At 42.3% G+C, this 72,089-nt stretch overlaps 1 protein-coding gene across 1 annotated transcript; it reads right to left on the minus strand.

The window, feature by feature from the left end:
• Nucleotides 1-10,118: 10,118 nt before the first annotated feature.
• LOC126187962 (uncharacterized) lies at nucleotides 10,119-55,863 on the minus strand. The gene is made up of 5 exons (XM_049929344.1): nucleotides 55,753-55,863; nucleotides 44,087-44,112; nucleotides 32,160-32,232; nucleotides 19,402-19,541; nucleotides 10,119-10,430 (listed from the first exon to the last, which is right to left on the minus strand). Exons 1-5 carry the CDS (start codon nucleotides 55,796-55,798, stop codon nucleotides 10,242-10,244), a joined length of 474 nt encoding a protein of 157 aa, XP_049785301.1. The 5' UTR covers nucleotides 55,799-55,863; the 3' UTR covers nucleotides 10,119-10,241.
• Nucleotides 55,864-72,089: the final 16,226 nt, after the last annotated feature.

The following is a 72,089-nucleotide window of genomic DNA, read 5'->3' on the forward strand; positions in this document are numbered from 1 at the left end:
TCTACAGGGTTGGAAGGATACTAACTAAAGTTTATTTTGTATAGAGAAGCCACGTTCTATTTATTCTGATATGTTAAAGAGAAACTGATGAAGGATGAAGTGTAGCCACCGCAGAAATAACTGGAGATTGATTTTGAAAGATATAACAATCAGGAGATTGTTTTTCGGTTTTCATCCTGTTGTTGGTGAGAGAACATGACGTCTTTAAGACAAGGTATGGACTGGGTAAACAAAAGCTGAGGAATTCCAAAGCGCATTTCTATTAAGATTGAGATTCTTGGAGTTTGTGCAGTGATTATGTATGGAGGGTTAAGTGATAGCATATTTTGTGTGTTTGAAAAATTTTCTTCTGTCTTCTCAGTGGTATGTAATTTTTTGTATGTTACTTGGTGAGAGTATATTTATGTTATCTGTTAAGGTTTTGATAACGAATAGTTAGATGTACTTGATTTAATGATGTTTAAATAATAACACTCATTTGAATTTCCAGCTGCCTGATTTAAATTTGTATTTTCATACTGATGTCAACATTATTCACTGAATGCAGAGTGTGTGACTGTTCGTACAGTTTCTGCTTAAATTATTGTGTCTCATGTTATTTGTTAGTGGAGGTTGTTATTTATTGATTATCTTAGTTGTATTGTACATGGCCATGTCTCTTTCTCATTTACATTGTTGCTTCAGGCTGCCTTCATTTATGAGACATAGAATGTGAGTATGGATCGAAACACATTTACTTTGTGTGTACATACATTGTGGATGTACTAAAAAGCCATTTCTTTTTGTATATATAATATAGCTACCGCAGCTGTGCCTGTGAACCGTGTTGTGCTATGCTTAGGTTATGGAAACAGTTTAGATGTGAATATTGTTTGTAGCCACAAAGGGTACATACTTTAAAACTGAAGCAGCAAGGCAGTGTCACGACACTAAAATTGTGTATATTGTCTCCTAGGTCGTATGATTTGTTTTGTGTAATTTAATGTTTCATGATGCTTTCTCTACGGATAGGGATGGTTCTGTCAACGACTAGAGCAATTCTTGATCATATATTTCTGCCTTTGAATATTTACATGATGTGTCATAGTCCTGGGGAAATTTTTGTTAAAATATAAGAGAAAAGGATGAAATGTGTCGAATATGGTACATGATGATGATTAGTGCAATTTTCATCTTTGGTTGATACAGTGAGAACAAGAGGGAACATATAATTAGATGTAGTGAATTGGTGTAGATAGACCAATAGGTTTTATATCTTGGAAGGCATCCTCTCTATAAGTATAGGCCTTTTCTGTAGGTTGCCAAATCTACAGAAGCGACAGTACTTTCATGTCGTCCTGCTAACTTTCATTAGAATAATATTAACAATGTTCTTTGTTGTCATTTACATTTTGTATGTAGTATGACAACAGATCTTTTTGATCTAGATTCTGGTGCTAGAAAGGCTGGCCAGGTTTGTAAAAATTTACTTGAAAAATTAAGTTAATGTGCACAAAGATATGTTCAGATCATGCTGTATGATGTTAATTATTAAAAGGAAAATTGATTATGTCATGGTGTAAGGAATTCTGATGTGTTTGTGTTATTAACTGTTTAGGTTATAATTATCAAGAGGAATGTAACTGTCAAGGAATGGTCGAACGAATTTTTTCTCACAGAGTAGAACAAGGAACACACTGTGAGGCAGATGATGTATCATTTGATTCAGATATGGTGTAACCAGTCTTCTCATTCTTGTTTTAATATGTTCCATGTAAAAAAATTGCTTAGGGGATCAGGTGAATAACTCAGCTAATCTGGAAGACAGAGAGGAGACAAAAGGACTCTGACTGATACCTGACCTGAATGTTAGACTTTTATGGAGAAGGTTCACTTACTGCACTGAGGATAAGTAAACTGCAACAGAATAGAGAACCAATTACTGTCTACATCCAACTGTATCAAAATTATAATGCTGTACTACATGGTGCTACTGTGTCCTTCATCCTAAGTATCTGAAATCATTGTCGACATTGTTTCAATACTTCAAAGAATCAATTGTGCAAAATGAGTAACTTTAGCTCCCCTCATTAAGAATTCCAGTGGCAAAACAATCATTTTGCCATTGTAAGAAAATTCAACATGTTAATTGGGCTGTGGATTCCGTTGTTTTCAGCTGCAAAGCAAATTTTTGTCTACATAATATTTACACTAAATGTAGAATTGTGAGACTAGAGGGGATATTGAACAGTAATGTTTTGATTTTCAACTGCACTTTTGGATAATGTAAGGCACAGTCTTCATTGCTATAAGTAGTCAGTGAGTTTTACTCATTTTCAGTGACGCCATAGAGGCCATTATTTAGCAATTTTTTTGTATATTTATGTAACCTTAGCCACTTTCAGTGAGCCCACAAAGAGTCCATAGCGTAGTAATTTTTCTATATTTGTGTAACTCCAGCCGGCCGGGGTGGCCGAGTGGTTCTAGGCACTACAGTCTGGACCCGCGCCACCGCTACGGTCGCAGGTTCGAATCCTACCTCGGGCATGGATGTGTGTGATGTCCTCAGGTTAGTTAGGTTTAAGTAGTTCTAAGTTCTAGGGAACTGATGACCTCAGATGTCAAGTCCCATAGTGCTCAGAGCCATTTAAACCATTTGATTATCTTTGCAGAGAAACTCCGAAAACTGGTTATGCAGACATGTCTCCTAACTTACTGACGTGGATGGGTATATTGGTTTCAACTCAGTAATCATTTCCATAATATTTCGTTTTTCCCCTAAAACAAGCATGACCACTTTAACTCCTGAGCAGTGTGATGAGATGTTGCTACCTTTTACATATAATTAGGGAACATATGTGTTGCAGCATTAAGTGACGACCCTGTTTTGAAGGACATGCTTTGTTTTTGTACTGTTTTATCAGGACTACAGGTGCTAAAGTCTGTGTCATTACTTAGAGCTACGAGTAAGATTAATCTTGTCAGGTTCTCGTGAATGAGGACTAAATTTTGGACAGTTAGAATGGTCTATGATCAGCTTGGAATATGTTCTGCTGATGACTCTACAGACAGTATTCTAAGTCTGCTCTCCAATTCCATGGAAGTCTGATGAAACTTGTCTGTTATAACTGCCAACATCCGTATCATGTTTTACTCGTCTGTTTGTTACTTGTGAGCAATCTTTCCTGGGGTATCTGTGCCCACCGACCTTCTATCCTTGTACTCACTCCTGCTTCCGCTGCGCGAGTGTACCTTAACTAAGGACTTTGGTGCAAGCGCTGTCCCGGCCAACGAGGATTAAAGATTGCTGTGTGGATAGCGTGGATGGCGATTTTGTGGTTGAACAAAGCTTCTATTTTGTCCTGGACTGGCTTTTGACCTGTTCACTTCTTGTCGTGTGTTGCAGTGTGGTAAAATCGTTGTTGCTCTGAATTACACTGAGGAGGAAGGAGAGTGATGTTTGTATGCATCCTGGGATTGTATAATATATGAAGTTACAGTTAAACATTTGTCTGAGCACCTGCTGGAAAACAATTGGATATTTTTCTGTACAAGAGAGCTTGCAAGGGTTTCCCGCCTGTACAAAGGTAGTATCAGTAGCGAAAATTGGAGTAGCAGATACGATTAATGTTGGCCGGTTCTGTTCTTTTGTATGATGCATATGATTCGTAATCGACTTGGTTAAAAACACTCTTGATTCACGATTTAGTTTCACGAATAAATTGTGGATGAAATCTTTGTCTTTGAAGAAAAATAAGGATATTCAAGTATACATCGTGCTGTAAATAGAATTGCCTACATTCTTGTGCCTTCAGCACGATCATTACCTCAATGAGAAGTATATTTTCACATTTTACAGTCTTTGAAACAGAGTGAGATTACTTACAATATCATGGCAGATTTGGTTCAGGTTCTCGAAGGTAAGAAGATGAGAACTTCGGATGAACAGCTGTGCTGCCATGTTGAATGTCATATTCTCTGAAAATTCTCTGTTCTGTTTCTTTAAAGAAAAGTTTCTAGGATATAGGTTCACTCCAGTATTGTAAATATAGAATCGAGTGCTATTACTGTGAATGCAATCGAATGGAAAACTGGAGTGTTAAAAAGGAGCTACTGCAAGCTATGACATGAACCTCAGTTCGTAATGACTGCATGTGCCCTCCTTATTCTGCTACATTCACTTAACAGGCTGTTAACTATTGTATCAGGCCCTCACTACGTGCTCTTGTATAAGAGATAGAGTTTCTTGCACCATGCTTTACGAACTAATGAAAATACTTGTCTCTCTTCCCATGTTTTTATGTTGCATTCGTCTTTGTGCTGTCTGCCGACAGTGTTTTAATGTGCTGAAGGCCTGACCCACTTGCAGCATAGCTTCCCACTTCAACAGCTAGCTCTGTCTTTTCACGTCATACACAGTATTGACGACCGCACGATCAGTCATCGTCTTCGTGACAAGAAAGAACATCAATGCTATTGCTCCTCGATTCACTCACAACAATTTAAGCTGTCCTATTAGGTTCCTGCCTAACTGCACACTTGGAAGTCGTCACTTGTGAGAAAAAAGAATAGGTATTTTGTTGCAGTTTGTTTTAGTCTTGGCATTTAAAGTTGTACTCTCAGGTTCCCGCCTAACTCCACACTCGGAAATCGCCACGTGTTCTTAAATACAGAGCCAAATATTTGTGAAAAGTCAGAATATAAATTTTATGGCTGCTCATTTCAGTCGCAGCAATTAAAGCTGACCTCTTAGTTCTAGCCTAACTGCACCCCCAGAAATCGCTAAATATGTATTTCATTCTTCGTTCTCAGATCAGACAGAACGTGAATAACATCCGATATTGGAGAAAGTACTTGTATTACATACATAAGAAAGTCCCAGAACGTGTTAACAACGCTAACGCGACAAAAAGAAGTATTCCCACATGACAGAATACGAACAAACGTATTTCGACTGCAGAAAACACGACGTTATCCATTACACTAGCACTTAGTCATGTGATGTATATCTCCTTTCTTGATTAACAAATTCTCTCCTGAAGGCCTATATCGTTGATGCGTTATTGAAATTTAATGATGACGTTGACGTCTTTGTCATAAATTTTCAATGTTCCGTTATCTTGAAAAGGCGGGCTGCAAGATATAAAACAAGTTAGTTTCATGTTTAATTTTTAAATTATTCATGATAATAACTCACTCCTGAGAGAGTACTCTTACATGAAGGCGTTAACCATCGGTAAATCATTATGTGACATTTTATACAGCAGTAATTATAATAAATCATTCCAATAACGACGTGTTTTTGTAAATCTCCAGAATGCGCGCATGAAGTCTTGTGAGAGGTCTGTATCGAACGCTAACGAAAGTGGATAGCCGATCACGTTGTTGTCGATATTGCGTGTGACGTCAAAATGACTTCATGTTTGCGGGAAATATTAAATGAGAGATCCCCGTAATTTTAGCAATCGCACTAGTCACGATTTCAGTGTACCGTAATCTTACAAAGTCAGACAATTGAAACATTTCAGAGCTTATTAGCTATCCATATAGTGATTATCAGGTGATTTTACTTAGGCCACTCTCATGTGGTTCCTGACCAACGTCGATGTCAACAGCTTAGTTCGTGTTGGCCGTTGAGAGATTATAGATCAATCACCTAGAATAATTAAGGGTAACACGATAGAAGGTTCTTCACAACGTTATAAACATAGGAAAGTCAAATATATATTCCCTGGGCTATTCAGTCGTTTCCCCTAAGTTGTATGAACTATTTAATTAAATAGCGTTAAAATATCGTCAGACCTGGAGAGACCCGAGCAGTTGGGGGTTGAAGCAGGGAAGAAATTTTCTTCGAGTACTTGGGGTCTCCGAACACTGAAATAAAAGAAAACGGCTAATAAAATACAAAATGCCCGAAATTAGCTTGCTTGATAACCATGTTACAAGGTAGCATCTATCCGGGTTCCCGGGTTCGATTCCCGGCGGGGTCAAGGATTTTCTCTGCCTCGTGATGACTGGGTGTTGTGTGCTGTCCTTAGGGTAGTTGGGTTTAAGTAGTTCTAAGTTCTAGGGGACTGATGACCATAGAGGTTAAGTCCCATAGTGCTCAGAGCCATTTGAACCATTTTGAAGGTAGCATCTACCATTCACCTAGGTTCGAAACCTTGCTGTGGTCTCAGGAAAAGTAACCGATGTAGCAGACAAGGACGCCTCATTGGGACACAGTACGTAGTATAGTGTACCACTTTCTTGCAGGCTATCACTTTGCGATGAAGTAAAAGAGCACAGGATCAGAGGACAGAAGTTGTGGAAGAGATGAGAGACAATATAATCTACAAATACCAGACAAAAAATTAGTCAGTGCCAGGATACATTACACTAACACAGTGTAACACGGCCTTTAGTTTTGATAATGGACTCAGTTCGGTGAGGATGAGGGTCCTCAAGTTCGTTCGAGTACGCCACATCTGGATGAATGAACTCACTGATTCCGTAGAGTCACCAAATTGTGGGGTTGTTGATCGTTACTTTACATTCGCCGTTCTAAAGAGTTCCACATATCCTCTATCGACTGATTTAGCAGGCCAGAGGGGGTGCGATAGGGTACCTGAATGTCCGTTAAATCAAGGAAGTTCATATGCATGTTCATGTTGTCATCTTGGAACACTGGGGTATCCGCATCATTCTTACCATTAAGATCTAGATGAAAGGGCAACACTTAGTCGCTGACAATGTTAAAATAAAAATCGTATGTACGTGTTCACGGTAGCCTGAGTGAGTGGGCTTCAGTCATGGTGAGGAAAGCGCGAACCCCTAGGGCAGCTCCAGCCCAAAGTATACCCTTCATACACCGCAGTTTGAACTTAATCATTGAGCCGTCGGTGAACTGGACACTTTGCTTTATTTAAGAAGACGACGGCCACACTGTTCGCATCTAGTCTGTTACTATTCAATTTCTGTATTTCGCACCCTGTATGTTCCCAAATTACGAACAGAATTAATCATGTCTTATTCCTACTATACTACGTATGCAGAATAATCAAAATTTCTTTATTTACTGTCATTCCTGCTGTCAGAATTTTAACAGCCTTTGGAGACCACGAAGTAGACGGATTTAAAAAATTCTGCTACCTAGGTAGCAAAATAACCCGTGTGGGCCGGAGACAGGCCGTCATAAAAAGCTGACTAGCACTGGCCAAGAGAAGTCGACTAGTATCAAACGTAACTCTTAATCTGAGGCAGTAATTTCTGAGAATGTACGTTTGGAGCATAGCATAGTATGGTACTGAGACATGAGCTGTGGGAAAACTGGAACGGAAGACAGGCGAAGCACTTGAGATGTCACGATACAGAAGAATGTTGAAAGTTACGTATAGTGATAAGATAGGGAATGAGGAGGTTTTCTGCATTATCTGCGAGGATAGGGATATATGGAAAACATCGACAAGAAGCAGAGAGAGGATAATAGCACATCTGTAACACATCAGGCAATAATTTCCATCCCGGGTTCCCGGGTTCGATTCCCGGCGGGGTCAGGGATTTTCTCTGCCTCGTGATGACTGGGTGTTGTGTGATGTCCTTAGGTTAGTTAGGTTTAAGTAGTTCTAAGTTCTAGGGGACTGATGACCATCGATGTTAAGTCCCATAGTGCTCAGAGCCAGCCAATAATTTCCACGGTGCTGCTGGGAGCTGTAGAGGGTAAAAACCGGGAGACAGAAATTGGAATACCTCTAGCAAATAACTGAGGATATCTGTTGCAAGTGCTACTTTGAGATGAAAAGGTTGGAGCAGAAGAGGAAAGCGTCAAACTAGTCAGAAGACTGATGACTCATAAAAAGAAAGTTTAGATCGTTGTATAGGATTTGATTTTGTTGGTTCAGTCTTGTCCAACATGTTGTTGTTGTTGTTGTTGTGGTCCTCAGTTCAGAGACTGGTTTGATGCAGCTCTCCATGCTACACTATCCTGTCCCAGTACCTATGCAACCTACATCCTTCTGAATCTGCTTGGTGTATTCATCTCTTGGTCTCCCTCTACGATTTTTACCTTCCACGTTGCCCTCCAGTACTAAATTGGTGATCCCTTCTTCTAGTCAAGTTGTGCCACGAATTTCTCATCTCCCCAGCTCTGTTCAATACCTCCTCATTAGTTATGTGATCTACCCATCTAACTAATATTCAGCATTCTCCTGTAGCACCACATTTCGAAACCTTCTATTCTCTTCTTGTCCAAACTATTTATCGTCCACGTTTCACTTCCATAAATGGCTACGCTCCATACAAATATTTTTAGAAACGACTTCCTGACACTTAAATCTATACTCGATGTTAACAAATTTCTCTTCTTCAGAAACGCTTTCCTTGCCATTGTCAGTCTACATTTTATATCCTCTCTACTTCGACCATCATTTTATTTTGCTCCCCAAATAGCAAAACTCCTTACTACTTTAAGTGTCTCATTTCCTAGTCTTATTCCTTCAGCATCACCCGACTTAATTCGACTACATTCCATTATCCTCGTTTTGCCTTTGTTGATGTTCGTTTTATATCCTCCTTTCAAGACACTGTCCATTCTGTTCAGTTGCTGTTCCAAGTCCTTTGCTGTCTCTGACAGAATTACAATGTCATCGGCGAACCTCAAAGTTTTTACTTCTTCTCCATGGATTTTAATACCTACTCCGAATTTCTGTTTTGTTTCCTTTACTGCTTGCTCAATATACAGATTGAATAACATTGGGAATAGGCTACAACCCTGTCTCACTCCCTTCCCAACCACTGCTTTTCTTTCATGTCCATCGATTCTTACAACTGTACAAATTGTAAATAGCCTTTCGCTCCCTGTATTTTACCCCTGACACCTACAGAATTTGAAAGAGAGTATTCCAGCCAACATTGTCAAAAGCTTTCTCTAAGTCTACAAATGCTAGAAACGTAGGTTTGCTTTTCCTTAATCTTGTCCTTCATAATGTCAGTAAATGGTCTATTCACAAGCTAACGCGGAACTTATAAAACGTACCTAGGTTTTACTAAACTATAGAAGCAAATACGATCTGCAGTGTTACTCCACTTGACTTAAAGTTGTCTCTACGGCTTTATGTGCTTACCTGCTGCTAGAGACACAGTATTCTGCGATTCAGCAGAACGTTATCGCATCAGTACGCTCTGTGCTGTTGCGACTAAAGATGGCCGCGCCACTCTCTGCTTACACCATAGAAGAACAGCGTTCCGTAGTCAGTATTCTATGGTCAGACTGTGTACCAGTCTCAAATTTCAAGAATTGTGTGCAAGACGTGTTCTAAAAAAAAAAATCGATGAAAAGCAGAGACAAAACCGTGTGAAAATCTGTCATCACATACGGGATTATCACGCTAATAGACGTGAAACATGTCTGAAACAAATCATCACAGGATATGAAACATGGATTCACTACTTCGACCCAGAGAGCAAGAGCAGGGGCTTGAAGAATCCGGAAGATCTCCAGTCAAAAATAAATTAAAGATCAACATTCGGTAGGAAAAGTGCTGATTCCAGCTTTCTCTGACTCACCTTGGCCAGCCACGGAATATTACCTGGAAAAGAGCCCAGCAGTAAACAGTGAACGTTACAGTGACATGGTCTTAAGCAAGCTGAAGCCTGCTGTTCGCAGTAAACGCAAATGTCAATTGTCGGAAGACGTTATTTTGTTGCCATGACAATGTGCGTCCACCTTCCGCCAGCCACATAGACCGAAGTCTCCAGATTCTGCGTTTCGAGAAGTTGGAGCATTGTGCACACATTCCCGTCGCGATCTCGTCCCGTCGGATAACCACCCGTTTGGTCCTCTTAAAGACGCTTTAAGAGGCCGTCGATTCAGCTTCGATCAACAGGTGAAGGAAACGGTGCGTACGTGGCTTGCTGTACAACCAAAAATATTTCTTTCAGAGGATACGGGAAAGCTCGTGGAACGGTGGACCAGTTGCATTGAAAAGCAGTGTGACTTCGTTGAAACATAATATCAATAAATATGGTGTGTTCTTGTAATACATTATAAAAATAGATTGCAGATACTTATTGACTGATCCTAGTATTCGTAGAACACTTAAAATTCTATGGTCACTACCAACGGACCATTATTCTTTATATATGAAAAGTAGCAACAGTATGGTTCAGTGTACTCAACAGTCTAAATTTTATTGCAGGTTAATGCATATTTTTAAACTCCTTATGACACAAAGTGTGCGTTCATCTACAAGGGAAATGTGCGTGAGCTCAGGTTATCGGTGCCGTCAGCGAGTACGACGTCGACGAGCAGCCCTGGCCGCCTTGGAGTGCTGCCCACGCCTTCCCGCCGCCATCTTCCGCCTCCTTACCAGCTGCCGCCTCCGCAGGCGATCCTCCTGCTCGCTTCCTGACTCGGAGTCGTCGTCTGAATCGCCATTGTATCCCTCCTCAGGAACGCAGGGCATCAGCGTTAGCTGCAGAGTGAGATGTAACGTGTGTGAAAGGAATTAAGCAACTGTAAGAAAAAGTTTCAAATACACAGACGGAAACGGGAAATGTTACATCATGAAACACCAGTTCGATGCTTACAAAACTTTGTGAGGATGTTCCTCACGGAATGCGTAAAAAGGATTAAGCTTTCAGAATGAGATATTCACTCTGCAGCGGAGTGTGCGCTGATACGAAACTTCCTGGCAGATTAAAACTGTGTGTCGGACCGAGACTCGAAATTGGGACCTTTGCCTTTCGCGGGCAAGTGCTCTACCAACTGAGCTACCCAAGCACGACTCACGCCCCGTCCTCACAGCTTTACTTCTGCCAGTACCTCGTCTCCTACCTTCCAAACTTTAGAGAAGCTCTCCTGCGAACCTTGCAGAACTAGCACTCCTGAAAGAAAGGATATTGCGGAGACATGGCTTAGCCACAGCCTGGGGGATGTTTCCAGAATGAGATATTCACTCTGCAGCGGAGTGTGCGCTGATGGCTCATTCTGGAAACATCCCCCAGGCTGTGGCTAAGCCATGTCTCCGCAATATCCTTTCTTTCTGGAGTGCTAGTTCTGTAAGGTTCGCAGGAGAGCTTCTGTAAAGTATGGAAGGTAGGAGACGAGGTACTAGCAGAAGTAAAGCTGTGAGTACCGGGCGTGAGTCGTGCTTGGGTAGCTCAGTTGGTAGAGCACTTGTCCGCGAAAGGCAAGGGTCCCGAGTTCAAGTCTCGGTCCGGCACACAGTTTTAATCTGCCAGGAAGTTTCAGGATTAAGCTTTAATTCTATTCGGAAATGATTTCCTTCATCAGTATCAGTACGTAATGTAACCCCCACGAATACGAATACATTCTCGTATTAATTGTGGTACGCTTTTTCGAGAAATTTGTAGCCAGACCGGAAACACATGCTGCGCTGCTTCACGACGATCGCTGCGTGGCCCTCGCATCCCCGACATGGTCTACACGTGATCAATCAGGGAACAAGGCAGGCCACTCAAGAATCCGTACATTCCTCATGTGTATTGTGGTGTCAAATGTTGCGTGGAGTAGGGCATTAACCTTGTAAGAGGTCCATGACTAAGGACTTTATTGCTAGCGCACTCGAGCAGATGTAACTTCGGTGGATTGCTTACGTGCTGCTTACGATATGTAAGCTACAATAGAATCGCAGACGAGAGAGTAGTGCCGGCAGCAGTAGCAGAAGTAGCTCGCAGTCGGGCGGTTGGGTCAGGTCGCTATTAGAAAGCATTTGTCGAGTTGTATAGCTCACAGAAAGCACTTGTGTCCTGTATGGAATTACGAAGGCCGGTCCTGGAGAGCCATGGCGGTGCCTGAGCGATGCAGTGTAAGGTAAAAGCAAAAATTGTTATTTATAGCCGCGCGCATATGTAAATTGTAACAACTGATTTTATACTATTGTTATATCAACTCCCATGTAAAATGTTTTTTAAAAATCTTTTAATAATGATCTTTCTTATAAAACTAACTTCTGACAGTCATTCATCTGAATTTAAAGATTTTACTAATTTATCCTATCCATGGTCATCCCGACTATTGTAAGGAAAAATCAGTTGTTTCTTTTTACACATGACAAATCTAGTGGCCAGCATTGCACTGGGCTGTGCCAAAAAAAATTCTTATAGGAGCAGATATATACGCGTTATCTGGTTACTTCATTGAGGTAAGAATTTTCAGTTTATTCAGAATGACGTTTCAGGGCCATGACGCAGCATTGCTGACGCCCAGATTTACCAGTTTAAATTCACAGTCAGTTAACTATCGAAAGGTTATATATGAGTCACATTTTTATCGAGAGGTTAGTCATCCCATTTATGGGGAGGTTACGGAAATAAATAAACTGTTGAGAGGTTACAACCTGCTAGAATATATCGTTCCGTAGCCTGGTCATGCAAAGTATGACAACCTGGTTTATCATTCTCCTCCGTAGGATATTTACAGTAACGTAATCCTTCTGTTAACTATATAAATGATCCCTAGACCAAATGCTATCCAGTAGACTTGACCCTACCTTTCTACAATCAACAGAATCCTAGATATGAGCACTGGAAAACCCAGTTTTTATGTGCGCCGGTTTGGAACATATTAAGTAGCCCATTCTGTCGCATGCGTACCGATTCCCTATTAAACCATTTTAAAAAATTCACACGTTTCCTAACCGCAGCATCTCCGGTATTTACAGAAAACCCATAATTTGGTTAGTAATTAAGTCTAACATACTAACGCAAACATTTTGTGTACCGTAAATGTGATGGCACAGTCTTCTACTAACAGTTTTCACGCTGAATATCTTTTGTTAAAGAAAAAACACCTACGTTGCAAGAAATTTAAATCAAGTCCGTCAAGTCAAGGGCATAGCACAAAAACATAAATGACAGGAACTAAAAACGGTGGTACATTTCGCTTTGTACTTTCTACTATCGTTCAAGGCTTATCTCAATCCACATCTATACAGATAATACACTGTTTGAGGTCCCAAAAGCTATTGTGAACACGTGCTTATCCAGGTCGTGAAGGCCCAAGTGATGTAGACTGGCCGCCGTGTCTCCCTCTGCCTTGCGGCGTCATATGGGTACACGGAGCGGTATGTGATCTGCACGCCGCTCTCCCGGCCTTTTTGTAGACTTTCCAGACTGTGAAGCCGCTGCTACTGTCGAGCAGATACTCAGCTGGCATCACGAAGCTGGGAGCAATTTGTACTATCCAAATATATTGCAAGTAAATTGTGTTGAACTTACCCTTTGCTAACGTGGTCGAACCATGGTTTACGACAATATAATTTCACCACAAACAGAACAAGCTAGTTAGAAGCTGTATCGTTTAAAATTTAGAGAAATACTGAGTTATTTGCTAATCGTCCATCTCTGTGCGTCTACGTTCCTCAGTATCCTCGAAATTCCGTTAGAATTAACTAGTTTTTATCAGCTTAGCAAATTTCACCATTTGATTTTTCACTGTTTTTGTTCCCTCTTGGTTTCTATGGGTATTCTTCGTCTCTCTGGAGTTTTTATGAATTTAACTTTTCTTCTTCTTCAGTCTATCTGAATTACGACTTATTTCAACTGGAGGCGCTCCATCCAATCCTGTTCTGACTATATTCCTTCACCTGTCTGTAAGTTCGTCCTCTTGTAATGTCGTCCATCATTCCAATTCTCTTCCAACCTCTTCCTCTCATCCCTTTCACTTTTCCCTCTATAGTTCTTTGATGCAGATAATTCCTACGTAGTACACTATGTTATCAAATGTATCTGGACATCTGCCTGAAAGTTACTTGCAAGTTCGTGGTGCCCTCCATCGGTAATGCTGGAATTCAATATGGTGTTGGCCGACCCTTAGCCTTGATGACAGCTTCCACTCTCGCAGGCATACGTTCAATCAGGTACTGGAAGGTTTCTTGGGGAATTGCAGCCCATTCTCCACGGAGTTCTGCACTGAGGAGAGGTTTCGATGTCGATCGGTGAGGCCTGGCACGAAGTCGGCGTTCTAAAATATCCCAAAGGTGTTCTATAGGATTCAGATCAGGACTCTGTGCAGGTCAGTCCATTATAGGTATCTTATTGTCGTGTAACCACTCCGCCGTAGGCCGTACATTATGAACAGGTGCTCGATGGTGCTGAAAGATGCAATCGACATCCATAAGTTGCTCTTCAACAGTGGGAAGCAAGAAAGTACTTAAAACATCAATGCAGGCCTGTGCTGCGATTGTGCCACGCAAAACAACAAGGGGTGCAAGCCCCTCCATGAAAAACACAGCCACACCACAACAACATCGCCTCCGAATTTTACTGTTGGCACTACAAACACTGGCAAGTGACGTTCACCGGACATTCGCCGTACCCACATCATGCCATCGGATCACCACATTGTGTACCGTGATTCGTCACTCCACACAACGTTTTTCCGCTGTTCAATCGCCCAATGTTTACGCTCCTCACACCATGTGAGGCGTCGTTTGGCATTTACTGGCGTGAAGTGTGGCTTATGAGCAGCCGCTCGACTATGAAATCAAAGTTTCCTCACCTCCCAACTAACTGTGCAGAGTATTCTGATGCAGTTAGGAATTCCTATGTGATGGTCTGGATAGATGTCTGCCTACTACACATCACAACCCTCTTCAACTGTCGGCGGTCTCTGACAGTCAACAGACGAGGTCAGCCTGTACCCTTTTGTGCTGTTCGTGTCCCTTCACGTTTCCACTAACTATCACATCGGAAACAGAGGACCTAGGGATGTGTAGGGGCGTGGAAATCTCGCGTACAGACGTATGACATAAGTGACCTCCAATCACCTGACCACGTTCGAAGTCCGTGAGTTCCGCGGAGTGACCCATTCTGCTCTCTCACGATGTCCAATGACTACTGAGGTCGCTGATACAGAATACCTGGCCGTACGTGGCAGCACAATGAATCTAATATGAAAAACGTTTGTTTTTGTAGGTGTTCGCATACTTTTGATCACATAGTGTGTATGCCCGGCCGAAGTTTTTTCATCTTTCTGATAACTTTCAATAAATTTCTTTGTTGCCATATTTTCTTCAGTACGTCTTCACTGTTAGGTCTCTCAGTCAGTTTCACCTTAAGCATTATTCTTCTTAAGACTTTCTAAATATCTTTCTTCTTTCTTTTTAACTGTCCACGATTCACTGCTATATGACACGACACTCTAGAAATGATATTTAGCAAGTCTTTTTCTTAGTTACGTTGGCATTCTTATGAATGTTAGCTAATGAATAGAATTAACTGCTTCACATTTTCAAACGCTCTCTTTCACATGGATATCCTCCTCCTTATTTTTTGTCTTCTGCTTGTGTTCTTTGTCATTAAACTAGTTCTATCGTTTTTTTCGAAGACTATGTTAACTGAAGCCTTTATCACTTTTCTCTTCCCCATATTTATTTATGTTCCATATTACTCGTTCCTTCTTGCAAGACTTTTCATAGCCACATTTTAAAAACATTTCTGATTCCGCTATCTCCGCATGATCATTCACGTATTTTACACTCTGTATCCTTTCGCTTCTAATTACAATGCCTCTTGCCTCTTCTTTGTTTTTACCTGTAAGTTCTTCTCCAAATACACTGAATACTTCGGTGACTGTGAGCACCCCTTCTAATGTTCATCCCTTCTGTCTCCTCATTCGATAAATTGTCCCTTTTTTTCTTTGTGTATACCTCTTTAATTTAATTTAATATCTTTCCAGTCTATACCAACATCTTTTTAAAAATCTCACTAGTATGCTCCAGGTGATTATCGAAAGCCTTCTGCATGTCGATAAAACAAACATACACCTACTTCCTCATTTCTGTCATTCTTTCCCCAATCATCATCTGACAACGTATAGATTCTCTTGTTCCTTTACTTTTTCTAAAGTCGAACTGGTCCTCCCTAGCATTTTCATCAATTTTTTTTTCAATTCTCCTTGGCATTTTCAATTCTCCTTTCTCCTTAGTATTTTCATTATCAAACGCAATGTAAAAAAGTCAACCAGCGACGGCCCATGATAGGCCTACCAGAATAAACAACATCACACTGTAAACTAAACGACGCTAGAAACCACAGGCGGAAGACTGTTGACCTGTTTTTCAACAGCATCCTAATTTTTCACTGCTTTCTACCTCCCATCACATTGCAGTTGTCTGAGATGTATTCTGCGTCTGTTGGTTACAGTCATCAAACGTGTATACAGTACATTTTTTTGATAACACTAATTTGCCATCCACGACACTACTACTGCACTAAACCACAGAGCTGAGCAATAATGTTGCCACTGCTACTCAGCAAGCTATTACAAAGCATTCGTCGCTCGTAAGTTAGTATAGAAATTTCACTATCATGCACTTCTAGAAAACAATTCTCAAACACCAAAAATGCAAAATGTTACAGCATGGACCCTCGACCGATCGTTATCAAACTGGTACAACCGAATTTCCGTGCCTATAGACATGGGCGTCTACAGAAATTTATCGGCAGGGGTAAGAGACTAAAACAGTTATTTTTGCTATAAACTGTCTGTTTCGAGATGTATCATGCCACAAGAATTAATTTTATAGGTAATACAAAAAACGTATTCCTGGGAAATTGATGATTAGCCAGCCACTCTTAAATTCTGTAATGAACAAAAACTCTGTATTCCAAATACCAGCTGGTGGGAGGGGGTCGGGAACCCCCCCCCCCCATCCCCACCCATTGCTACACCTTTGGCATATGTTGATTAAAATTTGTCATGCGGGTTTGTTTTCGACTTTCAGTATACAAAGTGGCCACAAGCAGTCTGAAAACCCTGTGAGGATGTTTCTTGTCAGTTGTGCTAGGGGTTAATTGATAAGAAAAAATTGATATGCTGGATCGTTTCTGAGTTAATTAGCGTTGAAGTTACCTAATCAAGCCGTAGCGTCCACACATTCAAGCAGCTCGCTAGATACAATTAGTGTCAGTTGTTCTTATATCGCAGATGATAGTGCACGAGACTTTTCCGTCACTGGCTCAGGTTCGATCCTCAGTGGCATTTCATATCCAGTTTTTGAATCACTCTTATGTTCGTTTTTTGTAAACCAAACGAAGAACACTTTGGCGATACCGTCTCCGGCGGGCCACTTGCATTTGCGCGCCCAACGACCTGATTGTCTAACTTCAATGCTGTTCATCTCACAAACGGCCCATTGTATCGATTTTTTTTTCTTTACAATTATTTCTCACCACATCCCATCCTGAAACACCCTTAAAAGATTTTCAGACTGTTTCGGACCACCCAGTATGAAAAAACCATTCCTACAATGAACAATGGAGTCAGTGCATGATGTATACTGGGAGTGTCTAATGTTACTGGAATTTTTCAGATGGAAGCCGCCAGAGGATGTGCACGCACAGCCAATCACCGTCTTTAGGATTTGGAGAAAGGTTGGGACACTGGAGAAACATGTCGACAGATCGCACAGACAGTTGGATGCAGTGCAATGACTGCAGAACAAGTGGTGGAGAGACGGACTTACGACAACAACGCTGCGATGTTAGGCAAGAGTCTTCCAGAAGAATTTCACCACGAGAACGTCGTACCATTGTTCGACTGTCTCTGACGAACAGATGGATGACAACATAAAACCGGGCAGAGGCTACAGGCGGTGTGTCACCACGAAACATCGGTTACACCTTGCTAGATGCTGATGCCTCATCACAGACAATAGAGTTGCGTGGTATAGAGTCAAGAGCCACCTGGAGCATAGAGTGGCAGTCTGTGCTGTTCAGCGACGAGTCTCGTTTCAGACTGTGATGGTCATATCGATGTCATCGTGTCCGTAGACTACCTAGTGAAAGGGCACAGGAAGATCTCGATACACATACACAGAAACTCCTGAAATCATAGTATGGGTAGCTATTTGATAAAACAGAAATGTATTTATTAAACGGCAACCTTACTGAAATTAGAATTATATTAATAACTTCAACTGCTGGCGGGCGTTGATGTATAACGGGGACACGTGAAAATGTGTGCCCCGACCGGCATGCGAACCCGGGATCTCCTGCTTACATGGCAGACGCTCTACCCATCTGAGCCACCGAGACCATAGAGGATATTGCGACTGCAGGGACTATCTCGCGCACGCCTCCCGCGAGACCCACATTCTCACCCTGTACGTCCACACACTACTTTCGTAGTGTCCCACCCCAACATACTCCTTACTCGTGGTAGACATTCTGACCAAGTCCCGTATGAGTTCGGGGAATATGTGTGCATCCGCACAGAAGAAGAAGGTCATGGCCGGTATTGCCAGAACTATAGACTTATATGGATATGGTGTCTGTTCTTTCGGACATGTCCATATAAGTATACAACCTTACTGTGTCAAGGAGATACCACAGTAATTGGGTTAGATAGAGCAGCAATCAGTCGTAGAATTAAGTTGCTTTAATATGACATTTATAGTCACAACGCCGATCAGATTTAGCCCTGTGTCAGGTCATTATCAATGCAGTGCGGAATTGTAGCAGTTGTTCAGCTCAAGTGAATGCACGAACAACTGCTACAATTCCTCACTGCATTGATGATGACCTGACACAGGGCTAAGCCTGATCTGCGTTGTGACTATAAATGTCATATTAAAGCAAGTTAATTCTACGACTGATTGCTGCTCTATCTAACCCAATATAACCACAGTCGTTGCGCGCACCCACCCCATGGAGGGCAACCTGACCACAGTAATTGTTATATTATCTCGGTAACAAAATCTAGATCAAAGTATTATTTAATTTCTGTGACCGATGCAAGCCAGCACAGGCCATCTTAAGATCTGGGCACCTAAAAACTTGTTGCAGCAGCTTTTGTGCGGCGTCCACTCAAATGATTTGGTAATTGTTGAAGGCAAGCTGAAGCTCGCCTTTTTTGTGCTCAAATAAGAGCAGTTTTCCGCTGACAGTAACTGTTCCACAGTTCCTAGACGCACGTAAATGCAGCTAACTTCTGAGTCACATCGATCAAACGCGAGACTGCAGGTCATTCAGTTGTGTGAAAAGTATATGAACGTATACCTTTTGTTAAACTTTTCTGCAAGAATATTGTTCTGAGTTTTCCCAAATGCCTAATTTGCGAGGGAAAGTAGGTCGTTGGAAGCCCTATCGACGTGGAGCTAATAATTGACGAAGCTACAGCACATATCGATGGTGATGGTGGGAATCTGCCGTAGCGTTGATCGAAGATGATACCAGTATCAATCTAAAATTGCTTTATCGACACCACGGAAGCTTGTACTTGAATTTTACTCAACCAGAATACGAGTACGGTCTGTCAACAACAGAGCAATGTAAAGTGACTCGATGGGAGCGAGCACAGGTACAGAAAACAATAAGAAAAAATAAATCTGTATTGGATCCACACAACCGTTGCATCATAGATACTAATCAAGCTATCAGTTGCACATGTCTGTCTTTGATTACTGTGAAGCAGCTTACCTCGTCTTCATCCATTCGCCGGCAAAGGACTGTGCAAAAAGTGTGGACATCCAGACCCAACAGGAGGTCTCTGTTGCTAGGAGTATGTAGGACAACCGCTTTGCTATTTCCATGTCTGCTTTCTGCTGACTCGTCCGTATCTGGAAATAGTCACGAGTAGAATTATTATGATGTCGAGCATTCGGTATCACTTTTGCAGTGTAATCCACAACGAGAATAGCATAGTCGTTAAATGAATATGAGTCCATTCAGTGTTACGTATCGTATCTTAACAATACACTATTGCGTTGGTATAACTGACATTGAAGTTAGACTCTCAACGCTGAAAGAGTTCTTCAATGGCATTTCTTGTAGATACTTCATTGCCAAAGTGCTTAAAACGTCGGTACAGCTAGTTGGTCAGAGTACCGATGACCATGGTTGGTGTGGCGAAATCTCATATTACATGTTATAATAAAAGTGCACTAAAACTTCATTGCAGCTACCCTTTCTAGACGGCGCATATGGTATGTTGTGTGCAGTTCAGACTTGACACTACTATCATAAACTAATTTCATTTAAATTTTAATATATGTTACAGTTCGGTTTAATAGTATGAAATACTAGTCCCGACGGACAAGAGCCTTCCTGAAGGGAGTCACTGATGCTCAGAAAAGGCGCCGGAAGTGAACAGTGTTGCGTCAAAGCTCGTGCGTCCTACCGCCACGGAACTGATGTAGTGCGTTGTAATTTCTGTGTCTGCAAACCGTTGAGAACCAATAATGCTCTTACAATCAAGCACGCGATGCTTCACACTTCACCTCACAGCCATTGTAGTCAGCCGGTCTGTCGGAGTGGGCGAGCGGTTCTAGGCACTATAGTCTGGAACCGCGCGACCGCTACGGTCGCAGGTTCGAATCCTGTCTCGGGCATGCATATGTGTGATGTCGTTAGGTTAGTTAGGTTTAAGTAGTTCTAAGTTCTAGGAGACTGATGACCTCAGAAGTTAAATCCCATAGTGCTCAGAGCCATTTGAACCATTGTAGTCAACGGGCGTGCAGCGGTGGACACACTGCTTCCCGTCAGACCAAGTGAAGCATCGTCGGGCGAGACAAATACTTGTATGGGGGTCCATCTGGACATGCCGCATGTTGTTGCCTTTACGGCAAGAGGGACAGGAGAGGTAGTGGCGTAAAGTCCGTGATCACCGGTCTTTATGCCTATGTTTTGGATTAAATTCCGAACCTCTCCGCAGATTCTCTTGAAGTGAGGGCATGCGACATTATTGGTGGTGATCCGTCCGTTCGATGGGGACGCAAAGCCTGGCGGCCCCCTTGGTGTTATTCAAGAGGAGTAGGCTGTGTGCTGACAACATGTTTCTCTCTTCTCTCGTCATCAACCAACACATACACGACACCATACTACAAACACACCCGTTACAGCCATTGACACTTACACAACAAACAAAACTTACGCTTCAGGAAGGAAAGGTGTCTACGGTTGTACCTATCCTTCAGGGTCTCAAATGGTTCAAATGGCTCTGAGCACTATGGGACTCAACAGCTGAGGTCATAAGTCCCCTAGAACTTAGAACTACTTAAACCTAACTAACCTAAGGACATCACACACATCCATGCCCCAGGCAGGATTCGAACCTGCGACCGTAGCAGTCCCGCGGTTCCGGACTGCAGCGCCAGAACCGCTAGACCACCGCGGCCGGCTTCAGGGTCTCACAGCGATTCATGCCATAAGACTTTACTTAACACTGAGGCGACAAAAGTCTTTGGATAGCGATATCACATATATAGACGGCGATAGTATCGCGTACACAAGGTATAAAAAGCAGTGCATTGGTTCAGCTGTCATTTGTACTCAGGTGATTCATATGAAAAAGTTTCCGCTGTGATTATGGCCGCACGACGGGAATTAACGAGCCAATCAACGCGGAATGGTAGTTGGAGCTAGACGCATGGGACATTCCACTTCAGAAATCGTTAGAGGATTCAATGACCACAGTGTCAAGAGAGTGCCGAGAATATCAAATTTCAGGCATTACATCTCACGCAGTGGGTCTACCTCCTCGACTTAACCCCCAAGAGCAGCGGCGTTTGCGTAGAATTGTCAGCGCTAACAGACAAGCGACACTCCATGAAATAACCGCAGAAATCAAGGTGGGACGTACGACGAACGTATCCGTTAGGACAGTGCGGCGAAATTTGGCGTTAATGAGCTATGGCAGCAGACGACCGAAGGGAGTGCCTTTGCTAGGCATATCCTGCAGCGCCTCTCCTGGACTCGTGACCATATCGGTTGGATCGCAGACGACTAGAAAACCGTAACCTCGTCAGATGAGACCCGATTTCATTTGGTTAGAGCTGATGGTAAGGTTCGATTGTGGTGCAGACCCCAAGAAGCAATGGACCCAAGTTGTCAACGAGGCACTGCAGAAGCTGATGGTGGCTTTATATTGGTGTGAATTGTGTTTACATGGAATGGACTGGGTCCTCTGGTCCAACTGTATCGATGATTAACATGAAATGTTTATGTTCGGCCAGCTGGATACCATTTGGAGCAAACAGACGATGGAACTTCTATGGATGGAAATTCGACATGTCATTGGGCCACAATTGTTCTCGGCTGGTTCTGAGAGTATTCGGGACAGTTCGTGCGAATGATTTGGCCACCCAAACAACTCGAAATGAATCCCATTGAACATTTATAGAACATAATCGAGAGGTCAGTTCGTGCACAAAATCGTGCACCAGCAACACTTTCGCAATTATGGACGGTTATAGAAGCAACATGGCTCTCTGATTCTGTAGGGGACTTTCAAGAATTTGTTGACGCCTTGCCACGTCGAGCTATTGCACTACACTGGGTGAAAGGAGGTTCGACACGGTTATTAGGAGGTATCAAATCAAATGGCTCTGAGCACTATGGGACTTAATATTGGAGGTCATCAGTCCCATAGAACTTAGAACTACTTCAACCTAACTAACCTAAGGACATCACACACACCCATGACCGAGGCAGGATTCGAACCTGCGACCGTAGCGGTCGCGCGGTTCCAGACTGTAGCGCCTAGAACCGCTCGGCCACGCCGGCCGGCGGGATGTATCTCTCAGTATACTATATGCAGTATATGATTACCACTGTAGTTGAACTTTCGTTTTAGTTCTTAATGGCATTGTATTTATATATTCATCGTTTTTAGAAAGTTAATCAACAACCTCAGATCTAGCAAATACGTCAGGAATGGCTCGCAGAAATGGAAATTCCCTATTTAAGACGTTCTAACACAGATACTAATTACCATATGAGTACTAAATTTGATAGCATTAATTTCCAGAGTATGGGATGAATAATTTCCATGCGTCACAGAACCACCATCCAGTTCCAACTATAGCAAGCAGGTGCCGTGATCAATCATCGTGATTGATAGTCTCCCACACCTGACCAGTCGCAGTGCACTTGTTGACTATTATCAAAACAACAGTAATCCTGGAGCTGCACTTAGAGAATATCACCGGCTGAAACAATTATGGAAGATCCTCTTTCTCCACCTTTTGCGTGGAGAATGATGAAGAAGTTCGAATCAACTAGAGAACTGGGAGTAGCTGTGGGAAGGGGAAAATGACCGGTTGCACCATAGGTGGTCGATGAAATCGCGGTTGCTATGGCAGACAACGCTGCTCGCAATTCCTGAGAGCCAGGCAGAGCGCGTACTGTGTCACTACAGTTGAACCCTCCAGTGGGCTCGCCCCCAGCCTTTGCAGCACTTTTTCCCTTCTGTGCTGTACGTCTGTCCTCTTCCTATTCTTTTTCCTCCCCCTTGGGGGACATGTCTGGGGTATTATTGGGAATGTTTTGCATTCTGCCGCTGACCTGCAAACAGTATCAACTTTCTATTTGGCTCCCTTTTCCTTACTTTGTTTCCCTTCTCCTCTCGTCCCTCCGCTTCGGCGTTTGAGGCTCCTCTTCTTTCTTCTTCCTCCCTGTGAACTCCTGAAGACCGGCTCATGCGTCTGACGCGTAAAAGGTGACTTGGTAACACATAATTCCTAGCCCCGGGTCGACAGGTAAGGTTCGCACGTACCCCCTGGTACAGGCCAGGCCCAGGGAGGGGTGATTGCCTGAGCTGTCACCTTCCCAAATTGCCCATTGGTCCCTCTGTCAGGTGTTGGGGAGTTGTGACCTGAGGTGTGAACAATCACCTAAGGCAGGTGCACCCCCTTGTAAGTGGGCCCCCAGATGGAAGGAGTGCGTCATTGGAGATGCTGGCAATCATGGGGGATTTCCTCGTGATGAGTTAATCATCCTCTCCATCGACGTCGACGAAACGTAAACGCAATGAGGCTACTGATTCTAAGACCCTTCCCGCAGCACAGTGGTTCCTTGTGGTATCCCGTACTGAAGACGATCAGTCCCTCGCCACAGTCAGTCCTTTTATTATTCAGAAAGGTGTTGACGCCATTGTTGGACCTGTGAAATCCTGTTCTCGTTTACAGAAAGGCACTTCACTTTTGGAGATGGCTTCTGATTCTCAAGCACAACAACTACTTGCTGCCACACTTCTTCATGGCTACCCTGTTCATGTCGAGGCTCATAGAACTTTCACTTCTTCCCGTGGTGTAATTTACACGTCTGCTTGACGGTCTAACCGAAGCTGAAATACAATCTTACCTCTCTGATCAGGGTGTCATTTCTGTCCATTGTATAATGAAAAAGGTCGATTCCTCCTTGGTGCTCACCCACACTCTTTTCTTCACCTTCGGTGCGGTGATGATTCCGTCCAAGGTTAAAGCAGGCTATTAAATCATCACAGTCCGGTCGTACATTCCGAATCAGATGCGCTGCTACCAGTGTCATCGGTTGATTCACAGTAGAACGTCTTGTCGACTCCCAGCCACATGTATAACCTGTGGCAGGGATGCACATGAGGGCGAATGTCCACCTCCTTCTCTCCACTGTATCAACTGCAATGGCGGTTATGCAGCCTCCTCCCGGGATTATCCAATGTATCTAGATGAGTGGGTTGTTCAAGAGATTTGGGTAAAGGAAAAAGTGCCTTACCCAGTAGCTTGCAAGTTACTGGCTAGTCGCAAACCCAGTGTTCTCCCGTCTGGCACCTATAGTTCAGTTCTTGTTACTCCTAGCTCCATGAAGGACATAGTCACTCAGATATTCGACCTCAAATTTGGCTCTGAGGTTGTGAAGTCGCCCAGTGTCAAGATAGCATCGCCGTCCCCCCGTCCAACTGTGCAACAATCCGTCAAACTCTCGCGTAAAGGGGCGAAGCTACCCACTTCACAACTGGCAGGCAGGAAAGGACAGAAGGAGTACTCCCAAGAAGACTTCCTCCATCCCCCCCAGCCAAACAACACCCAAGTCTTCCTCTAACCAGAAGGGTTCGAGCTCTGCTAAAGACAAACGGTCTTCTCCTTGTCCAACTCGAAGATCCTGCTCGCCAGTGTCGCCACCTAGTCACTTAGCCCGTCCGGCCTCTGTCTCGCTGGTGTGCCCACCAACCGTTTCCCAGCGTTGGTCTCCACAGACCGACCGCACAAGCACGCCGATGCATCTGTGGACCCATGGAGCAGGATCCTCCTGCTTCTGTGCCCTGTAGTAGCGACTCTCCGCCGGCTGTCCCTCAGCGGCCACCGAATTGACACCCCTACATCTCTTTCTCCTCATGACTGTCCTCCAATGGAAAATTTGTAGCCTTCGGTCCCACAAAGAGGATTTACAGCTGCTTTTAGCATCGGAGCATCCCCTTGTACTCTGCCTTCAGGAAACGAAATTGCGCCCTCAAGACCGCTTTGAGCTTTTGCATTACTTACCAATTCATTTTGACCTTCCCCCTGAGGTCGGCATCCCATCTCATGGGGGCGTTATGCTGCTCATACGGAATGACCTTCATAGTCAACCCATCTCCCTGACTACCTGTCTTCAAGCTGTTGTCGTTCAGAGTTTCCTTCCTCACCTGACTTTCTCCCTCTGTACCATTTATGTACCTCTGTCTTTCGATGTCACCAGGGCAGACTTCCTTCAGCTTATTGGGCAGCAACCTCCCCTATTTTTGCTATTCTGTGACTTAAACATGCATCATCTCCTTTGGGGCTCTCCCAGGACCTGTCAGAGAGGCGCCCTCTTGGCTGACCTTCTTCTGCTTTAATACTGGAGCACCCACTTTCCTTTCTGACTCCTCGCACACCTATGCCCATTTGGACCTATCCTTTTGCACTGCCCAGCTTGCCCATCATCTTGAGTGGTCCGTTATTTTCTGACGCCTACTCAAGCGACCATTTCCTGTGTCTCTCCACCTGCTGACTCCTACCCCATTCACACGCATGCCCAAATGGAGGCCTTACTAAAGCTGACTGGCAGCTTTACTCCTCCCTGGCGACCTTCGCAGAACAAGATTTCCTCAGTTGTGATGACCAGATGGACTATCTCACCAGCCTTATCCTTACTGCTGCAGAACGTTCCATTCCTCGCACTTCGTGTCGCAGTCCCTTTGATGGACTGAGGCCATTAGCGGAATTCTGGTACAGCTGAGTATCTTCTACTGTCGCAAACGTCGTGTTAGTACTTCTGCGTTGTTGTTGTTGTGGTCTTCAGAACAGAGACTGGTTTGATGCAGCTCTACAGGCCGCTCTATGCTGTCCAAGCTTCTTCATCTCAGAGTAACAATTACAACCTACATCCTTCTATCACTTGCAAATGTATATGTGTGGAACAGGATTCTCATTTGTTTTGATAAAAATAAGTACCATAACACGTTTGATGCGGAATTAGTCATGAGAATTCCACTTTCATCCACAAAGACTAGAAATATTAAATGTATCTTCAAAAACAAGAACCAGCATCATTCATTTCACTAAAACTGAAATTTAAAAGTTTAGCTTCACATGTTATTTTGATTTTCAATTAATTTAACCGATTTAGGATTACTTTTGCTATTACTTTTTAAGTTATTTCAAAAACTTTTATTTTTCCAAATAAACCTGGAACTAAATGTTGCATTGCAACATAATACATAAAGAAACCAGGAGTTTACGATAGAAGTGGACATTAAAAATGGCTCCAGCCGTCGAAAACAGTAAGAAATGCTGGTCTAAGGGAAAGAAAATTGCAATTGTGTGTAACGGGTGAAAAGTAATTTGAGGTGAATCTCGTCTTACGCGTGAAATACGGTTTCGAGTTATGGTATAGCCTCGAATTTTCAATTTGTACTTCACATGTATTACATTGCAGATACCGGAAGACCTGGCACTCAAATCATCCCACTAAATTTTTATTTTCATTCGCAACAATCCATTCATTTAATTTCAATGCACTTAATTAATTTTATATGGTTTATTATGTCTAAGATTTAGGGTCGAATGTCTACGTAGAGAAATGAAGGCTTAATATGATCAGTACTAATTTTTCAAAAAATAACACATTTAATACTTCGCCCATTAAACATTACATCTCAGTTAACCCGACTTACGACACGGAGGAGGAGGGTGTGGGTACTTGTCTGTTCATACTGTTTTTTTTTATGTTTCATTGGTTTCTTCAAATCATTTTAGACGAGTGGCGAGTAATGTCCTCACCTCGCAATTTTCCAACTCTCACAATCTCGATGGCGTCTGGTCGTTAAATTTTTTCTTTTAATCTTTCTTCATCTGAACTGTAATTGCAATATTTTACTTTTTGTCTTTTAGTATTGGCTATGCTCTCTTAAGGGAGTGCTACCAACTTTCTTATCTTACACTCGTAATTCGCACTCCGGCAACAAAATTGACTAGTCCAAAACAACGACATTTATTTCATTACATAGCTGAAAAACATTTGTGAAATGCGCCAACGTGTACGTAAAACGTCACATCTCTACTCCGCAATCTCACGATTTCGGGAGAATTGTCAGTTTCGTAGTAGGCAACTTCATGATTCGCCACGACAAGAACGGTGCCGCTTCAGCGTTGCTACTGGCAGGTGCGCGTGGGTCATTCAAGAAGAGCTCAGTTATTGCGTGTTTCATGTATAAGGTAAGTTGAAAGTAATTTTAAATATAATTGTTTATTGCACGGTCTGTATTCATACATACCTATGCCTTACATTACAATGTTATTTAGACCGGCATGCACATGTGAAGGATCACACACTGTTTTGACGATTACAGCTGTTATAAATGTTACGAAATTTCATGCGCTGCAGTGTACAAGAAAAAAAATGGAAATTTTTGCTATAAAGACAGTTCATACTGAGCGCTTTTTCCCGGAGAAAAATATTTCTACGTTATAAGTCCATTTGTGATTCTATGCTTTCGTACATTGTATTCCTTTAATTGTGCCTAAATGATGTTCCTTGCCAAGTTGTATTAATTTTCATGAATTATAATTTGCCTTTTGTATTCTTCTATTAAAATAATTTAACCTTTTTTTCATTTCTTAGGTTGACTTAAATACTAATTTTGTCCGATGGACTTTCGAATGTCGTATTATATTACAACAAGCAAAAACAAATGTTATTTTGGTTGGAAAAGTAGCAGAACTATTATATGAAGGGTCATAAGGAAAATTAAAAAGTTAACAGAAGAGCAATAAAAGTGACACAGTTGAAAGAATTTATTAATAATTATATGATAACGCTTTACATTCAACGAGAACAGAACTAAAACATTTACTTGAAATTTAAAGTGAGCTTAAACTATTTCAATGTAAGTTTCATAGAATTCTTTAAGGCGATTTTTCCCAATTATTGCATTTTTGGGTTGGTGTCACGGCTCTTGCCGGTGCACTATATGTATTCGCTAGCGATAGACTAAACAGTAAGTCATTTGAAACTAGGCAACGGTCTTGCCGCAGTGACTACACCGGTTCCCGTGATATCACCGAAGTTAGGCGCTGTCGGGAGTGGTCGACACTTGGATGGGTGACCATCCATGCCGCCATGCGCTGTTGCCATTTTTCGTAGTGCACTCAGCCTCGTGATGCCAGCTGAGGAGCTACTCGACTGAATAGTAGCGGCTTCGGTCAAGAATACCATCTTACGACCGGGAGAGCGGTGTGCTGACCCCACGCCCCTCCTATCCGCATCCTCCACCGAGGATGACACGGCGGTCGGATGGTCCCGGTAGGCCACTCGTGGCCTGAAGACGGAGTGCTTTATTTGAAAGTACCTGGCAGATTAAAACCAGGTCCCGGACCGAAACTCGAAGTCTGGTTCTTTGCATTTCGTGTGCAAGTGCTCTACTGAGTATTTTTTTTTTTTCCTTTTTCCATGTTATACATGATTGTTCGTTGCGTTTGGTCTGGGAAGACGTCACTTGACACCGATTTAAGTTCATCGTTGATTACTTTATTTAGTTTGTTTTTATTACAGAGGGCAGCCAGTCCTCTGACCCGTCACGGTGAGCTGCCTTGCCGGTGACTGAGCTACCCAAGCACAACTCACGACTCTTCCTCACGGCTTTACTTCCTCCAGTACCTCGTCTTCTACCTTCCAGTCTTCACAGATGTTCATCTGCGCACACTCAGATGGAGAGTGAAAATTTTATTCTGGATACATCCCCCAGGCTGTGGCTAAGTCAAGTCTCCGCGATAGCCTTTCTTCCAAGAGTGCTGGTATTGCACATTTCGCGGGAGAGCTTCTGTGAGTTTGGAAGCTAGGAGACGAGGTACGCGCGGAAGTAAAGCTGCGAGGAGGTGTCGCAAATCGTGCTTGGGTTCTCCGTCGGTAGAGCACTTGCCCGTGAAAGGCAAAGTTGCCGCACTCGATCATCGCTCTGACACAAACTTTTAATCTGGGAAGAAGTGTTACACCAGTGAACACTTCGCTGCAGAATGGAAATTTCATTCAGCAGACAAGTCATTTGTAAGGAAGTATATGTACAGTAATTGTACACTGTGTTGTTGTTGTGGTCTTCAGTCCTGAGACTGGTTTGATGCAGCTCTCCATGCTACTCTATCCTGTGCAAGCTTCTTCATCTCCCAGTATCTACTGCAACCTAATTCCTTCTGAATCTGCTTAGTGTATTCATCTCTTGGTCTCCCTCTACGATTTTTACCCTCCACACTGCCCTCCAATGCTAAATTTGTGATCCCTTGATGCCTCAAAACATGTCCTACCAACCGACCCCTTCTTCTAGTCAAGTTGTGCCACAAACTTCTCTTCTCCCCAATCCTATTCAATACCTCCTCATTAGTTTCGTGATCTACCCACCCTATCTTCAGCATTCTTCTGTAGCACCACATTTCGAAAGCTTCTATTCTCTTCTTGTCCAAACTAGTTATCGTCCATGTTTCACTTCCATACATGGCTACACTCCATACAAATACTTTCAGAAACGACTTCCTGACACTTAAATCTATACTCGATGTTAACAAATTCCTCTTCTTGAGAAACACTTTCCTTGCCATTGCCAGTCTACATTTTATATCCTCTCTACTTCGACCATCATCGGTTATTTTACTCCCTAAATAGCAAAACTCCTTTACTACTTTAAGTGTCTCATTTCCTAATCTAATTCCCTCAGCATCACCCGACTTAATTTGACTACATTCCATTATCCTCGTTTTGCTTTTGTTGATGTTCATCTTATATCCTCCTTTCAAGACACTGTCCATTCCGTTCAACTGCTCTTCCAAGTCCTTTGCTGTCTCTGACAGAATTACAATGTCATCGGCGAACCTCAAAGTTTTTACTTCTTCTCCATAAATTTTAATACCTACTCCGAATTTTTCTTTTGTTTCCTTTACTGCTTGCTCAATATACAGATTGAATAACATCGGGGAGAGGCTACAACCCTGTCTTACTCCTTTCCCAACCACTGCTTCCCTTTCATGCCCCTCGACTCTTATAACTGCCATCTGGTTTCTGTACAAACTGTAAATAGCCTTTCGCTCCCCGTATTTTACCCCTGCCACCTTCAGAATTTGAAAGAGAGTATTCCAGTTAACATTGTCAAAAGCTTTCTCTAAGTCTACAAATGCTAGAAACGTAGGTTTGCCTTTTCTTAATCTTTCTTCTAAGATAAGTCGTAAGGTCAGTATTGCCTCACGTGTTCCAACATTTCTACGGAATCCAAACTGATCTTTCCCGAGGTCGGCTTCTACCAGTTTTTCCATTCGTCTGTAAGGAATTCGCGTTAGTATTTTGCAGCTGTGACTTATTAAACTGATAGTTCGGTAATTTTCACATCTGTCAACACCTGCTTTCTTTGGGATTGGAATTATTATATTCTTCTTGAAGTCTGAGGGTATTTCGCCTGTCTCATACATCGTGCTCACCAGATGGTAGAGTTTTGTCATGACTGGCTCTCCCGAGGCCATCAGTAGTTCAAATGGAATGTTGTCTACTCCCGGGGCCTTGTTTCGACTCAGGTCTTTCAGTGCTCTGTCAAACTCTTCACGCAATATCTTATCTCCCATTTCGTCTTCATCTACATCCTCTTCCATTTCCATAATATTGTCCTCAAGTACATCGCCCTTGTATAAAGCCTCTATATACTCCTTCCACCTTTCTGCCTTCCCTTCTTTGCTTAGAACTGGGTTGCCATCTGAGCTCTTGATATTCGTACAAGTGGTTCTCTTCTCTCCAAAGGTCTCTTTAATTTTCCTGTAGGCAGTATCTATCTTACCCCTAGTGAGACAAGCCTCTACATCCTTACATTTGTCCTCTAGCCATCCCTGCTTAGCCATTTTGCACTTCCTGTCGATATCATTTTTGAGACGTTTGTATTCCTTTTTGCCTGCTTCATTTACTGCATTTTTATATTTTCTCCTTTCATCAATTAAATTCAATATTTCTTCTGTTACCCAAGGATTTCTATCAGCCCTCGTCTTTTTACCTACTTGATCCTCTGCTGCCTCGACTACTTCATCCCTCAGAGCTACCCATTCTTCTTCTACTGTATTTCTTTCCCCCATTCCTGTCAATTGTTCCCTTATGCTCTCCCTGAAACTCTGTACAACCTCTGGTTCTTTCAGTTTATCCAGGTCCCATCTCCTTAAATTTCCACCTTTTTGCAGTTTCTTCAGTTTCAATCTGCAGTTCATAACTAATAGATTGTTATCAGAATCCACATCTGCCCCAGGAAATGTCTTACAATTTAAAACCTGGTTCCTAAATCTCTGTCTTACCATTATATAATCTATCTGATACCTTTTAGTATCTCCAGGATTCTTCCAGGTATACAACCTTATTTTATGATTCTTGAACCAAGTGTTGTACACTGTATCGTGCAATAAAAATTAAACTGCATATCTTAATCGAAACTCTTGATGTATCTGTTTCTTCTACACTAATCAACAATATTATTTCCTGCTTTTTCAGCTTAACTCGTTGACTGCCACAAAGCCGCCGGCAGCCACACAATTACGCCTCTGGCCTGATGCTGTGGTGTGGCCTGCTATGGCTTTCACTATGCGTGCAGAAGCCAACGTGTTAATCAAATCTTAAACGCCGTATAATGGTGCTCAGCATTTTCATGGTATCCAAACTAATAAATATATTATTTCAGTTACTTGTGCTGTTTTTTTGTCACGTTAAGGAAATTCTCTTTCAGAACTTAGTTATTACTGTTAGTTCAGAGTAAATACTTTCCTTAACAAATATGATCGAAAACATGAATTCCAAAAGAAGATACTTTTTATCGAGCGTGTGTTACGTAGAAATATCGCCGACTTTGATACAAATATTGTTAACATTGCTATGACAATACCAAATACATGCTTAAATCGGCCCTTCTATCTTATTTGCAAGTACAGACGCTTGCAGAGCATTGTTACCTGTTGAGTTGTCGGAGAGATCCGGTATCAGCGCCATGGTGACTGAATGACAGTGACCTTTGCACACCTGGACCTGCACAAAGAAATCATTTGTGAAGTAGGCATAAAAGCAAAATACAGACATGCTCGGGTTAAGCAGTCTGTGGTTTATGCGATTCCACTATCATATGGACTTCATGCATTTGCTGCAAGTCGCTGGCAGTATTTTTGTTTTGACCACGATTCCCGCAGAGCGAACAATTAGAAAAACTTCGAACATTTTCATTGATTCATAGGGACTTTTCATGGATTGTGCTCCTATATCTATTGCTTGACCGGTTATTCGCGGCCTGCTGCCGCCCGTTTGGATTCATGGCAAGTGTTTTTAATTTTTGACTAGGTGTTCTAACCCATTATTAGTTTTTTGAGAGGATATTTCTTGATGGTTCTTATGGGTTTTTAAAAAAAACTTTTAGACACGCTCATGGAACCATGTCCCATACTTTCCGCCTACCCGACGATCTGCTGCGTCATTTATTCATAAACAACGAATGTTCGGTCTCGCCCATGTTGCAACTTTAACTTCATAATTCACTATGCAACTAATTTGCTCTATTTATCGCTATTGATTGTAACTACAATTCGATCACAATTGTAGCAAACGCCTTTTGTAATTTAATAGATTTAAAATGTTTATGAGAACAGCCAAGTGATTATTATTCTAAATATTACAACAAGACAATTATAATACTTATCTCTGATACATGTGTCGCAAGCAAACGGCGACATGTCAAATAACCAGTCTTCTTCAGAATAGGCGAACACACTTCTGTGCTACTTAGAGAATGCTAATGAAGGGCTCTGACTTTACACCACAACACTTTTAGTGGTGAATTTTAAGATTTTTCACAAATTTTCAACAAATATAAATAAAGCACCGTACGGTATTCTGCGGAGGGTGTATCGTGCGCCACCATTTCCAATCCAATCTTCAACTGTTGCGGGTATTTGCCAATTTTCTCTGCATAACAGCCGCCTTCGAGGTCGAGATACTCCTACTGTTTGAGTTGCGGTAAATCTATACACGGTTTTACCCAACAACTAGAGAGTTGAACTAACAGGAAGTTGGTTCGCGTACCGGTTCAACGGAGGGCAGCACAGTTCATGATTTTCGAGATATTTTAGTAAGTTCTCCAGAATTTGGCTATTTTCATAGAGACTCTAGAGCCAGAAACACCCCCATGCCTACATGTGCTTGTTAAACATTTATGGAGGTAGATGCACACAAAATAATTTGAAATAATTATAAGTTGGAAATTATGGAGCACGAATAAAAATGGTGCTAAAAAAAGAATATTTGAAGATTTAACCTGCTTCTAATTACTTTATCACGTAATGAGGAAAGACTACTGCAATCATCATGTGGGACCTTAAAAAAATCTTGTTTATCTTCCAGGCGGTCAAGAATTATTACCTAGGATTTTTAAATCGAATGTTGTTCCATTGGAACATACATGGTAATGCTCTGTAATGTTAAAAAAAATTAAACGTCAAGACAAGTTTTCAAATAAAATACCTTGAAATAATGCCTGCGTCATTAAATTGAACCGAAACGTGACACTTTCTGAAAATTAAGGTATATGTAGTTAAATGCAATGATTGTTATCAAAATTTTGTAGGTAAGCTAGGACGTTCATTTGAATCACCATCAAAAGAGCATACTTATTCCCAAAACCAAATGGCAATTGGTGCACACGTTGATGGGAATAAACGTTCTACAAAAGACATGAAACAGAACACCGGAGCACTCGATGACGTAGCACAAATGGAAAACGTTTTTCCAAATTAGGTACTGAATGATCATTGTAGGTTAAACAGAATTACTATTGTAATATTTTCAAGAAGCTGCCTTCGTAATGTAACATCTAACCTTTATTAGTTGGTATAAGTAAAAGTTAAATCGATTATTGGGAATATTGTCTTATATGGATTGTTACAAACCAGAAGACCTCTCCATCTTAGCCAGTTTACAGTCGACTGTGACACAAATGCAACTGAGCACAACAGGGAATTAGAGAGCGCTTGGAAAAAACTGCCCCCTAGGGGCAGCAGTGAACCCATAGCTGAAACCCACAAAGTCCGCAGCCTATTTCTTGCGGTATTTCTCTTATCATAGTTCAACAAATGGAAAGTGAAAGGTGGAAGGATTACACAGAAGTGCTATAAAAGAGACATGGACTTGAAGACAGTGTTTTAGACAAAGAGGTCGAAGTAGATGTAAAAGAGGTGGTAGGAGATGTGGTACTGCAAGAAGAACTGGACAGAGTACTGAAACGCCCAAGTTGATACAAGACGCCTGAAGAACACATTCTCACAGAATTCTTGTGATCCTTGCGACAGTATTCCACCTGGAGCGCAAGATACATGAAATACGGAAAATACCCTTAGTCTTCATGAAGAATATAATAATCTAATTCCAAAGAATGTGGGTGCTGACATGTAATTATTACAGAACTACCAGATTAATGAGTCGTTGTATTAAAGTATTGAAACGAATTTTGTACACCCGAAGCCGGGATTCTGGAGAAACACAGGAGGCAATACTGAGACTATCATTTATCATAGAAGATAGCTGCGTTAATAGTATTTCTAGCTTTGGAGAGAACTTTTGACAATGTTGACTGAACTATGTTCTTTGAAATTATGAAGATAGCAGGGATGAAACACAAGGAGCGAAAGGTTACTGCCAACATGTACAGAAACTAGATTGTAGGTAGAGTCGAAGGACCTGAGGGAAGCAGTAGTTGGGACGTGTGCGAGACATAGTTATAGCCTATTGACCGATGTTATTTAATCAGTACATTGAGCAAACTGTGAAGGGAACCGAGGAAAAATTTGTAAAGGGAATTAAAGTTCAAGGAGAAGAAATAAAAACTTCGAGTTTGCGGATGATATTGTAATTTGCTCAGAGTCAGCAAAGGACTTGGAAGATCAGCCGAATGGCATGTTTAGTGTCGTGAAAAAAAACAGGAGTAAGACGAACTACAGTAAAAGTAAAAGGAAGGTAACGTAATGTGCCACTGGTAGTTCAGGGTCTGGTCTGGTACTGTTCTCAGCAGTCTGTGGACACAGGAAAATGGTATTCCTAAGGGCTCTGTGTTAAGTGTCCTTTTTCTAATCACTGTTAAAGGAGTTATGCCATCTGCTTTGTATGATGATGATTTCTGTATTTGGGCTAGCTCCCACTCAGTGGCCTCTGCAGAACGACAGTTCCAGTGTGCCATCTGGCGCTTCCATGTGGACACTCTCGCACAGTTTTTAGTTCTCTCACAGTAAGACGAGGGTCGTGCATTTCTGCTACCATACTACACCTGACTGCGGTCCCCCAGCCCCGTTTCTTGGGTCTTCGTTTTGACAACAAGCTTACCTGGTTGCCTCATAACCGTCATTTGAAGGTTGACTGTTTGTGTAAACTCAGTGTTCTTCACTTCCTTCCCCACACCTCTTCGGACACGGATGGTTTGGCCCTTGTCTGCCTTTACTGGGCATAAGTTCTTTCCCATGTGGGCTATGGTTGTCAATTTTATGGATCAGTTCCCCTTCCACGCTGCTCCTCTTGGACGCAGTTCAGCATTATGGAATTTGTTTAGTCACCAGTGCTTTTGGCAATAGCCCTATCGATAGTCTTTTGGCTGACACAGGGATCCCACCCCTTTCGATTCAGTGGTCCCAGTTCCTGGTTTCCTATGGCATCACCATATGCTCTTCCCTAGCTCACTGTAATGATGCAAGTATCACTAGACAGAGAAATCAGCAATATTAAATCATAGTGATATTTTTGAACATTTCTGTTTAAATAATGACTTGTGTATTGTTAAATGTATTTTGTAAAACTGCTTTTATCGTTGTAATTGTCATGGATTTAGGTAACTACAAATATACAGGGACATCAGTTTTAAGACATAATCAGTAGGGACGTACCCGTGGAAGGATTCTCTAAGTAAAAATGGAATGTGGAAGACAGTCTCAGGTGACGTGTGAAATGGCAGACACATGTATTTAGTTGTGGTGGACAAAATTGAGCATAACTCTCTTGTAAGCCTTCTATGGACCACATAAAGTAGCTACCATTAATTCTGCAGTGTTTTGAGCTGCTTTTATCCAAGAAAGAAGAGGTGATCGTATATTTTTGTGGGTCAGTATGAAGATGTTGTATGCTGGCATATGACATGCATTACGTTGCAGCAAGGTCTATTGTGCTGGCCAAGTACGACAGCAAAAAGTGCTACGACATCTAAGCCACAGTTGAAAGTTGCAAATTCATCGTACTGTAGCATTTCTCGTTAGAGTCTATAGGCAGTTCTCATCACCTGTGAAAAGACTAAAGTATATTTTTTATTGGTATAGTTTTTTTTACTGTATCAGTATAGAATAATTTTCATTCTAGGACACCACATTGTAAAAGTCGTGACCTCATCTCTCTGATATGTGAGCTGGTGATATAATATGTTCTAAATTTCTGTAAATGGCATCATTGAGTAAAACATCGTAGCGTTACCAAATAATTTTACAAGATTGTTGTTATTAATATTACTACAAATTGGAAGCAGTGTTAAAGAAGAAGACACCAAAAGGTACTGTGTAATTTTTCATACCTATAACAGAAAATTACTGTGTTGGATTTCAGTCTACATGATTGAAAGTAAGTTTCGGTTCGTTAAAGTGCAGGATGCAGTTTTTCTATGTTTAATGAAAGGGTAATCATATCATTGTAGGCTTGTTCCGACATAAAGTGTGACGTTTTAATAATAATACAAAGCACACTTCTATACAGAATGATACGATATTGTAAACTAATACGAAAGTAATGATTATTAGGTACATTATTAACAAAAGTACCACCACAGTAGCTAAACTACTTCATTGTTTAGCAGGTTGTGTTCACTGATTATTTCACAGTATATTTGTTTATAAGAGTATCATGTTTACAATAGAGACGTTTTGTGCAGATGAAAGTATTCACTATCCCACTAATTAACTCAGTAATATATGGTGTTCATGTTTATCATTTGCAGTGTAAAATCGCCATCTCAAAGTTTTGCCCGTTAATATTTGTGCTCTGCTCAAAAAATGGTTCAAATGGCTCTGAGCACTATGGGACTTAACAACTATGGTCATCAGTCCCCTAGAACTTAGAACTACTTAAACCTAACTAACCTAAGGACATCACACAACACCCAGCCATCACGAGGCAGAGAAAATCCCTGACCCCGCCGGGAATCGAACCCGGGAACCCGGGCGCGGGAAGCGAGAACGCTACCGCACGACCACGAGCTGCGGGCTGTGCTCTGCTCTTCAGTGTTTTTAGTAACGTTACTTTGTCGGTTCCTGTAATCAAAATTGCAATTGTATGGCAAGATACAAGCTCTGCATTCTAGAGAACAATCAATAAACTGGATGCTAATTATTTCTAGACGCAATTGTCCACCCACAAATAGACTGGGGTCCAAAATTAAAGCAATAAACCGCTATTTGCCAGTCTTATGTCCGGTTCACGGTACAATCATAGAAAGTGTCAATAGATGTCCGTACAGTCGTGTTCTGCACGAAAGGCGGCATTCCAGTCAACGGTCAGGCACGCCAACAATGACGTTGGAGCACCTATCAAACGAGATAGTGTGTTCCCACTTGTCCCACAACCACAATTGCTGTGTGTACAGTTATAGACGGGGCGACATGGTACAAAGACGACACTCACCAGAATCTCTGCGATGGAGTGCCATAAGAAGTATCGAAGCAGGACAGTTGCAGACTATGTAGCCTGATGGCTTAATGCGAATATTTCTGTTGTTTCTCAGATGTGGCGACAAATTATAGAGACTGAAGCAGTGTCCTGAAGACTAGATCAGGGCCGACCATGTGTGATATTAGGAAAAGAGGACTGTGATTTGGTTGTAAGGGCATGACTGTACCGCTGTAGTACTGCACAGCAACTGACATCTGACCTTGCAGCATCCACCGAACGTATTGTATCGAGGGAAACGGTGTACAGAAGGCTTTGGCAGAATGACCTTTATTGTGAACATCTAGAGTAGAGTTGTCAACATACCACCTGGACACTCAAACAGTGGGCCAATGTTCTTTTCACGGATGAGTCCATATTTCGTCTGGAGAGTGATTCGCGAAGCATTCGCATTTGGAGGGAATGAGTAACATTTTGAGACCCAAGCACTGTGGAAAGAGACCGATATCGAGAAGGATCCCTAATGGTGGGCAGGGTTACGTGGACCCCTCAGACATCTCTTCATGAAGTTGTATGGGTGAATCGGCAAGGTTTAACTGCTGTCAGGTATCGTGACGAGATCTTGGGCCCTCGTGTGCGGATGATGCGAGGTTGTGTGGACCCTGACTGCGTACTGATGGACGATAATGCTCAACCGCATAGAGAACGAGTGGTTGATGTTTTCTTGGAAACCTAAAACGTTGCACACGTGGCGTGACCTGCTCTCTCTTCCGATTTGAATCCCATAGACCATATATGGGATGTACTAGGGAGGCAGATTGCATCACGTCAGCGTCCACCATCCTCTCTCCAAGGCTTGCAGGCAGCTCTACAGGAAGAATGGGCGTTATTACCTCAACATGAGTTTGATGACATCATTCACAGCATGCGCCGTCGTTGTCTGGCCTGTATTGGTGCCAGAGGTGGTCACACCTCATACTGAGCACATTAACCAGTTATCGGAATGTGTGTGCAAATACGTTAAGTTAGAAAAAACGAAGCACGTTTTTGTCTACCGTTAAGCATGTAGCAGTTATTTACATTCTGTATTCTTTACATTTTTCAACTTTACTATCACCTGTTCATACTGTTTCATGGCAAAACAAACGCAACCTTGCAAAATTTCCGTTTGTTGTTTTAATTTTGGACACCAGTGTATTTATGAGTCCGATCGGTGCTCACGGTCAATTATAGGCAAATACGTATCCATATTAGGATAAATTAGGGGCATCACATCACCCCCGCTCCCTTCTGTTCTATTCTTTTCGCCGCTTCGGGCCATTCCACGCACACTGCTCGCCCTCAGATGGGTTTACCGGATGGGCTTCGCCTCGTTTCTCTCTGCTGCGACTCCCATCTCTCCTCCTTGTCCTCGTCACCACGTTCTCTCCCGATCATCCCCCCCTTGATTAGTTCCTCGGCCACTGATTTGGATGGATCTACATCTACATCTATACTCCGCCAGCCACCTTACGGTGTGTGGCGGAGGGTACTTATTGTACCACTATCTGATCCCCCCTTCCCTGTTCCATTCACGAATTGTGCGTGGGAAGAACGACTGCTTGTAAGTCTCCGTATTTGCTCTAATTTCTCGGATCTTTTCGTTGTGATCATTACGCGAGATATATGTGGGCGGTAGTAATATGTTGCCCATCTCTTCCCGGAATGTGCTCTCTCGTAATTTCGATAATAAACCTCTCCGTATTGCGTAACGCCTTTCTTGAAGTGTCCGCCACTGGAGCTTGTTCAGCATCTCCGTAACGCTCTCGCGCTGACTAAATGTCCCCATGACGAATCGCGCTGCTTTTCGCTGGATCATGTCTATCTCTTCTATTAATCCAACCTGGTAAGGGTCCCATACTGATGAGCAATACTCAAGAATCGGACGAACAAGCGTTTTGTAAGCTACTTCTTTCGTCGATGAGTCACATTTTCTTAGAATTCTTCCTATGAATCTCAACCTGGCGCCTGCTTTTCCCACTCTTTGTTTTATGTGATCATTCCACTTCAGATCGCTCCGGATAGTAACTCCTAAGTATTTTACGGTCGTTACCGCTTCCAATGATTTACCACCTATGGCATAATCGTACTGGAATGGATTTCTGCCCCTATGTATACGCATTATATTACATTTATCTACGTTTAGGGAAAGCTGCCAGCTGTCGCACCATGCATTAATCCTCTGCAGGTCTTCCTGGAGTACGTACGAGTCTTCTGATGTTGCTACTTTCTTGTAGACAACCGTGTCATCTGCAAATAGCCTCACGGAGCTACCGATGTTGTCAACTAAGTCATTTATGTATATTGTAAACAATAAAGGTCCTATCACGCTTCCTTGCGGTACTCCCGAAATTACCTCTACATCTGCAGATTTTGAACTGTTAAGAATGACATGTTGTGTTCTTTCTTCTAGGAAATCCTGAATCCAATCACAAACCTGGTCCGATATTCCGTAAGCTCGTATTTTTTTCACTAAACGTAAGTGCGGAACCGTATCAAATGCCTTCCTGAAGTCCAGGAATACGGCATCAATCTGCTCGCCAGTGTCTACGGCACTGTGAATTTCTTGGGCAAATAGGGCGAGCTGAGTTTCACATGATCTCTGTTTGCGGAATCCATGTTGGTTATGATGAAGGAGATTTGTATTATCTAAGAACGTCATAATACGAGAACACAAAACATGTTCCATTATTCTACAACAGATTGACGTAAGCGAAATAGGCCTATAATTATTCGCATCTGATTTATGACCCTTCTTAAAAATGGGAACGACCTGCGCTTTCTTCCAGTCGCTAGGTACTTTACATTCTTCCAGCGATCTACGATAAATTGCTGATAGAAAGGGGGCAAGTTCTTTAGCATAATCGCTGTAGAATCTTAAGGGTATCTCGTCTGGTCCGGATGCTTTTCCGCTACTAAGTGATAGCAGTTGTTTTTCAATTCCGATATCGTTTATTTCAATATTTTCCATTTTGGCGTCCGTGCGACGGCTGAAGTCAGGGACCGTGTTACGATTTTCCGCAGTGAAACAGTTTCGGAACACTGAATTCAGTATTTCTGCCTTTCTTCGGTCGTCCTCTGTTTCGGTGCCATCGTGGTCAACGAGTGACTGAATAGGGGATTTAGATCCGCTTACCGATTTTACATATGACCAAAACTTTTTAGGGTTCTTGTTTAGATTGTTTGCCAATGTTTTATGTTCGAATTCGTTGAATGCTTCTCTCATTGCTCTCTTTACGCTCTTTTTCGCTTCGTTCAGCTTTTCCTTATCAGCTATGATTCGACTACTCTTAAACCTATGATGAAGCTTTCTTTGTTTCCGTAGTACCTTTCGTACATGATTGTTATACCACGGTGGATCTTTCCCCTCGCTTTGGACCTTAGTCGGTACGAACTTATCTAAGGCGTACTGGACGATGTTTCTGAATTTTTTCCATTTTTGTTCCACATCCTCTTCCTCAGAAATGAACGTTTGATGGTGGTCACTCAGATATTCTGCGATTTGTGCCCTATCACTCTTGTTAAGCAAATATATTTTCCTTCCTTTCTTGGCATTTCTTATTACACTTGTAGTCATTGATGCAACCACTGACTTATGATCACTGATACCCTCTTCTACATTCACGGAGTCGAAAAGTTCCGGTCTATTTGTTGCTATGAGGTCTAAAACGTTAGCTTCACGAGTTGGTTCTCTAACTATCTGCTCGAAGTAATTCTCGGACAAGGCAGTCAGGATAATGTCACAAGAGTCTCTGTCCCTGGCTCCAGTTCTGATTGTGTGACTATCCCATTCTATACCTGGTAGATTGAAGTCTCCCCCTATTACAATAGTATGATCACGAAACTTCTTCACGACGTTCTGCAGGTTCTCTCTGAGGCGCTCAACTACTACGGTTGCTGATGCAGGTGGTCTATAGAAGCATCCGACTATCATATCTGACCCACCTTTGATACTTAGCTTAACCCAGATTATTTCACATTCGCATTCGCTAATAACTTCACTGGATATTATTGAATTCTTTACTGCTATAAATACTCCTCCACCATTGGCGTTTATCCTATCCTTGCGGTATATATTCCATTCTGTGTCTAGGATTTCGTTACTGTTCACTTCCGGTTTTAACCAACTTTCCGTTCCTAATACTATATGCGCACTATTTCCTTCAATAAGAGATACTAATTCAGGAACCTTGCCCTGGATACTCCTGCAGTTTACCAATATCTCTTCTGAAATCATCCACCATTCACATGGTGTTCCATTGTTTGTTCCAAACGCTCTTACGGGAGTTTCAGCAGGCCATTGTTGTTTACACCGATTGCTCTAAACCCACTGATCGTAAGAGATATGTTTTCACGTCTTCTGTTGCCACGGAACACCATCTCTTGCATGCCACGGATGGGTCGTTTACAGTGGAATTGATGGCCCAATATCGAGCCCTCTGTTCCGTTAAACGGTCCTCCCTCATCTGAGCTTTGTTATGTATGGACTCAATGAGTGGCTTTCGGGCTATCGCTTGGTGTTTTTCTCACCTCCTCTTGTTCTCTGCCACTCTCTACGTTCTCGTTGATCTTGGCTACATTGGTTGCTGGTGCATATCAACCGTTTTCCGAGAGGACACAGAAAAAGGATCTACATGTAATGGACTTTGCAGATGGCCACATTTCAAAAGTCCGTTAAACATAAAGATGCACGTCTTCAATGGGCCAAACAATTGGACAGTCATTGAATGGAGACACTTAATATGATCCGATGAGTCACGGTTTGCCTCTTTCCAAATGAGCGTTTAACCAGCAATGTGTGGCGGATGCAGTTCAGGCTGGAGGAGACTCGTGATGTTCTGGACGTGTTTTTCGGACCTTGATTTGTGACGGCTGATTCAGATTACCGTCAACATGAGCAACAGAAGTTTTTTCGGTGACCAAGTGTTCTCCTTCCATTTACATCTTCATGACAAGTAAGCTGAGGGTACTTCTTCTTCCAGAATGACAACAACTGCACAGGACTACAAGCTTACTAACTTAATTTCGCGAAACTCAGGTGCCATGTTTCACCTTAATTGTGCTGCTAAATGACCCGATCTTAACATCTCAACATCTCCTTCATTTGGTAGCTCCATGAGTGGCTTCATCTGGATTGGACGTACCTGGAAGAACGTGTGGACTCTCAACCGAGGACATTGTCAAAGCTAGGTTTTCGGGAAACTTTGGTCTACTACAAACATTACCCGTTTCTCGGAAACCGTCTCTAAAACTGCGACATGATGCTCCGGCTCCTCGAATTGTCGTCTGCGTTTAGTCTAATGCAGCATGACAGAAGATATCCTACCGTTCAAAATAGGATCTAGATGCCATCTTTGCGACAAAACATTGTAAATTTCGCCAAAAGATAACACTGCACTCACAACGAAAGGGCAAATACTACTGAGACAATATACAGTTTACTGCAGTTAGTTGACGTTACCATTGAATCATTTGGCAATTTGTAGCAGTGAGTAATCCTTTCAAATATAGATAGTAAAATTTCGCTTTTCAAGGTGATCTTGAAAACAAGTGTACTCTTTCTGTTTTCCGACAATGCTCATACTTTGGACATTATATGTCATGTACCATTAACAAATGAAAAATGGTGGTAACACATCATAATGTAAGAAAGAACAGAAGTGTTGGACAAGTCAAAATAAATAATAAAGATGAAGTGTGGTTAGGGCGTCCGCCTGGTAGACCGTTCACCTGGTGCAAATCTTTCGATCTGACGCCACTACGGCGACTTGCGTGTCGGTGGGGATGAAATGATGATGAGAAGGACAACACAACACCAAGTCCCTGAACGGAGAAAATGTCCGACCCAACGGGGAATCGAACCCGGGCCGTTACGTATGACATTCCGGCGCGCTAGCCACTCAGCTACCAGGGACGGACGAAAAGCAAATAATGTACCAATATCTATGTAATGATAGAGAGATGTGCGCAAATAGCTTTACTTTTTTCGGGGTTGAGGAACGATCACGTAAATATCTCACCATTCTGTAAGGAGAGCAAAGTTTTCTGTGGTGGCTACTGTAGAAACTCCACGCTCACACGTACACCAGTGCGCGCGCGAGGGCGTCCACACACACACACACACACACACACACACACACACACTGGAAATATGTGCGGCACCTACCTCGTCATCTGAAGCGTTGGTGACACCTGAAAGAAACGAATGATCGATTTATTAGTTTCTATCCAATGAATATCATTAAATGGTTCAAATGGTTCTGAGCACTATGGGACTTAACATCTGAGGTCAGAAGTCCCCTAGACTTAGAACTACTTTAACCTAACTAACCTATGGACAGCACACACATCCATGCCCGAGGCAGGATTCGAACCTGCGACCGTAGCAGCAGCGCGGTTCCGGAGTGAAGTGCCTAGAACCGCTCGGCCACAACGGCCGGCATCATTAAATGGAGAGGGTGAAAAAAATCAGATGTCTCTGTGGGCTACAGCTATGTAATGTAACTCTTTTGGCAACAGACCACTTCGTCTTACTACTGACGTGTCAGAATCTACCGTGGTACTTTGGATATCTTTGTGAACAGACGAAAACCACGTACCAAATTACGAAAAGTGGAGGATGTAGGCCATTCATCTTACTGATTTATTGTACTCACCTGTTTTACAGATTTCTGAAACAAATATGCAAAGTCTCATATTATTACATCGAGTTCATGAATCTAGGCACGATCCACATTCCACATACTGTGAGATAACTGAAATGTTTTACGTTTACACAGGAATAATTAAGAAAACGATTTCTTCACAAGCCTTCTCTAAGAAAAGGTCAAAATAAATCCAGTTTCTTGTGTCTTGGTGCGGTTTGTCATTGATCACTGACCTGATCAAAATCTCTACTCAATTACCATTCACCATCCCGTCATAGCATGGGACCATGTCTCATATGATCTTGATGAAAATCGGTGCACTAATAACATTTGTCTGAAAGAACATACTATGTTTATGAATATCAGCAGTAGCTCCCACCATATCGGCGGAAACCATTAAAATTGGCTGTAAATTAGTTATTTCCTTAATGTCATCGAAAAAAGTTTGACCTTAAAATCAATAGCAACAATAAACAAAATTATGATAGTAATCAAATTAAAAATTACAGGAACAACCATTTAAATTGAAATAAATAACAGAAAATTTTATTGCATTTGATAACAGATGCGCTACGAAAGTAAGGAAAAGAATTGCAAACAGCTAAGCGAGTTTTCAAAGAGCGAAGAAAACTACCGAAGAACAAGTCTTTTAATATAGAAAAAGAACAACAATTTGTCAAGACGTTCATCTGGCGTATGCTCCTAACTGGCTGTGAAAGCTGAATATTGTTGAACACAGACTGAGAGATCCGCTACAGTTAGATTCGAATTGGGTCTATAAAAGTTTAATAACAGATGTTTCTATTATTTCAGGAAATAAAAAATTTTGCATCTGCAGAAGATCTTATTGTTGATGATGAATATCAACAGTTGTGTATGTCCCATCAAGAAGAAGACTGAAAGCACTTATAATCGCCGGAAATATTGCTTTGGGGAAGGGTACTGAGGACCATCTGGACAGAAGAAACAGTACTGTCTACTTTATTCAAACCAAGTATAGCCCGGTATGACTTCACTGAGATACGAACATGAATATATCGACAAATAGAAGCTCATTCCATCACAGTTCCTTATTATACAACAATTATCCCTCTCCACGCATGCGCCACAATGATTATCATTATTACTATCTTTCAATTTCTTAGGAACACAACACAGTGTGTTCGTTGAAAGGTTAGGAAAAACGATGACGTGCTTCAAACGTAATATGGGCAATATGGGCAGCTTTACGATATTATCATCATAGCTGGTTATGCTGACGCTGTTGCTCGATGACTGGGGGCACTGCGATTGTATTCCGCAGACAAAAAAGCTTTGAAATGTGATTTCTCTTAAACGCCTGACAGGGGTGTTGCATTATACCAGCATTTGTCATATCTAAGTACGCGCTATAGCTCGTGTGAAAGTTGAGAAAAATCGGTAACCCATACACTTATCTTAACCATCATTTTCGAACTTGCCTTTTTTATCTCAAATTGATACATTTATTGTTGATATCACCGATCTGTTGCCCTTACCCGTAGGAACAGTTTCGAAAAGCATGGTCAATGTCTAACGTATCCTGAGTGTGACCTTGGGGCGATGTCACCCGCCTGCTTCCGTACAGTGTTTATTTGCTTGCTCGCACACGAAAATATATGTACCTATTCTGAAACTGGGTATAAAGCTATCCCACTAGGGTTGTTCGACTATAGCCTCCGATTGTAAACAGTCTGCGCCGTCCGCAGTGGTCGAGCGGTTCTAGGTGCTTCAGTCCGGAAGCGCGCGGCTGCTACGGTCGCAGGTTTGAATCCTGCCTCGGGCGTGTTAGGTTTAAGTAGTTCTACATCTAAGGGACCGATGACCTCAGATGTTAAGTCCCATAGTGCTTAAAGCCATTTGAACCATCTGAACATAGTCTGCAGTCTTATAAATCTTTACGAAAGGACTGACCAGGCCGTGTACGTATGTCCTTATTTGGAATGCACTAGTTGTATTTCAGGATCTCACCATTTGTAATGCACCCCTACTTGTTCCTCAGGTTTGGTCAGGGCCGTACCGACGGGGTGACAAGAAAGGCCCCCGCCGAGGGCTCAGGCACAGACAGGAACAAAAAGTGAAAAAAAAACACAAAAACTAACTGGGAGAATCATGTGATATTTCCTACTTGTGTTCCTGTGTTCTGCCTACTAGAAGAGTGTTTTCCTTTAGCCCATGTAAACGCACGGTGTTGTCACGAAGTCATTTAGTCCAAGTACAATAATGAAGAAAAGTCTACTTACAAAACATGTGTCTATCGCTAACTTGGTATATGTGACAAAGTACTACTTTATATTCCGGGCATCCGCAGCTGTTCGGGATCATGGTGTTCACTGAGGTGGCATCAGCCATGGGATATCTCCCTATACCGTGTCAGAACCCCTTTTGGGCGGCATAGTGCAGCATCTCGAAGTGGCATGGACTCAACAAAAATTTGGCTCCGAGCACTTTGGGACTTAACGTCTGAGGTCATCAGTCCCCTAGAACTTAGAAATACTTAAACCTAACTAACCTAAGGACATCACACACATACATTCCCGAGGCAGGATTCGAACCTGCGGCCGTAGCAGCCACGCGCTTCCGGACTGAAGCACCTAGAACCGCTCGGCCACCCCGACCGGCATGGACTCAACAAGTCGCAAAAAGTCCCCTGCAGAAGTATTGACCCACGCTGCCTCTGTAACCGTCTGTAGTTGTAGAAGTGCTGCCGGAGCAGGACTTTGTGCACAAACCGTCGCATAAATGTGCGATAGGATTCATGTCAGGCCAAACCATTCGCTCGAACTGTCCAGAATGTTCTAATGTTCTTCAAACCAGTCGCTAATAACTGTGGGCAAGTGACAGTGCATTGTCATCCAAATAAGTCTATCATTGTTTGGTAACATGAAGTCTTTGGTTGCAAATGGTCTCCAAGTACTTGAACATAAACATTTCAAGTCAATGATCGGTTCAGTCAATTCGATGCAAACACAGCCGACACCGTTTCGGAGCCACCACCAGCTTGCACAGTGCCTTGCTGATAACTTGTGTCCATGGCTTCATGGGGTCTGCGACACATACGAAACCTACCATTCACTCTTAATAACTGAAATCGGGACTCATCTAACAAGTCCATGGTTTTCCACTTGTCCAGGCTCCTACTGATACAGTTACAAGCCAGTGAGTGGCATTGCAGGCGATGTCGTGCTGTTAACAAGGGCACTCGCTTCGGTCGTCTGCTGAGAGCCCATTAACCACAAATTTTGCCGCACTATCCTAACGGATACGTTCGTCGTACCTCCCACATTGATTTTTCTGTCTATTTCAAGATTTGTTGTTTGTCTGTTAGCACTGACATTCCTACGCAAACGCCGTTTCTCTCGGTCGATAAGTGAAGACCGTCTGCCACTGCACTGCCCGTGGTGAGAGGTAATGCCTGATATGTGGTATTCTCAGCACACTTTTGACACTACGGATCTCGTACTACTCAATCCCATAACGATTTCCGAAATGAAATGTCTCATGCTTCTAGCTTCAAGTACCATTTTGTAACCAAAGTCTGTTAATTTCCGTTGTGCTGCCATAATCGCGTCGGAAACATTTTCATATGAATCGTCTGAGTACAAAAGACAGCTCTGCTAACGCACTGCCCTTTTACACCTAGTGTACGCGATACTACCGCCATCTGTATATGTACATATCGTTATCCCATGACTCCAGTCACCCCAGTGTGTGTGGCACAGTGCGCTTGGTTCACATAGCTCGCGCGTTCATAGTCCGCTCACATTCGACAATTCGGCCATCATCAGTTATTTTAATGCTACTACAGCAAAACTCATTTACTACTTTTTGTTTCTCATATCCTAATCTAACTCCCCAGCGCAACCTGATTTAATTCGACTACAATCCATTATCCTCGTTGTACTTTTGTTCATGTTCATCTTATAATCTCACGTCAAGACACTATCCATTCTATTCAACTGTTCTTTCAAATCCTTTGCTGTCTCTTACAGAATTACAATCTCATCGGCTAACCACAAAGGTTTTGTTTCTTCTCGATGAATCTTAGTTACCTTTCCAAATTTCTCCATTGCTTCCTTCACTGCTTGTTCGTTGTACAGGTTGAATATCATTGGGAACCTGCTACAACAGCCTATATTCTAGTACAAGTTGCAGGATCAGTGTTGTCCTGAGTGTCTGTTCATTTCTCTAGAACCCAAACTGACCTCCATGAAGTCGACTTTTGACAGCTTTTCCATTATTTTGTAGTTAATTCATGTTAATATTTTGCAACCATTACTTATTAAACTGATGATTCACACGTCTGCACCTGCCTTCTTGGAACTGGAATAATTACATTCTTCCTGAATTCTGAGTGTGTTTCAGCTGTCTCATACATCTTGAACACTAGGTGAAATAATTTTATCATGTCCGGCTCCCTCAAGGATCTAATTGCTAGAGACCTTGTTTCTTATGACATCCTTCAGTGCTCTGTCGGATTTTTCTCACAGTATCATGTCTCCCATCTTATCTTCACCTACTTCCTCTTCTCTTTCTATAGCATTATCCTCTTTGTTATCTTACATAGAACCTCTTTATGTTCCTTCTGCCTTTCAGTTTTTTGTTCTTTGCTTATTACTGCGTGCCGTCTGAGATTTGGTATTTATACACATTGACGGCTGTTGTGTAATAGCACAAGATCACATTAACAACCTAACTTTTGACACCTTTCCCATTTATTGGATATTTTTCTTTGAATCCTGTTAAATGTAATGTAGATGTGATAACCTGAAATACACGGCACGCTATGCTACAATGCTGCTTCCTCAGACTTGGTGAAACTTGGCATCAGGGTCACGAGCACACATTCAATCGGACGTGCTTTAAGGAGCTCTTGCGCATGCGCAACTGGCTGACGGTGGCTGACGGTGTCTCTGAGCCAGATGCAGTCGTCCACCCTGTTCCAGAGGAAGCTTGTCGGCCTGCAAGGTCTGGGCATTCACAGAGAATGGGTTTGCTGGTAGTTGGGAGCTCCAACGTTAGGCGCGTAGTGGGGCGCTTTAGGAACATGTCTGCCAAGGAGGGGAAGGAAGCCAGTGTGCACTCCGTGTGCATTCCGGGGAGAGTCATTCCGGATGTGGAACGGGTGCTTCCGGATGCCATGAAGAGTACAGGGTGCAGCCAACTGCAGGTGGTGGCTCATGTCGGTACCAATGACATGTGTCGCTTTGGACTGGAGCAGATTCTGTCTGGTTTCGGGCGGCTAGCGGAAATGGTACAGACTGCCGGTCTTGCTTCTGAGATTAAGGCGGAGCTCACCATCTGCAGCATTGTCGATAGAACTGACTGTAGTTCTTTGGTGCAGAGCCGAGTGGAGGGTCTGAATCAGAGGCTCAGGCGGTTCTGTGACAGTGTAGGCTGCAGATTCCTTGACTTGCGCAATCGGGTGGTGAGTTTCCGGGTTCCGCTTAATAGGTCAGGAGTCCGCTACACACAGGAGGTGGCTACACAGGTAGCAGGGGCTATGTGGAAGGGACTGGCCGGTTTTTTAGATTAGAGGGTCTCAGGGAACCACAGAAGGGACGTCCGTCTAAAAGTGGGCAGGTAAAACACAGTAAGGTAGTTGTAGAAACGATTCGTATTGTAGCTGTAAATTGTCGTAGATATGTTGGGAAAGAACCAGAGCTCCAAGCCCTAACAGAAAGCACTGAAGCTCAAATAGTTGTAGGTACAGAGAGCTGGCTGAAGCCGGAAATAAGTTCAGCCGAAATTTTTTCAAACGATCTAACAGTGTTCAGAAAGGATAGATTAAATACAGTTGGTGGTGGAGTATTTATTGTTGTCAGAGGCAGTTTGCCTTGTAGCAAAATGGAAGTAGATAGTTCGTGTGAAATAGTATGGGTAGAGGTTGTACCTGACAATCGGACTATACTATTAATTGGATCGTTTTACCGACCCCCAGACTCAAAGATATAGTTGCTGAACAGTTCAAAGAAAACTTGAGTCTCATTTCGAATAAGTACTCCGCTCATACAACAATAGTCGATGGTGACTACAATCTACCCTCGATATGTTGAAAAATTATACGTTTAAAGCCGGCGGCAGGCGTAAAACGTCATCCGAAATTGTACTGAATGCTTTCTCAGAAAATTATTTTGAACAGTTGGTCCACGAGCCCACTCGAAGCGTAAATGGTTGCGAAAGCATACTTGACCTATTAGCAACAAATAATCCTGGACAAATAGTGAGTATTGTGACGAATACAGGGATTAGCGACCACAAGGCAATTGCTGCTAGGCTAATTACCGTAACACCTACTACCATCAAAAAGAAACGCAAAGTATATCTATTTAAAAAAGCTGATAAAAATGCTCTTAACGTCTTTTTAAGAGACAGTCTTCACTCCTTCCGATCTGATCATGTAACTGTAGAAAACTTGTGGAATGTTTTCAAAGAGATAGTATCGACAGCAATTGAGAGATATATACCACATAAATTAATAAGTGATGGTACTGATCCCCCATGGTACACAAAACGGGTCAGATCGTTGTTGCAGAATCAACGAAAAAAAGGCATGCCACATTTAAAAGAACACAAAATACCCAAGACTGGCAAAGTTTTACAGAAGTTCGAAATATGGTGCGTACTTCAATTCGCGATGTTTTTAATAATTTCCACAACGAAATTCTGTATCGAAATCTGGCAGAAAATCCAAAGAGTGAAGTCACTGATGACAGTACCGCTAAAGCAGAGTTATTAAACACGGTTTTCCGAAGCTCCTTCACCAAAGAAGACGAAGTAAATATTCCTGAATTCCAATCAAGAACAACTGCCAAGATGAGAAACATAGGAGTAGATATCCTCGGTGTAACGAAGCATCTTAAATCACTTAATAAAGGCAAGGCCTCCGGTCCAGATTGTATATCAGTCAGGTTCCTCTCAGAGTAAGCTGATAAAATAGCTCCATATTTAGCAATTATATACAACCACTCGCTCACAGAAAGGTCCGTGCGTAAAGACTGGAAAATTGCTTGAGTCACACCAATACCCAAAAAGGGAAGTAGGAGTAATCCGCTGAATTACAGGCCTATATGACTAATTTCGATTTACAGTAGGGTTTTGGAACATATACTGTATTCGAACATTATGAAGTACTTCGAAGAAAACGATTTATTGACACATTGTCAGCACGGTTTCAGAAAATATCATTCTTTCGAAACACAACTAGCTCTTTATACTCATGAAGTAATAAGTGCTATTGACAGGGGATGTCAAATTGATTCCATATTTTTAGATTTCCAGAGGGCTTTCGACACCGTTCCTCACAAGCGTCTTCTAACCAAACTGCGTGGCTACGGAGTATCGCCTCAGTTGTGCGACTGGACTCGTGATTTCCTGTCAGAAAGGTCACCGTTCGTAGTAATAGACGGAAAGTCATCGAGTAAAACAGAAGTAATATCCGGCGTTCGCCAAGGAAGTGTCATAGGCCCTCTATTGTTCCTGATCTATATTAAAGACATAGGAGACACTCTGAGTAGCCGTCTTAGATTGTTTGCAGATGAGGCTGTCATTTACCGTCTTGTAAAGTCATCAGATGATCAAAACGACTTCCAAAATGCTTTAGATAAGCTATCTGTATGGTGCGAAAAGTGGCATTTGACCCTGAATAAGGAAAAGTGCGAAGTTATTCACATGAGCAGTAAAAGAAATCAGCTAAATTTCGATTACGTGATAAGTCACACAAATCCGAAGGCTGTAAATTCAACTAAACTTAGGGATTACAATTACAAATAACCTAAATTGGAACGATCACATAGATAATGTTGTGGGTAGAGCCAACAAAAGACTGCGATTCCTTGGCAGAACACTTGGAAGGCGCAACAGGTCTACTAAAGAGACTGCTTACACGACGCTTGTCTGCCCTATTCTGGAGTATTGCTGTGCGGTGTGGGATCCACATCAGGTGGGACTGACGGATGACATCGAAAAAGTGCGAAGAAGGGCAGCTCGTTTTGTATTATCGCGAAATAGGGGAGATAGTGTCACAGACATGATACGTGAATTGGATTGGGAATCATTAAAACAAAAGCGTTTTTTGTTGCGACGGGATCTTCTCATGAAATTTCAATCACCAGTTTTTTCCTCCGATTGCGAAAACGTTCTGTTGGCACCCACCTACATAGGGAGAAATGATCATTACGATAAAGTAAGAGAAATCAAGGCTCATACAGAAAAATTTAAGTGCCCGTTATTCCCGCGTGCCGTTCAAGAGTGGAACGGTAGAGAAAGAGCATGAAGGTGGTCCATTGAACCCTCTGCCAGGCACTTTATTGTGAATAGCAGAGTAATCACGTAGATGTAGATGTAGATTAGACCTACTCGTGTGTTATTCCCATTTCATTTAATGTGTATAACCCTGTACTAACCTGACAAGAAGTCCTACTCTTCCTGCCATGGTGCCTTACTAACCCTCACTATTACATCAACCTGTCACATTCCTTTTTCAAATTATCTAACATACCTGCCCGATCAAAGGATCTAACATTTCACACTAACACGTAGAATGCCAGTTTTGTTTTTCCTGATGACGGCGTCCGCCTGAACATTTCCAGCCCAGATATGCGAAAGGGGGGACAATTCTACCACCGTAACATTTTACCCAAGAGATGCTGTCATCATTAAGCCGTATACTGGAGAAACAAATAACGTAGCCGTTCGCAGTGTCCGCACAGCAACGCCATTTTGACTAATGCCAAAAGACCAGACCATTCAGTCATTCAGACTGTTGCCCCTGTAGCTACTGAAAATTCTGCTGCCTCTCTTCAGGAATCACGGATTAGTCTGTCCTCTCCACAGATTCTTCTCCATTGTGGTTGCACCTACGGTACGGCGATCTGTATCGTTGAGTTAGTTAATTAATTAGTTCATGTTCCGTAGATCATATGAACGATTCTTTTAAAATTCATGAACACATTATTTTTCTAGCCCTCTTCATGCAACTACACCAAAAGTAATTTCTATTTTTATATTTTTTTATTGGTTACCAATTTCTAAGAAAAATTCGTCAGTTGAATAGAAGAAGTTGTCCGTGAGTTGTCCAAGTCTCTCCAAATGGACGAAGTCCATGATTCATGGTGGCTGTGGTATTATAAGAGCTGAAAGATCAGCGAGCGGTTGCTGAAGTAAATATGAGAGAATGCTTCGAAGTATTTGATAGAATAATAAAAGAAATGGAATAAAGATCTTACAAATATTACACCATTTCGTTTGACTTCAATTTCTTGCTTATTTGGAAAGATGTATAGCAGATTTTGGTACCAAATGTAGCGGGAGATATTGATACACAGGAGCTATTTAACAAAACCAGTACTTTCAAGTTCCATATGAAACAGACTATCGTTCGAATAGTTTAAAATTTTTTCACAGTGATGTTAAAATATGATTATCCGAACACTGAAATAGGTTTGAGGTTATTTATGACAATACCAGTGAGTATAGCATCTTGTGAATGCAGTTTCAGCAAATTAAAATTAATCAAAAAGCCACTTAAGGAAAAGTATCTGTATAAGCATGCTGTCAAATTTAGCTATCTGGAGGGAAGAATACGATATAGCTTCTAAACTTGACTTCAATGTTATAATCAATAAGTATGGTTTGTTCAAGCCAAAGATATGCAAAGAAAAATTGTAATAAAAACACAATTCTTGTAACAGGATATTTTCTCAACTAATAGGTAAAGCCCTTCTCATTTTATTTCCAGCTAATAATTTATGCAGTATTAATAATTTATGATGAGTGAATAAGATATTTTTTATGCATCATACTAAAATAAAAATAAGATACAGATATTTATGCGAGCAAAATTTGTCACCGACTGAATTTAATTACTATTTTTCAATAATGGTTCTTTTTATTAAACCCACTCACATAGTTTGTTTTATTTACCAAGAAAAAATTGCAGAAAGGTAAGATACATTGGGAAGCGGTACGCGTTGCTTTCGCAGTTCTGCCGTGGCACAGGATCAACTGAGCACCGTTCTGGGTTCAACTACCCTACGATGTTATCGACTTGTAGATTCCATATACCAGTGTCAGAATTATTCCACAAAGCGTTGGCTTCGTAACTTTCGACTCGGTCTTTTGCGGACCAGGCTCCTCTAACTCCTACTGACACATGCTCTCTTACCCATCATTTCTCAAGTTTGTGCTTTGATCAAGAGAGCAGACAGTATAGTTTGTTAAGTTTCATCAAATTAGATACAATAATCTTTAGATCAATCATTATTTTTTCGAGTTTTCTTTGTATCATGGAAAGCAGTGTCCATGGGTATAAAATAGTCCCCTACTTAATTCCATTCACAAATAATTTTTCTCAGTGAAACTTCCTGGCAGATTAAAACTGCGTGCCCGACCGAGACTCGAACTCGGAACCTTTGCCTTTCGCGGGCAAGTGCTCTACCATCTGAGCTACCGAAGCACGACTCACGGCCGGTCCTCACAGCTTTACTTCTGCCAGTATCTCGTCTCCTACCTTCCAAACTTTACAGAAGGTCTTCTGGAAACATCCCCCAGGCTGTGGCTAAGCCATGTCTCCGCAGTATCCTTTCTTTCAGGAGTGCTAGTTCTGCAAGGTTCGCAGAAGAGCTTCTGTAAAGTTTGGAAGGTAGGAGACGAGATACTGGGAGAAGTAAAGCTGTGAGGACCGGGCGTGAGTCGTGCTTCGGTAGCTCAGATGGTAGAGCACTCGTCCACGAAAGGCAAAGCTCCCGAGTTCGAGTCTCGGTCGGGCACACAGTTTTAATCTGCCAGGAAGTTTCATGTCAGCGCACACTCCGCTGCAGAGTGAAAATCTCATTCTGGAATTTTTCTCAGTGTATTCTACCGGAGTAGTATGAATGGCATAAAATTTCACTTCGGCAGTTATACCTTCCATAATTACATAAACGCCTACTAAGTACGCCTTTATTATCAATATCAGCGGTTCATGCAAAATCCGCCCCTCTCCGAATAGTGTCAGTTCATAAATGTTGCTTCTCATAGCGAAGAACGACCTCTAGAGAGGCAAACCTGTCAATGTCGTAAAAATAAATATCAAAAACTTCGAAATACCTTCGTAATTTCTTGAGGCCTTAGCCACATGCTACTTCAACATTACTCAGATGCACAGTTTCAAAGTCCCCTGACTTACCGCAGCAAACGACGAGAAGTAGCAACCAGCACAGCCTGAGTGCCATCGCGACGGATAGCGAACTACTGACTGCGTAGTTCAGACCACTGTTTAAGAAAGTTTCCACGGCGACCTGACTATCGCGGGAGTGACGGCAGCCTTGAGAATAATAGTCAGTACGACCGCCCTGGCAGGTCGACATACACGTCAGTGTTGTCTTGTTAGCAGAGTGCGCATGTTCTGAGCACTCAGGTAAACGGGTCTTTTCTAAGGAATTCACATAAACAATTAACACAGCAGCGTTCTTGCAGTGGGTATCATGTCACACGTGCAGCTGTTTGTCACAGAAAAGAATGACAACGAAAATGCACTGAATATTGGAGTGATATCCTTAATACTGCAAGCAGCGCCAGTAAATGGTAATCGTAGTTAGTTGGCAGCTAAGACAAGTAAAGTGATCGATGACTTGCTTAAAATTTCATACGGATATGGAAGTATATTTAATGCTGCCCGCAAAAGAATGATAAGAACGCTTCTATTGACTTTTGTAAACTTTGAGCGTTTTACATTAAACACGTAATAACGCCACCAGTGACGTAATTGTACTTGTTTATTGGCATCTTTAGGCTTTTATACTGGGAGAGCTTTAAAGGTATCAGTAGGAAATTTGGCCTGTAACAGAAGAATTGTCATGTTGATCTCTCCATTGGCAAAACATCCGGAATAGCTCCCTAGTGCCATCAATGCGAGGGGACTGACAAAAGGGGAATGACATTGAGGAAACCCAACGCCAACAACAGATTACGCACATAGGAATATGCCGCTATCAGCAGCCGAAGATGAAAGGATGGATTTCATCGTGGTGAGACAGAGATGCCGAAATCAGATACTGGATTGTGAGGTGTAACCGAGAGCAGATATAGATTCTTATGATAATTTAGTAATTATGAAGTTAAAAAGATAATCGCTAGGAAGAATCTACGTGCAAATAAATCGAATACCGAAGTATGGAGGAAAATACGTTTGATGTTCGACCACGTAACAGATACTCGAAAAGACATTTCAATGAACAAGAACGTACATCTCAAAAGAGGGCAGTCAAGAATTGGACAGACAAATGTGAGTACAAGGACGTTAACTGGAAGAAATCTTGTACGTCCGTTGATCGACGGAAAAGAAGTACACAAATGTTCCTCAAAATTTAGGAAATTTGTGGTAAGATCCTATGGGACGGACCAAACTGGTGAGGTCACCGATCCCTTAATCTGACTTAAACTAACTTACGTTAAGGACGACAACACACACATCCATGCTGAAGGGCTGGAGGGAGGACTCAAACCTCCGACCGGGGGGGGGGGGGGGGGGCACGCGAACCATGACAAGGCGCCCGAGACCACGCGGGTCTCCCGCGTGGCTATTACTCAAAAAAAAAGGAATACAATAATGTAAGTCATTTAGTGATGCGAAGTGCAGCGAAGCTACAGCGGAAGGGCCACAAGAAAAAGTGTAAGGGAATCGGAAGGGAAATGGACGTTGGTAGAACAGATTTAGCATATGGAAAAGTTAAAATTTTTTTACATGTAATTAAAAACATTAACAATGCAAGAGGAATATCACTGTTAAAAGCAACATACTGAGCTGATGTACATCTACATACATACTCTGCAAGTCACCGTGCGTTGCATGGCGCTGGATACCTTGTACCACTACCAGTCATCGCCTGTCCTGTTTCACTGGCAAATGGAGCGAGAGAAAAACGACTTTCTCTGTGCCTCCATATGTGCCCTGTTTTCTCTTATCTTGTCTCTGCAATCTGTACGAGAGATGAACGTTGAAAGTAGGAGTATCGCTCTGAAATGCACTGAACATTGGAGTGATATCCATATTTATGCACGCAGCGCCAGGAAATGGTAATCGTAGTTAGCTGATAGCTAAGACAAGTTGCAAATTCTGGTTCTCTAAACTTTCTCATTTGTGTTTCACGATAAAAACGTCATATTTCCTAAAGGCATTCACATATGAGTTCACGAAGCATTTCCGTAACAGTTATATGTTGATCGAAAGTACCTGTAACAGATCTAGCAGAACGTCTGAACTTTTAGATGTCTTCCCTTAATGCGACACTCGAGCAGTATTTAAGAATGTTTCAAACAAATATTCTGTAAGCGGTCTTCTTTATAGAGGAACAACATTTTCCTAGAATTCTACCAGTAATCCGAAGTTGACTATTCGCCTTCCCAACAAACGATCTTATGTGCTCTTTTCTTTTGTTGCCGCTTTAAAAAGTCCCACCTAGATATTTAATCGACATTAGCAGAACACAAAAAAAAAACTGCATTCGACCATTATAGTGTTGTTTTTACCACTCATCTTCATTGGCTTGTATTTTTCTACATTTAGAGCAAGTAGCCGAGCGGTTCTAGGCGCTTTAGTCCGGAACTGCGCGACTGCTGCGGTCGCAGGTTCGAATCCTGCCTCTGGTATGGATGTGTGTGATGTCCTTAGGTTAGTTGGGTTTAAGTAGTTCTAAGTTCTAGGGGACTGATGACATCAGATGTTAAGTCCCATAGTGCTCAGAGCCATTTGAACCATTTCGAGCAATCTTCCTTTCATCATAACGACTATAAATTCTGTCTAAGTCTTCCTGTATCTTCCTGCAGCAGTGGCACCCAACGTTATTTGACCAGGGACTACACTGACTTCTTTATTATTAGCAGGGACCATAGGGGTCAAGAAAAATAATCTGTGTCAATCTCAAAATAAACTTTAAGCAGAAGTTTTAACATATTCCTTAAACTCAAAAGTAACTTGCTTTAAAAGTACTGTTACAATAGGAAACATAACATTCTTAGAAGAAAATTGGATTCCGTTTGCATCAATATGATTTTTGAGCTTGCATCTTCAGTATATGTTCAGTAGCCCTGGAGATATTATTATTCCTCAAAGATACACACACGTCATCACTTTGTTTCAGTCTGTTCCTATAAGTATCAGCAAAGCAGAAAACCTGTGGTTTGCTTAAATATGTTGCGGGGATAATCGTAAATTAGAGCAAGGCATTTTCTCTAATTTTAATGTATAACATTGTTTTGCTCATGAGAATCAGATTCAAATGCGTCCTTATAGTTTCTGTTATTTTTGAATTCAATGAGCTTTTCCTAGATTTCTGCTGCAACTTCACCAGCATTAGTGTTAAAATGGTTGCGAATCAGTCTTTCGTCAACTTTAGCTTGTGTTTTGTTACATTTTGGGAAGTAATGATGGAACTCATCAGTACACATTCGCAGATGACCATTGATGTTTTCTTGTATTTTTGTCCTAGTCTTGCCATAGTTTCTATCATTTAGGAGCTTTTAATGTGACGAACGCGGAAAAATTGTTTTCACCAGTTTCAGCTTATTCAAGTATGTGATAATATCCGCAAGATAAGCCAAAGACATCTGAAATGTCAGATCAGAAAACTGATCTCAGGGAAAGAAGAAGGATTGAGTTTAACGTCCCGTCGACATTGAGATCATTAGCACCGGAGCACAAGCCCGAACTGTGTCAAGGAGGGGAAAGGAAGTCGACCGCGCCCTTTCAAAGGAACTATCTCGGCATTTGCGTGGAGCTATTTAGGGAACTCACGGGAAACGTAAATTTGGATGGCTGCACGCAAGTTTGGACCGTCGTCCGCCAGAATGCGAGACCAGTGTGCTAACCACTGGGCCACCTCACTGTAAAACTGCTCTGGTAGGTCTTCCACTTTTTCCTCAACTAGAAACAACTCAACCTCTGCTGAGTTCGTATAATCTTCCAAGCATATTACCTTTCAACAACCAAAGAACGTCTGTTTGAAAGGGGAGGGTTTTGTGGCCGAAGTCCATACCAGTGCACAGTTTTTTTTTTTTAAAAGGCGGGTATTTAAGACACTACCTTTCACAATATTTGCCTTTTTTGTGACCTATTGCTCTACATTATCAAGGCATTCAGAAACATTCTCGGAAGCTAACGCCTGGCTATGTATGATTCAATATGATGTTAATGCCAAAGGATTCTTCTGTTTTATTTACGTCGCAAGACCGAAACGTGATCCTACCATAGCTGGAGGGCCATGTGTAAAAATACGGTCGACTTCTCAGACACAATTTTATATTTCTCAAAATATTCTATTAGGGCCATCGGCACAAATACCGACGATCTTCGTCAACACAATTTTATGCATCTCAAAATATTCAGTTATTATTTTCTTGATGTCCATAACTTTTGATGTTGTTTCTAGTTCCCACGAAATCAAAAATTTTTCTTTGCTTGTGTTGTCGGCTTCTAACAAGCGTACAAATACGAATAACTGAAAACAGTTAAAAATATCAATCGATTCACCACATTGCAGAGCGAAGCACGACGATTTTTTAACTCTTGAAACAATTTTCTCATCAACAGATGTCAGTTCAATTCGATCTTTTACCACGTTGTTCGATGGAGATATTTTTCTGGTAATAAAACAGAAATGCAATAGAATGTAAGCGTGACAAGCTTGAGTAAAAATAATGTATTTTCATAATAAAATAAACAAATATGTAATAGTAAATAAATAAATATACTTTTACTGTCTTTATTTTTAACTGCACATCGCTATGTGATGTGGTACCCAAATTTAGTAGCCAACAAAATGTACCTAACTGTTGTGTATTCCCTTTTGTAACACCTAGATTTCATTAAGATTTTAATGTACAAAAATGTGTACTTACGTCTCTTACATGAGTCAAAATTGGTAAGAATGGAGAGGACTAAAGGTGAGTTAAACTACTCATGCCGTCGAAACACTAAAGAGACAAATGGAATGACACCGTCGAGCAAGTCAAAAGAAAGCGTAGTGCGATTGAGCGACCGGCTCATTCCGTAGTGTGACGTCGTTCACTTGCCCTCACCCCGGCCACCTGCGCTCGCCACTACGCACCGCCCATGTTACAAGGGATTAACAATTTGAAACGTATAACAGTTTGAAATTTTAAATCTTTCGCGGACCATATTTTAGCTCTTGCGAACCACTCCAGTGTCCCACAGCGACTCAAAGACGACACTTTCCCATAGACTGCAGCATCACCAGCAAACAGTCGCCGTTCACTACTTACTCTGTATCTGAAAGAGTACATTGAGGGCCTCTATGATGGGGAGGACTATCGGCTGTCGTCTTAGATGATGAAATAAGTGACGACTTGGAGGACATAATGGATCCATTATAGGAGCCAGTGTGAAAAAGCTTTGGAAGACATGCGATCAAACAAGGCAGAAGCGATATACAGAGTGTTCTGAAATTCCCGTTACAAACGTGTAGGACTTCTAGAGGAGAATGAGCACGTAATATTTGTAGTAGGAACCCGTATCTGGAAACGTACCGTTTCCGTTCTAGGACGGTTTCAATTCACATGTGTAACGCGTCCACGTCTCCTGAGGCAAAGAGAAAAGCCTCAGAATTGCTTGCCCTGGTGTGCAATAGGACAGATAGGATGGCGTGTACTACGTCAGACGATCACCTGCTGACACATAACGTTTGCCTAGACTTGCGTAGAGACAGAGGGAGATCTGCTAGCACTAATTCTCGCCGCTGCACTACAAATTGAAGAGACACCAGGTGGGATGGAGAGAGTGTACCGGAGCACGCCTCGTAGGTCGAATGTCTGTAGCAACGTTGGTGGTCCCCACATCGCGCCTCTGTTCTAATGCATCAATACTGTTCTGTACATGCAGTGTGCTGGGATATTTTTTTGTTTTGGAATAATGTAGATACGTAATATCTAAGTTTTATGTGCTTAAGTGATAAATGGTTGTTTCGTTATGTTTGCTTTCGAATTGTTACCTAATAACTGTACTGCGTCACGTCTAATTCAGTATCTCAAGCAAAGTGGATGAGTTAACACCTTGAGATGAAACCATCGTAGAACGGAAGCGGTACATTTCCAGACACGGGTTCCTATTCAAAATATTATGTACTACCCTCCACAAGAGCTGTTTGAAATTTTCTGAAAAATAGGTATGAGCTCACCTAGCATAGATGGCTAGTATACAGCACGTACAAGAACCGACGAAGAATAGTAGTAGGAAGACGAAGAGAGAAGTCTCAGTTTTTAAAATGGTACCTGTAAATCTAGTTCATACCGCAACCAGAGCCTTGGAGATCGATGAGGGGGAGGTCATAGACGTAGTTTCCTGGGGCAGCGAGACCTGCAACTAGTCTGCTGCAGAAAAAAAAAAAAAAAAAAAAAAGACCCTTACCAGAGAGGACGCCATCATTTGGTCCAACGAGAAAAAGGACAGCATGATGACCATCGACTTTGTAGGCAGACAACACAGCGGTACAATGAATGTGTGGTCCACTGGACGCAAGAATGCTGGAAGGAGTTTTCTGTTTGTGATTAAGTGTAGGCTGAATGGTAATTAACTGAATGCACACACAAATATCGACTTAAAATGATTTTGCGTACATGTATCTTAAGTGTGCAGTTTTGATGTGCTCACGTTCAGTGCTAAATTCGCGCTATGATACATTGTTTTTTATTTGCAGAACGTCCAGTTAGGTTAACTCTTGTCTAAAAGGACTTTCGCTAACTTATGCATGTTCCTGGACAGTTAACACTTTGTTGCTATGTCTTAATAAAAAGGTCGTGTTTTATGTCTTGGGGAGAACTGTAATATTTTTAGTAAAGTTTATAAAATTCAATAGGTTTAAGTTACAAGATTTTGGAACAACATTAATTGTTTCAGATCTTATATCCACAAGCAGAACATTGATTATTTAATGTCTGTACACTTGCAAGCTTGTTGAACATTTCTCATACATTGTTATTGTTTTTCTGTTTGATTATCAGTATAATTATTAAGCTCACCTGCAGTATATGTGCAAGGTTGTTTGAGGATCTATTTGGATTTCTTATTTCCAATTAAATTTACGTAAAGTGTTAAATGTTAATAAAATTATGCCTCACAATTCGCATGACCTCCTCACCACAATTCCAATGCTACTGCAAACTGTAAGTGGTAGCAGAGCGGGGTTTTGTGTCTGGATAAGTTGTGAGAATTCGTTTCTATACAGTCCTGTGCTTTCGTAGATGTGCTGCTAGACATATTCCTTGAATACGATGAGTTTGGAAGAATAATTGGCCTATGAAGTCATCAGTCTTGAATAAGTTCCTGTGGCTACTGTGCCGAAACTAAGAAACAGCTTTGTCATGTGCTGGGAGAAACAGTTTGGTTTACTTCTTGGGGACAACATAAGTACTATAAGCACTGCAATTAAATTAGTTTTTGGCCGAGATTGAGTCATTTATTAACTTTTTGGAATGGAAAGTAACTTTGTGATTCCAGCTGAGGAGACTATAGACCAGGGTTTCGTGTTATTTGATTCGTGTGATGTAAAGCTGTTATTTAAAGAAGGCGAGCATAGTGATGAGATTCAGGGTCGACAGGTAAGAGCTGTATACACGGCCAACACTAAATGTTTCCATACAGGATATCGTAAATAAGGAGCATGGTGATGAATTTTAACAGGATAGAGATTTAGCAGGACATAGCGTAAGTGCTGTCCAACTGAACAATCAGTTTTCAAGGCTGCCTCATCCTCTTTTGGGAATAACGAAAAAACAGCAAATTTCCTTTATCAGTATTTTTGTGTGCCCTTTTTGGGTAAAGGTGAGTGAGAAAATTTTTTGGTGGAAGTATAATGCAAGTAAGTTGGCAAGTCCTCACAAAATCGTTATCAGCACAGCAAGCTATAATCCATATGTCTATAGTCCAATCTAGTACAGAGCAGCCAGGTTTCAGTATGGTGTCATAATGATGAAAATTCGTCACTCGGAAGACGAAATAGACGAAACGTCATTGGAGCTACCGGACGCTGGTTATAAAAGCATTCTGGCCTGTAGATGGTAGAATCAGGTGAGCCACTGGGAGCACTGCCTAACTTGAGTTGTCGTGCCCTACAAATCTTTCACTTTATGACATTTATATCTTGTGTGATGGAGCTGATGCCTTTATCTAAATGAGGCACATGATCCTTCCCCACAGAATAGGTCGTTATTGCCGAAGGCAACGAGTCGGACGAGGGTAAGTGAAGCTGGGTGTCTCACTTGATAGTTCCGCCAGAGTAAACTGCTTCTCCACGTCTGTTGGTGACGGGAGAGGTCAGAGATGACTTGTCGGTCCACGGCGTCAAACACCTGGGTGGCAGATGAGGTGGGTGACCTATGGGATGCTGTGCAACCCTGTACATAAGCAGCGTCGTTGTCGTAGGTGGATGCTTGCAGGTGGACACCAAGAGTGAGGTAGAGCGAAAGTGCTGGTAGTGGTATGGGATTGGTGCCAGTACTGGAGGAGGCAAGATTTTCCAGCTCAGTCGATGGCAGGCGAAGATGGGGCTAATTTTCGGGGCACATTTGGCGCATCCCATTTGCTTCTGCATCGAATATCATGTGGCTCAAAGTGTCTGTGATGTCTGCCAGAACGCATCGTGGGACTGGCCATGTGTGTGGACCCAGACAGTAGCGCCCACTGCACAATGTGGCCACTGCTAGACGTCTAATCTTGCGATGCCGGCTGCAGAAGGTCCAACAGAGTGCGCTGCGGACGACCATGCACGATTTCAGCTGGTGGCGCATCCCATTTGCTTCTGCATCGAATATCATGTGGCTCAAAGTGGCTGTGATGTCTGCCAGAACCCATCGTGGGACTGGCCATGTGTGTGAACCCAGACAGTAGCGCCCACTGCACAATGTGGCCACTGCTAGACGTCTAATCTTGCGATGCCGGCTGCAGAAGGTCCAACAGAGTGCGCTGCGGACGACCATGCACGATTTCAGCTGGTGGCGCATCCCATTTGCTTCTGCATCGAATATCATGTGGCTCAAAGTGTCTGTGATGTCTGCCAGAACGCATCGTGGGACTGGCCATGTGTGTGGATCCAGACAGTAGCGCCCACTGCACAATGTGGCCACTGCTAGACGTCTAATCTTGCGATGCCGGCTGCAGAAGGTCCAACAGAGTGCGCTGCGGACGACCATGCACGATTTCAGCTAGTGGCGCATCCCATTTGCTTCTGCATCGAATATCATGTGGCTCAAAGTGTCTGTGATGTCTGCCAGAACCCATCGTGGGACTGGCCATGTGTGTGGATCCAGACAGTAGCGCCCACTGCACAATGTGGCCACTGCTAGACGTCTAATCTTGCGATGCCGGCTGCAGAAGGTCCAACAGAGTGCGCTGCGGACGACCATGCACGATTTCAGCTAGTGGCGCATCCCATTTGCTTCTGCATCGAATATCATGTGGCTCAAAGTGTCTGTGATGTCTGCCAGAACACATCGTGGGACTGGCCATGTGTGTGGATCCAGACAGTAGCGTCCACTGCACAATGTGGCCACTGCTAGACGTCTAATCTTGCGATGCCGGCTGCAGAAGGTCCAACAGAGTGCGCTGCGGACGACCATGCACGATTTCAGCTAGTGGCGCATCCCATTTGCTTCTGCATCGAATATCATGTGGCTCAAAGTGTCTGTGATGTCTGCCAGAACGCATCGTGGGACTGGCCATGTGTGTGGATCCAGACAGTAGCGCCCACTGCACAATGTGGCCACTGCTAGACGTCTAATCTTGCGATGCCGGCTGCAGAAGGTCCAACAGAGTGCGCTGCGGACGACCATGCACGATTTCAGCTAGTGGCGCATCCCATTTGCTTCTGCATCGAATATCATGTGGCTCAAAGTGTCTGTGATGTCTGCCAGAACGCATCGTGGGACTGGCCATGTGTGTGGATCCAGACAGTAGCGCCCACTGCACAATGTGGCCACTGCTAGACGTCTAATCTTGCGATGCCGGCTGCAGAAGGTCCAACAGAGTGCGCTGCGGACGACCATGCACGATTTCAGCTGGTGGCGCATCCCATTTGCTTCTGCATCGAATATCATGTGGCTCAAAGTGTCTGTGATGTCTGCCAGAACCCATCGTGGGACTGGCCATGTGTGTGAACCCAGACAGTAGCGCCCACTGCACAATGTGGCCACTGCTAGACGTCTAATCTTGCGATGCCGGCTGCAGAAGGTCCAACAGAGTGCGCTGCGGACGACCATGCACGATTTCAGCTGGTGGCGCATCCCATTTGCTTCTGCATCGAATATCATGTGGCTCAAAGTGGCTGTGATGTCTGCCAGAACCCATCGTGGGACTGGCCATGTGTGTGAACCCAGACAGTAGCGCCCACTGCACAATGTGGCCACTGCTAGACGTCTAATCTTGCGATGCCGGCTGCAGAAGGTCCAACAGAGTGCGCTGCGGACGACCATGCACGATTTCAGCTAGTGGCGCATCCCATTTGCTTCTGCATCGAATATCATGTGGCTCAAAGTGGCTGTGATGTCTGCCAGAACCCATCGTGGGACTGGCCATGTGTGTGAACCCAGACAGTAGCGCCCACTGCACAATGTGGCCACTGCTAGACGTCTAATCTTGCGATGCCGGCTGCAGAAGGTCCAACAGAGTGCGCTGCGGACGACCATGCACGATTTCAGCTGGTGATCGGCCCTGCAGTGGGTTGCTCCTGTTGGCTCATAAAAAAGCGTGAATCACTTATTTCTTGTTAGCAGTAGTGAAGGCTTTGATGATTTTCGTTTTAAATGGGCACACAAAGCTCTCAGCTTCGCCCTTATAAGCGGAATGAGGAGGAGCAGCAAATATGTCTTGGATTCCGTTGTTTCTGCAGAAGTCCGTAAACTGAACAGACCGAAATTGCGGTTGACCGTCAGATACTTAAGTGTGAAGAGTGTGCTTTAACGGGAATATCTTTCTGAGGGCATAGATACTAGCAGCTGAGAATGTGCTGTTTGAGCGAGCTATGTAGGGAAATTTGGAGAGTTCGTCGACAACCATCAACCATAAGTCATCGAGGAAGAGACCAGCATAGTCGATGTGGACGTGCTTCCACGGTTGCAGCGGTGTCAGCCAGGGCAAAAACTTCGGCAGTGGTGCGACGTGGGTGGCATCAAAGGTAGGGCAGCCGCGACGAAGTGTTCTATGCCCCAGGACATGCCTGGTCAGTGGAAGTACCATCTGGCAAGCATCTCGGTGCGGGGCATTTTCCTCAAGTGTGCATGCAGAAGCTGCATGTTGTGGGGGTGTAGTAATGTAGGAATGACAACCGAACACTTACCTTCAGCCGCTGAGTAGAGAAATACACCTCTGGTGGCTTGTAGTTGATACTGTGGCGAGAGCATAGTCGGAGGTCCGGCAGTATTGGTGGGCAGAAGCTTGGATCAGCTCATGGTGGCCAAGTGGGAGACCTGTTAAGGACTGGCTCCTCTACTGTGGCTTGAGTGATCTACTGCAGTGATGGGGAATCCATCGAGAACATCGTATGGATCCCCATCAATAGCAAAACACGCCATCTCCTGTCACCCATATTTTGTAACCCACGGGGAGCTGATGGAATGCATTTCCATTGATGCGCTGAGAGGTGGATCTATAGGGAATTTGAGGTTGGTATCTTGCAGTCACTGAACTGCGAGGGTCGAAGAGCGTTTTGTGTTTGGCTATAACTGAGTTGATTGTTATTCAATGTTTTCAAGATATATACAACAAGGTGACAAACTGCATTCAATGGTTTACTGAGGTCAAACGTGGTTAGGCATGGGACCCGGTGAAGGCTGCACCTTAAACAATCGAAAATCTGATGGTAAGAAGTGGTCCGCTGAATTTGGCTCCATATTTTCTCAGAACGTTGACAGGTTTGGATGTTTCTGATGTCATGGAGATAAATTTGACATAATAACTGAGTTTCCCCAGAAATGATTGTAATTCCTTAAGATTAGCTGTCATATAACATGGTATATTTTACTTTCAGTTTCTTTTAATTTTTAATTTTATTCTTATTAAACGAAGCACTTAAATGCTGAGTGTTATGTCGAGTGTTTGCACTCACGTGATGTAGCTACGCTCTCATATCGCTGCACACGCTTTAGCTCTACATATTGTAATCATGACATGTTGTTAACCATGACCTAAACTTACTACATTATTGTTAGGACAACTGCGTTGTTCTGAAGCATTTAGTAGTTATTAGTTTGGCTCATTCTCTAAAGCACTTTACACATATAAGCTGCACTCCTCTGCACTCCTTAAATTAGTCATTATTCAAATAACTTACAGACATTCACTAAACAATAGAGCTTTTATTAATACATTATTATTTTTCCACCTGAAAAAATGGTATTAGCTACAGAATTCTGTCATCAGTCCATAAGGGACTAAATTGTTTTTATGTCTTCTCAGATATCATTAACAGAATTTATCACCAAGGTTTTCTACTTGAATTTATTGAAAAAAATATGAATCAAGCAAACAAACGTATGCAGACAACATTAGTAACGTCATGCAAACACGAATGTGTCCAAATTATAAATCTAACTGTTCAGTTAAGACTGCAAAAACTTAATAGTCAATTAATCGGGAACTTCAGCAAGGCGACAATTGAAGGAAAAAAGCGGAACAGTTACTTGTTTACTGTAGCTACGCAAACATTTAAACTGCGTATAATTACTCATCAATTAATAAGATTACTTTAGAAAACGATAGAAAGGAAAGGAATTGATGAATTTTTAAGGTAATACTAACATAATATTATTGTTGACGATGTTAATGTATTGTTCATAATCCAATAACTACAGTTGTCATTAACTTTTACTCCAGTTACGGTTCTAATCAGAAATGAAATGTTTTTCCTTTTTAACTGAAACATAGATGTGTAAAGATTAAACAGATTACAGTATCTTCACCTCCCATATTAAAGACGCACGCACAGCGTGCCATACTGCATTCCTTGACCGCAATACTTGTTCGACTCATGGTATGAGATACTTCATCATTAATTTATCTACGAAAAATATCTTTCTTCCGAGGTGATTATATAAGAGAGAAGACTTATTATTGTAAATATGCCAAATCGACGTCTCCAACCAACATTGTACAATATCATAGACTGCACTGAAATAACTACTCGCTATGAACACTAGTCGTCGACTGCACTGCACTATTGTCTGGCTACTACTGACTGCAGGTCTCTTTTCTTGTTGCGCGCCAAGACAAGAAAAATTTGGCAAACGGAAAGTTTAAAGTACATTCCCTACTTTTGTGGCTGAAGACCACGTTCAGCAAATTAGTACACCATTCCCACAGGAAGTGATCAGTTATTTACATACATATTTGTAAATATTGATAACATAAATAAATTAATTTACAGAACTTCTTCAATGAAGTAAATTACTATGCAGATATTGCATGAATATATCAACAGTGAGTCAGTGGTTTCACGTACAAGATATACAAAGCGTATTCGTTATCAGAACATGATGCCAAAGACATGCGAAAATGGCAAAAAATAGTGTTGATACGTTACAGGCGGAGGGAATTTCATGATGACTTCGATATTTTTATTCACTGGGCGTAAGCCGTCCATATTATTATAGTAGTCAACCTCTGGTTTAAGAAATTCAGATTTCTTTAAAGTGTTATGGAGACCATTACGTTGTGGGGTTTGGAAGAGAAGGCAAAGATTACGTAGACGTGCTTTCCTCGTTCGGCCAGTAATGTTGTTATCTGGGTTGTTAGCGCAGAATGGAACGTTACGGATAACCAGTTCCAGATAACGCTGAAACAATGCAGCGGCACTAGCCACGCTGAAAGGGGAGCGATTGTAGGGAGAACTGATGACCATGAAATGCTGGGAAGCCAAACAAAATGGTAACCGAAGATACGCCTTTGCTAGATCAACTTTGGAAAAATATTTTCCTCCGACTGCTTTTGACGTAAGTTTGTCGGGGAGATGTTATAAATTTTGACAAATAACTGAGCATTGAAAATTGTTTTAAATTTTCCTCAGAGAAACGAAATCTAAAATCAGGCTTCCTAAGAAACACCAACAAAGTACCTCCTAAGACTTGTAGTAACGGGAGTCAATAAACCTAACGTTTCTAGGTAGTTCATTTCGGCTTTGAACATGCCGCGAAGTGCGACGGAAACTGAGGAGACGGGAAAGAAACGTGAAGTGACCGACGATTTCAAGTCAATGTGTGCTGCGTAATTGTTAGCACAACCAAACCAGGCTCAATGATAGTTGAGAATTCTTCACACAGGCTATCGAGATTGTCGAGAGGCATCCTTACTGAATCTTCAAGCTGAAAAGCGTCAAGACCGAAAAGGTTTTCAACAGAGTCTGAAGCAACAACATAAAACGTTAACTTTCTGTCGAAGTTCTTGCATCATTTCACAATGATAACGTAAGGGGATGCACTGTCGGATGTAGCTCATTAGGGAGAGTTTATGCTACATGCTTGCAGCTGGCACCTCGTGGCACGCTGCTGTCACATCGAACCTCGCTGACAGACTGTGGCGTGGCAAATGGCTCTAAGCACTATGCGACTTAACTTCTAAGATCATCAGTCGCCTAGAACTTAGAACTAATTAAATCTAACTAACCTAAGGACATCACATACATCCATGCCCCAGGCAGGATTCGAACATGCGACCGTAGCGGTCCCTCGGTTCCAGACTGTAGCACCTAGAACCGCACGGCCACTCCGGCCGGCGTGGCGTTGCATTAACGCATCTCGTCCGGAGGGATTAAGGTGCGGTTGTTCATACAGCTAGAAGAGTCGAATGTGACATTCCTGCAGTGATCTTGAAATATTCAATCATGGTTTCAGGACATACGACGATGGTCGCAGAGTAAAACACAAACCAGCTCGATATCGCCGTCTGGTGCGGCGAGCAGTGGTAGTAGGTTTGACTCATCATTGCCGCGCGAGCAGCGAGGAGCGGGGTGGCACCATAAACGCGCCTTAGAGGCTGAGGTGCAGGGAGCAGCTGGAGAGATCCGGGCTGAGCGTAGGTATTATCTTTTATGAGAGACACGGAAGTTCCTGTACTCACTTGAACGATAATTATGCATTTGTGCTGTAAAATAATCTAACTGAGGTAAGATGACGTATCTCCACTGTAGAGCAGGAGGGTGTGTAAGACTGCCGCAGAGGGTGGCACCGCACAGAGAGGCCGAATCCCCAAAACGTGACCACAATCCCGATAAATGAATTTTTTAGTCTGGGAATTTCGAGGGGTAGGTTGGGTAGGAGAAGGATTGGCGCACCTCACCCGAAAATGATACGTGCCTACCTTCGACACTTGTCGAATTACGTCAGTTCAAAGGTGACATTCGTCGAGAGCACACGCGTCGCTGTGACATTTAGGCAAATTTACGCTTGATTAGTGGTGAGAACGATTGCTACAGGTATGCAGAAAGTATTCACACACTATTACAGTCTACATTTCATCGTTATCCTATTTATATTATATCTTTCTCAATGTTTGTACGAAACGACCATGATTTGCCGAACTTGCCCTTTCAACCGGAGCAAAAATATCATATACCGCGGATAACGACTTCCAGACTATAGATTGATCAATTATCTGATGTAATTGACAAGAATCAGCTGCCTAAATCTACCTGTTCTCTTGTATAATGAATGTTTCCTCGGGCCCGTGCGTCCCACATATTGCATCGCTAACATGGCGCAACGCCGCGGTCGACGTTGCTAGCGCACAGAACTATGTTTCCCTTGCAACACGGGTACGGTATTTGACTATTTATCTGTACTTAATTTGTTGGTAATGCTTATTTATAATTTTTACACAGAATTGGATGAAGAATACGTCAAATTCACTCGGAAAGAAGTATTCAACATCGTTAATCTTCTACATTAATCCCTTATTTGTGGAACAACTTTGAAAGAAACAGATTCCGATGTGGATTCTGAGTCTGAGGGCTTCGAGAGCGATACTGAATCGGATGAAACAAATTACATCATTTTGTATGCACCAGAACAACATCTTCAACATCAGTCACATTGCGTTTTGAATGTTAAGACCTATTGTCTTCAATAGCTATTATTTTTATTATTACTATAGTAATTATTATTATTATTATCATCATCATAACAATTACTTCTATCGTTGATTATACTATTACTTTTATTAGTTGGATTTAATCACAGACTTTGAAGTTTGTTCTATTGTATTACTGTGTGTCAATTTTTGTGGTATCTAAGAAGTGCTATTTTCCAGTATATTTTCGACGAATATTCTGTTATTTTGGTTTAATAAACAAATCACGTTGTCACTGTCTTAATTGTTGTAATTATTGATTTCCAGATCCTCTATATATATGCTATTATTAAAATACTAAGACGGGATTTCATGCGTCCCGTCGCTATATTGGATACGCCATTTTGTTTAGACAATTTTTAACTTCCAGTCCATAATCAGCGACCTCAAAGATTCCCATG

The sequence above is a fragment of the Schistocerca cancellata genome, chromosome 5, assembly GCF_023864275.1.
Source record: "Schistocerca cancellata isolate TAMUIC-IGC-003103 chromosome 5, iqSchCanc2.1, whole genome shotgun sequence".
Classification (NCBI taxonomy): Eukaryota; Metazoa; Arthropoda; class Insecta; order Orthoptera; family Acrididae; genus Schistocerca; species Schistocerca cancellata.

What these genes read in the sequence shown, in the direction of transcription:
- LOC126187962 (XM_049929344.1), bottom strand. Translation starts at nt 55,798, where the DNA reads ATGGCACTCAGGCTGTGCTGGTTGCTACTTCTCGTCGTTTGCTGCG. An exon ending in ACTTCTCGTCGTTTGCTGCG is followed by an intron (nt 44,113 to 55,752) that starts GTAAGTCAGGGG and finishes CGTTTCTTTCAG; the next exon opens with GTGTCACCAACGCTTCAGAT. An exon ending in GGCGAATGGATGAAGACGAG is followed by an intron (nt 10,431 to 19,401) that starts GTAAGCTGCTTC and finishes CTCACTCTGCAG; the next exon opens with CTAACGCTGATGCCCTGCGT.